The sequence below is a fragment of the Capra hircus genome, chromosome 16 (assembly GCF_001704415.2).
Source record: "Capra hircus breed San Clemente chromosome 16, ASM170441v1, whole genome shotgun sequence".
Lineage (NCBI taxonomy): Eukaryota > Metazoa > Chordata > Mammalia > Artiodactyla > Bovidae > Capra > Capra hircus.
This window is the reverse complement of record NC_030823.1, coordinates 2,328,408-2,399,685: the sequence shown is the minus strand read 5'-3', so window position 1 is coordinate 2,399,685 and position 71,278 is coordinate 2,328,408. Positions and strand designations below refer to the sequence as shown.

Genomic DNA, 71,278 nt, shown 5'->3' with positions numbered 1-71,278 from the left:
AGAGGGACAAAGGGTTGTTTTCATTGGTAAATCTCCCAGGCTCGCCTTAAACCTCTCACAGGGTGCTGGTGAAAGACCGTGCTCTCCTTCGAGATGCAGTGACGTAGCATAATTCAGTGATATGGAGCTGGAGCCGCATAAATGCCTGCACCCTTTCCCCCAGGAAAACCCTCCTGGGAACTATCCTGGGAAATAATCCAAAAAACGAAAACAGGCACAACAACAAAAAAATGTCTGTAACAATGAAAAGCCCCAAACCACCTAAGTCCCCAAGAATAGGGAGTGGATGAACACCAGCGGCATAAAAGATAACGGAATGTCAGGCTGTTATTAAAAGACGTAAATATGGAGAATATCTACACACAAAAACCCTTCTTTAAATAATATAAAGGAAAAGCACTAGAAAGCAAATTGTGTTGAGCTAGAATAAGGGCTCTGGAGTCAAATGAATGTGTTTGAACTTAGACAAATCACTTAACCAGAGTCTCAATTTCCTCACCTATAAAATAGGGTTACAAATATATGACTTTCCAGGGTTGTCATAAGAATTAAAGATAATATCAACTAAATGATAAAATTTGAGTAAAGCCTGTGTAAGGATAGAAGGGGAGTGCTAAGAAATAATCCTAAATTTTATGCCAAGATTTGAGACTATTGAAAATTTATTTGAAATGAATTATTTTTTATATTTTAAAGTTAAAGCTATTTTTCTTTTATTCCTTCTCACCCTTAAAAAATGTCATACTCCCCTATGTAGGAGATGTGTATCCATGTCATCTGGAAACCTGCTTAGGGATCAGTTTAGTTCAATCGCTCAGTCATGTCCGACTCTTTGTGACCCCATGGACCGCAGCACGCCAGGCCTCCCTGTCCATCGCCAACTCCCGGAGTTCACTCAGACTCACGTCCATCGAGTTGGTGATGCCATCCAGCCATCTCATCCTCTGTCATCCCCTTCTCCTCCTGCCCTCAATCTTTCCCAGCATCAAGGTCTTTTCAAATGAGTCAGCTCTTCATTTCAGGTGACTGAAGTATTGGAGTTTCAGCTTCAACATCAATCCTTCCAATGAACACCCAGGACCTATCTCCTTTAGGATTGACTGGTTGGATCTCCTTGCAGTCCAAGGGACTCTCAAGAGTCTTCTCCAACACCACAGTTCAAAAGCATCAATTCTTCGGCGCTCAGCTTTCTTCACAGTCCAACTCTCACATCCATACATGACTACTGGAAAAACCATAGCCTTGACTAGACGGACCTTTGTTGGCAAAGTAATGTCTCTGCTTTTCAATATGCTATCTAGGTTGGTCATAACTTTTCTTCCAAGGAGTAAGCATCTTTTAATTTCATGGCTGCAATCACCATCTGCAGTGATTTGGGAGCCCCAGAAAATAAAGTCTGACACTGTTTCCACTGTTTCTCCATCTATTTCCCATGAAGTGATAGGACCAGATGCCATGATCTTCGTTTTCTGAATGTTGAGCTTTAAGCCAACTTTTTCACTCTCCTCTTTCACTTTCATCAAGAGACTCTTTAGTTCCTCTTCACTTTCTGCCATAAGGGTGGTGTCATCTACATATCTGAGGATATTGATATTTCTCCCAGCAATCTTGATTCCAGCTTGTGCTTCCTCCAGCCTAGCATTTTTCTCATGATGTACTCTGCATATAAGTGAAATAAGCAGGGTGACAATATACAGCCTTGACGGACTCCTTTCCCGATTTGGAACCAGTCTGTTGTTCCATGTCCAGTTCTAACTATTGCTTCCTGACCTGCATACAGATTTCTCAAGAGGCAGGTCAGGTGGCCTGGTATTCCCATCTCTCTCAAAATTTTCCACAGTTTATTGTGATCCACACAGTCAAAGGCTTAGGCATAGTCAATAAAGCAGAAATAGATGTTTTTCTGGAACTCTCTTGCCTTTTCCATGATCCAGCAGATGTTGGCAATTTGCTCTCTGGTTCCTCTGCCTTTTCTAAAACCAGTTGAACATCTGGAAGTTCACAGTTCACATATTGCTGAAGCCTGGCTTGGAGGATTTTGAGCATTACTTTACTAGCGTGTGAGATGAGCGCAATTGTGTGGTAGTTTGAGCATTCTTTGGCATTGCCTTTCTTTGGGATTGGAATGAAAACTGACCTTTTCCAGTCCTGTGGCCACTGCTGAGTTTTCAAATTTGCTGGCGTATGGAGTGCAGCACTTTTACTGAGCCCTGTTTTGAGAAGGGTTCTAGATCAGAGCTTCTGAAATCAGCTCCAGGGAAACGACAGGAGCCCTGAACACTGACACACAGGGAAGTTGCTCAGCCAGGTTCAAGACCTACTTTCCAGGGATCTGTGTGAGGATTGCTGGGTAGTGCTCCCTCTTTCCGCTACAGTTTGAGGATGGGAATGTTCTCATGACCAGAATGACATCCTTTCACCTTTGCTCCAGAATCCTAACCCTCACCTCCATTAAACCACCTCCCTGCAGAGCTTGATTCATGAGAAATGGGGTAGGCAGGAGGATGATATGAAATATTTTCTTTTGGCTAAAATATATAGAGCATGTTTTTTTTTGGGGGGGAAGCATATTCTTTATGTCAGCCATTGTATTTAGTATATATTAATAGATACATACTAAGCCAGTTGGAATATGTTTTGGAACTCAGGTTTCAGAATCTTGCAGAAACCCTCCATGAAGATAACATAGACAAACGAAAGGGTATTATTGATAGGTTTTCATTTCTCCATCTTTCTCCATGCAGATCAGCCCAGAAAGATAAAAATATAACATGTTACAAGGTCTTATGCTGGGCAAGCCAAGAAATTAACCAAAAATGAGCTCCACCAGAATGGCAGGTAACATAGTGAAAAAAGCATCAAAAACATTTAGACATGGAAAAGCATTACCAATCTTCCAGTCTTATTGATGAGAAATAAACTGTAGCAAAACAATGTTCAGGGCTGCTTCTGGAAAGCTTTGAGTCAGTTACTTAAAAAACTTCTGGAAACTTTGCTCTTCTACTTGGCAGTAAAACAGATGACCTCCGTTTGGGGTTATACTACATTTCTTTCAGTTGATTGTTTTTCCTTCCCATGCTCTGCATCCTAACAGCCAGGAATGCCACTGATGAAATATTCAGCATTGGAATGATACTTGATGTATAATTAAATAGAATGCATTTAGCAATTCAGTTTTATAGACCTTTAATCTTCAGGTTAATAAACCTTCATGTAGAGAATCTCTAAGTAAAATCAAAATATTCTTGGAAATAGTCGATTTTCCTTGGAAAAATATATAATCCTGAATGTATTTACTGTAGGTAGGAAAGAAACATTTATTAAACATTCTTAATAAATGTTAAGAATTAAGCAGGTAAAGTACTAACTGCTTTATACATTCTCATTTCTTCTTCCCAATTCTGTGAGATAAGCATTAGCTTCACTATACAGATAAAGTAACTGAGACTCGAAGAAGTTAAGGGATTCCTAATCACAAAGCAGCAGAGTAAATCACAAAGTTAATCATAGCTCAGACCAGAACTCAGGTCAGATTCTGACTCCTGTGATTTTTCCTTAATTTTCACATTTCATTTCCAAAGCATTCTCTCTTCCTGTAAAGAGGGGATGGACTCACTCCATCCTCCCCAAAACAAAGTGATATTAAGCACAAGCACAGCACTCTGCCTTTTACCAGGCACAGATCCAGGATTAGAGCCCAGGCTTGTAGCGGTCATCGTCATCTCCGTTATCTGTTACTGAATACTTTCTATGTGCAAGGCTCTGTACTAAGCATTTTAAATACTTCCCCCCCCCCATTTCAATTCTCATTATAACCTTATAAGGTGGTCATAATTATTACCCCATTTGACGACTGAAAACAAAGATGCAGAGGAGCCAATAACTTGTCCAAGATTACGCAATAGCAAGTCAGGACTAGAATTTAGGTTTGTAAAGATGATCACACAATTGACAAAAAGCAGTTGTCATTTGTGAATGTGTATGTGTTAATACTGCTTTCTTGCCGTTGTTGTTTTGGCTGCACCGGGTCCTCGCTGTGGCGTGGGGCTTTCTCTAGCCGTGGCACATGGCTTCTCTTGCCGGCAGCACAGGCTCTAGTGTGCAGGCTCAGTAGTTGCGGCATGCGGGCTTAGCTGCCCGACCAGGGATTGGACTCATGTCCCCTGCATTGGAAGATGGATTCTTAACCACTGGAGCACAGGGGAAGCCCCCAGAAACTGCTTTTTAAAAAGATGTTTTATTTCTACATACTTTGAGATTTATAATTGCATTGTTCTTTTTAATGCTCACAAGAACCCTATGAAGAAGGTACCATTATTCCCATCTTATGGATGAGGAGCTAAGACTTATAGAAAATAAGTGATGTCTCCAATGGCATACAAATGGGACGGGGTAGAGCTAGGATTTGAATGCAGGTATCTTAGCTGCAGTTCTATTTTCTTAATTCTGAGGCCTTGAAGATTCCTGTTCTGTCCCTGGGCACCTTTTCTACTCAAAGTGTGGTCCACAGGCCAGCAGCGTTGGCATCAATTGGGAGCTTGTCATAAAGGTGGAACCCCAAACCCACCCCAGATGTGCTGAATCAGATATGTTAATCAGATTTTAATAAGATGCCCACATGTGTATTGTGCACATTAAAGTTTGGGAAGACTGCTCTGCAACACACCAGCAACGTACAAGATAAGCAGAGAGCGTAGCAAGATTGTCTAGAATAGGGATTCTCAAACAAGTTCCCTTGGAACTCAGTTTTGAACGAAAAGGAGATATGTTCTACTGCTCAACTTGATGATGGTGATCTTTCCCCTAATTCACAGATAAAATTAAGTTAATGAATTGTATTTTCTCACCTTCCGTAATTCTTCCCCTCTTCTTTGGAGTCAAATATCACTTGCCTTTTAGTAACTTTAGAAGATGACAACAGTTGAACAAGCAGTAAATACCTATGAAAAACTCACAAACATTATTTGTTGTATTTTTTCTTTAATTCGTAGGTGAAAAAAAAACACCTACAAAAACGTTTATTTATTTATTTATGGCTGTGCTGGGTCTTCGTTGCTGTGCGCAGGCTTTCCCTAGTTGCAGAGAAGGGGGCTACTCTCTGTTTTCAATGCACGGGCTTCTCATTGCAGTGGCTTCGCTTGCTGTGGAGCAGAGGCTCTAGGGCATGAGGGCTTGAGTAGTTGTGGCACATGGGCTGAGTTGCTCCACCGCATGTAGGATCTTCCCACGTGGGATCAAACCCACGTGGCCTACATTGGCAGGCGGATTCTCCATCACTGGACTACCAGGGAAGCCCTGTGGGTTTTTTATTTCTTGGACTTGCGATTGTGATTTTATGTTGAATAGTTGAGAATAGTCATATCTTCTCTTACTAAACTTGTTCCAAATTCACATGACAGAATTCAATATTAATGTCTGTTGGTGGAGCACAAAAAGTACTGATTTCCACCTATATGAACATGAGGATCAGGTGGTCTGGGATCTGTCTAGCAATCATCTAACCTAGAGAAACTTGCTATAGGAAAGTTAGAAAAAGTAACATGTGCTGTGCTGTGCTTAGCCAATCAGTCGGGTTTGACTCTTTGTGACCCCATGGACTACAGGCCACCAGGCTTCTTGGTCCATGGGGATTCTCCAGGCAAGAATACTGGAGTGGGTTGCCATGCCCTCCTCCAGGGGATCGTCCCAGTCAGGGGTCAAACCCAGGTCTCCTGCACTGCAGGCAGACTCTTTACCAACTGAGCCACCAGGGAATCCCAATATTTCTTATCTATCCCTCTTCTTCCCAAGAGGATCAATATTAATAGATACAAACATAAGCTACTGGTTTTTTCCGGATAGAAATATGCAAGGTTTTAAAACATGTTCTCTTTTGAGTTTTTCTGGATATTCAAAAATATCTACAGTGAACATCCAGCAAATATCTAATGGACATTTACTAAGTGGCAGGCACTGTTTTAGGTGCTGGGACACAGCAATAAGCAAGCCAGACAAAAATCTCTCTTCTGGATTGGTGGTTGTCAAAAGCTGAGGTGAGGATGAGGATGGCATAAACTTCCAGTTATAAAATAAATAACTCATGGGCATGTAATGTACAGCATGTCAACGAGAGTTAATGATACTGTAACTGCATATTTGAAAGTTGCTAAGAGAGTAAATCTTAAAAGTTCTCATTACAAGAAAAAACCATTATGTATGGTATGGATGTTGACTTATTGTGGTGATCATTTTGAGATATATACACATATCAAATCATTCTGTTGTATACCCGAAACTAATGTAATTGTTGTTCAGTCGCTCAGTTGTGTCCAACTCTTTCAGACCCCATGGACTGCAGCACGTCAGGCTTCCCTATCCTTCACCATCTCCCACAGCTTGCTCAAACTCATGTCCATTGAGTCGGTGATGCCATCCAACCATTTCATCCTCTGTCATCCCCTTCTACTCCTGCCTTCAATCTTTGTCAGCATCAGGGTCTTTTCCAATGAGTCTGTTCTTCCCGTTAGGTGGCTAAAGTATTGGAGCTTCAGCCTCAGCATCAGTCCCTCCAATGAATATTCAGGGTTGATTTCCTTTAGGATTGACTGGTTTGATCTCTTTGATGTCCAAGGGACTCTCAAGAGTCTTCTCCAACACCACAGTTCAAAAAGCATCAATTCTTCAGCACTCAGCCTTCTTTATGGTCCAACTCTCACATCTGTACGTGACTACTGGGAAAACCACAGCTTTGACTACATGCACCTTTGTCAGCAAAGCAATGTCTCTGCATTTTATACGCTGTGTAAGTTTGTCATAGCTTTTCTTCCAAGGAGTAAGCGTCTTTTAATTTCATGGCTGTCGTCACCCTCTGCAGTGATTTTGGAGCCCAAAATATAAAATCTGTCACTATTTCCATTGTTTCCCCGTCTATTTGCCATGAAGTGATGGGACCAGATGCCATGATCTTCGTTTTCTGAATGTTGAGTGTTAAACCAGCTTTTTCACTCTCCTCTTTCACTTTCATCAAGAGGCTGTTTAGTCCCTCTTCGCTTTCTGCCATCAGGGTGGTGTCATCTGCATATCTGAAGTTATTGATATTTCTCCAAGAAATCTTGATTCCAGCTTGTGCTTCACCCAGCCTGGTATTTCTCATGATGTACTCTGCATTGAAGTCAAATAAGCAGGGTGACAATATACAGCCTTGACATACTCCTTTCCCAATTTGGAACCAGTCTGTTGTTCCATGTCCAGTTCTAACTGTTGTTTCTTGACCTGCATACAGTTTTCTCAGGAGGCAGCTAAGGTGGTCTGGTATCCCCATCTCCTTTAGAATTTTCCACAGCTTGTTGTGATCCACACAGTCAAAAGCTTTAGTGTAGTCAATGAAGCAGATGTTTTCCTGGAATTCTCTTGTTTTGTCTATGATCCAGTGGATGTTGGCAATTTGAACTCTGGTTCCTCTGCCTTTTCTAAATCCAGCTTGAACATCTGGAAGTTCTCAATTCATGTACTGTGAAACTAATATAATGTTGTATGTCAATTATACCTTAATAAAAACCAGAATCTTGGTCCTGATATCAGTATTTTGGGGCCTTTCCTCTTGGGCCGCTCAGATTCCTTGAAGAAGACACTGCATGTTTCCTCTCTGAAGAATAAACATATCCAGAGATCCAGGAATTAAACAGAGGAGGAGAGTTGGGAATCTTCACATCCAACATCCATTAGTTCATTTAATCTCCGTTTTTAAACAGAGATCTCTGAATCAGCCCTCTCTGGAGAGTAAGTACTTCAGTCTTCTGAGGAGTGGAGTCAGGGGGACAGTTGAACAAAGGGAAGGTGACTTGGAGATCTGACTGCTCTTAGACAGCTTCCAGACTCCTTTTTAAAATCCCTGCCCAGTGTACAACCTGTACATGGAAGCCCTATTGTCCTATACCCCCACAGCAGCTAGTGGAGGTGGGGAGACCTACTGTTACAGCTCCTGAGACTTGAGGTATTCTGCAGTACAGATCAGGTTGGGTCTCAGCTTTTCCCACTTCGGGTTTCAGATTCAGGTTTTTCCAGGCTAGTAACTTTGTTAACACTTGTCCATTTGCTTTTCAGCTTCTACTTTGTTTTCTGGTCTTGCTACTGGCTCCTCTCATTATTGCAGGCTTATGATTTGAAAAAACTTCATTACTATCATTTTAGTTGTGTTCTAGGAGGGAACAAAAGTAGATCTGTGTATTTATTTTCATTAAGTGTTTAACACTCATAACTTTCAGGAAACACTGTCCTATACTAACATAAATCCTCTCTTGTTATCATTCAACCGTTATTCTCTCCCATTTGTCCTTAGATGTTTGAAAAAGAATTTTTTTTAACTTGTAGATGATTGTAATTTAGAAAGAGTTCACTGTCATTTACATCCTTTAAAGTTTTAAATAGCAGGAAACAGAGCTTCCCTGGTGGCTCAGTGGTAAAGAATCTGCCTGCCAATGCGGGAGACACAGGTTACCTGATTACAGAAGATCCTACACGCCGTGGAACAACTCAGCCAGGGCACCACAAGTGCTGAGCTTGTGCTCTGGAGCCCAGGAGCTGCAACCGCTGAGACCATGTGCTGGAAGTGCTGAAAGCCCGAGCACCCTAGAGCCTGTGCTCTGTGCCAAGAGAAACCACCGCAGTGAGAAGCCCGCATACCACGGCTAGAGAGTAGCCCCTCGCTGCAACGAGAGAAAAGCCTGCGAAGCAAAGAAGACCCAGTGCTGCCGAAAACAGATAAATAAACAGCCGGAAACAACTGCTCATTCTCCCCAGCAGATCAAAATTGGAGATGAGAATATAGATATTAAAAATTAGGCATCTAAAAGATTAGTTACAGCTGCATTGCTCATAATATCAAAAGACTGCACAAAGCCTAGAGGTTCATCGACAGAGGACTTGTTAAATAAAACATCCTAATCCATATCTTTTTTTTTTCAATATTGGCTATATTCTCTGTGCTGTACAAAATATTCCTGTAGCTTATTTTTCTTAAGATTTTCTTGGCTGTGCTAGGTTTTCGCTGCTGCTCACGGGCTTGCTCTGGTCGCGGTGTGCGGACTTGCTGTGACAGCCTCTCTGTTGCACAGCACAGGGTCTAGGGCGTATGGCCTTCCTTACTTGTGCCTGTGGGCTCAGCTACCCCAAGGCACATGAGATCTTCCCAGACCAGGGATCGAACCACTACCTCTTGCACTGCAAGGAGAATTCTTAACCACTAGACCACCAGGGAAGCCCAAGGCAGATCTTTACTTTCTGGTGTGGAAAAGTCTGTAAGGGCAGAATAGAGTAAGTATGTGAAAGTGAAAGTGTTAGCTGCTCAGTCCTGTCTGGCTCTTTGAAACCCCAAGGACTGTAGCCCACCAGGCTCCTCTGTCCATGGAATTATCCAGGCAAGAATACTGAAGTAGGTAGTCATTCCCTTCTCTAGGGGATCTTCCCAACCCAGGGATCAAACCTAGGTCTTCTGCATTGCAGGCAGATTCTTTACCATCTGAACCACCAGGGGAGTCCAGAGAGTAAGTATAGTATGCTATAGTTGGAGTTTTAAAATATATTTATATAGTATTGACATTTGCAACAGTGCTTACCGCTCGGGAAAGGAACTAAGTGACTGGGAGAAAGTCAGTAGAAAGAAGACTTAGATTTCCCTTTCATACCTTTTGCACTATTTGAATTTTGCACCACAGTCTTATACTACTTCCTTTAGAAATAAATAAAGAACTAATGAATAGTTTTTAAAGGGATATATATGCTCTATGACCTGCACCTCCTTGATTACTTCTTTCTAGCCACATTTCACTCTTTCTTCAAGATGTAATTCCCAATTCCCTTTTTGGACAGCTCCAGCTCAGCTACTCTCTCATAGGATCTCCTTTGCTAGAAATTATTGTATGTGGCAAATCACCACACATTGCTTTGTTACAGCACTTCTTCTTTGAAGTAGTATCGGCCATTTTATATTAAACTTTTCATTTTGTATTTTCATTTCTGTTTCACTGAGCCTTTTAGGGGTTGCATGGGGATTTTCAAAGGTAAAGAATGACCAGTGGAGAATACGCGAGCAAGTAAAAGGGCGGGAGAACGTGAGAAGGAATGGGGATAGCCTCCTGAGGGGCAGACTTCACGTGCATCTGCCAAGCAGAGATTCACGTGAAGCAGTGGCCCCTTTTCATACAGTGCTAAGAGCCCCTGTTGGAGTAGCCATCATGGTCAACAAGAGAATCCAAACTGCAGTACTTGGATGCAATCTCAAAAATGACAGAATGATCTCTGTTCATTTCCAAGGCAAACCATTCAGTATCACAGTAATCCAAGACTATGCCCCAACCAGCAACGCTGAAGAAGCTGATGCTGAACAGTACTATGAAGACCTACAAGACCTTTTAGAACTAACACCCAAAAAAGATGTCCTTTTCATTATAGGAGACTGGAATGCAAAAGCAGGAAGTTAAGAAACACCTGGGGTAACAGGCAAATTTGGCCTTGGAATGCGGAATGAAGCAGGGCAAAGGCTAGTAGAGTTTTGCCAAGAGAATGCACTGGTCATAACGAACACCCTCTTCCAACAACACAAGAGAAGACTCTACACATGGACATCATCAGATGGTCAACACCGAAATTGGATTGATTATATTCTTTGCAGCCAAAGATGGAGAAGCTCTATACAGTCAACAAAAACAGGACTGGGAGCTGACTGTGGCTCAGATCATGAACTCCTTATTGCCAAATTCAGACTTAAGTTGAAGAAAGTAGGGAAAACCACTAGAGCATTCAGGTATGACCTAAATCAAATTCCTTATGATTATACAGTGAAAGTGAGAAATAGATTTAAGGGACTAGATCTGATAGATAGAGTGCCTGATGAACTATGGAATGAGGTTCGTGACATTGTACAGGAGACAGGAATCAAGACCATCCCCATGGAAAAGAAATGCAAAAAAGCAAAATGGTTGTCTGGGGAAGCCTTACAAATAGCTGTGAAAAGAAGTGAAAAGCAAAGGAGAAAAGGAAAGATATAAGCATCTGAATGCAGAGTTCCAAAGAATAGCAAAGAGAGATAAGAAAGCCTTCCTCAGCAATCAATGCAAAGAAATAGAGGAAAACAATAGAATGGGAAAGACTAGAGATCTCTTCAAGAAAATTAGAGATACCAAGGGAACATTTCATGCAAATATGGGCTCGATAAAGGACAGAAATGGTCTGGACCTAACAGAAGTAGAAGATATTAAGAAGAGGTGGCAAGAATACACAGAAGAACTGTACAAAAAAAGAACTTCACAACCCAGATAATCACGATGGTGTGATCACACACCTAGAGCCAGACATCCTGGAATGTGAAGTCAAGTGGGCCTTAGAAAGCATCACTACGAACAAAGCTAGGGGAGGTGATGGAATTCCAGTTGAGCTCTTTCAAATCCTGGAAGATGATGCTGTGAAAGTGCTGCACTCAATATGCCAGCAAATTTGGAAAACTCAGCAGTGGCCACAGGACTGGAAAAGGTCAGTTTTCATTCCAATCCCAAAGAAAGGCAATGCCAAAGAATGCTCAAACTACTGCACAATTGCACTCATCTCACATGCTAGTAAAGTAATGCTCAAAATTCTCCAAGCCAGGCTTCAGCAATACGTGAGCCATGAACTTCCAGATGTTCACGCTGGTTTTAGAAAAGGCAGACGAACCAGAGATCAAATTGCCAACATCTGCTGGATCATGGAAAAGGCAAGAGAGTTCCAGAAAAACATCTATTTCTGCTTTATTGACTATGCCAAAGCCTTTGACTGTGTGGATCACAATAAATTGTGGAAAATTCTGAAAGAGATGGGAATCCCAGACCACCTGACCTGCCTCTTGAGAAATCTGTATGCAGGTCAGGAAGCAATAGTTAGAACTGGACATGGAACAACAGACTGGTTCCAAATAGGAAAAGGAGTATGTCAAGGCTGTATATTGTCACTCTGCTTATATAACTTCTATGCAGAGTACACCATGAGAAACGCTGGGCTGGAAGAAACACAAGCTGGAATCAAGATTGCCAGGAGAAATATCAATAACCTCAGATATGCAGATGACACCACCCTTATGGCAGAAATTGAAGAGGAGCTAAAAAGCCTCTTGATGAAAGTGAAAGAGGAGAGTGAAAAAGTTGGCTTAAAGCTCAACATTCAGAAAACAAAGATCATGGCATCTGGTCCTATCACTTCATGGTAAATAGATGGGGAAACAGTGGAAACAGTGGCTGACTCTATTTTGAGGGGCTCCCAAATCACTGCAGATGGTGATTGTAGCCATGAAATTAGATGACGCTTACTCCTTGGAAGAAAAGTTATGACCAACCTAGATAGCATATTGAAAAGTAGAGACATTACTTTGCCAACAAAGGTCCGTCTAGTCAAGGCTATGTTTTTCCAGTGGTCATGTATGGATGTGAGAGTTGGGCTGTGAAGAAAGCTGAGCGCCAAAGAATTGATGCTTTTGAACTGTGGTGCTGGAGAAGACTCTTGAGAGTCCCTTGGACTGCAAGGAGATCCAATCAGTCCATTCTAAAGGAAATCAGTCCTGGGTGTTCATTGGAAGGACTGATGCTAAAGCTGAAACTCCAATACTTTGGCCACCACATGCGAAGAGTTGACTTATTGGAAAAGACTCTGATGCTGGGAGGGATTGGGGGCCGGAGGAGAAGGGGACAACAGAGGATGAGATGGCTGGATGGCATCACCAACTCGATGGACAAGAGTTTGGGTGAACTCCGGGAGTTGATGATGGACAGGGAGGCCTGGCGTGCTGTGATTCATTGGGTTACAAAGAGTCAGAAACGACTGAGTGACTGAACTGAACTGAAGACCCCCTGATTGAAAAGTGAAACTCGCTTAGTTGTGTCAACTCTTTGAGGCCCCATGAACTATACAGTCCATGGAATGGGTAGCCTATCGCTTCTCCGGGGGATCTTCCTGACCCATGAATTGAACCAGGGTCTCCTGCATTGCAGGCAGATTCTCTACTAACTGAGCTATCAGGGAAGCCCCAAAACTCCTGGTTTCGGTAAAGCCTTCCCATTTCACATGGAATTCATCCAATTATCACAACATCACTTAGTTACAAGTGCTAAGAGCACTTATACAAGGAATGAGAGGTTGGGAGACAAAAGCTAACATTTTTGAAGCAAAACTCACGAAATTTTAGAGGGCATAAAGATCGACTAGCCCAGATTCTCACTTCATTGATCTCAAGGTAAGGCATCAGGGAAGTTCAGACTCAGTCTCAAGTCACCTCTTAAATTTAGTTGAGGACCTACACTATCCAGCCTGTCCGAAAAGATAGCTGGCTTGGATAGAATATTGGGGCTTTATACTCGCAAGAAAGATAGGAGGGATCCGTGTCTGGAGAAGAGGAGAAAGAAAGCAAGAAGAGAAAAAGAGGTGGCTGTCAAGTTCTGTGTTCTTCCTAATTGTGTCCTGAGCTCCATGACAGTCTGTGTCATTAGAAGTCTTCCATATTAGCAGCAGGCAAGCTAAGATAATCAGAACTGGGTCCGTATTAGCAGAAGCCAAGTTAAGATAATCAAAACTGGGTTGGAAGGCTACTAACCTCAACTTCCCCTTATCCAGCTCCATCTCTCTCCTTCAAGAGACCAAGTGAACTTCAGCTTATGGCTCTTTAACGACCCATACGCACACACACGACCCACCCACCCACCCCCAGCTTTCTACACCTGGAAAAGGAAAGTCAAAAGGAGAATGCAATGCAAATATAAGAGTTTTCCTATTTCCATGAAATTTTCAGCCGGTTCCCCAGTATCTACTGTACCGGAAAGCGAGAGCCATTTAGGGCACAGTACTAGCCTCAGTATTGTTTCCTTTCTTTCCTTTGCTATTAAAATCTTTCGCTCTGATTTCAGTAAGGCACTCCCCTTGTGCAGGAGTCCGGGTTCTGAAGAAGCTGTCTCACTCTAGAGACACTTTTGTAGGAAGGAGGAACATGTTTTTAAACCAGGGAGAGCGTGAGAACTCTGGGTGAGACTGGGGCAGAGGTATACCGGGTGTGTGCGGGTGTGTGTGTTGGGGGGTGGGTGGGGTGGGGTGGGGGTCGCCTCCACAGTCTCCAGTCTCCTGCCCTGGCGCAAACTACACTTCCCAGAAGCCCTCGCAGTGACCCGGTGCGCCGCCGAACCTTCCCCTCACTCTTCCAGACAGTTGAGATAAAGGTTCCGTTCAGGGCTCGCTGCGGGTTGGTTTGTTTTGAACGGCGGTGACGGAGACTGGGAGCCCGGCCGACTGCAGGCGGGGGCGTCAGGAGGCGGATTCCTGCCGTCTTAAGCACGGGGGCGCGGGAGGAGGGGAGCCGGGCCTGAGGACCGGGGATCGAGCGGCGGAGACAGAACAGGCTGAGGCGATGGAGGGCGACGGGGTGCCGTGGGGCAGCGAGCCGGAGTCGGGTCCCGGCCCGGGAGGCGGCGGAGTGATCCGCGAGCTGTGCCGGGGCTTTGGTCGCTACCGCCGCTACCTGGGGCGGCTGCGGCAGAACCTGCGCGACACGCAGAAGTTCTTCCGCGACCTCAGGGGCTCGCAGCCCCGAGGCTGTCCCTCCTCCCCTGCGGAGGGCGGCGAGGCCGGGCGCGGCCCTGCCGGCGACGTCGCCGCGACCGGGCTGCCGGCGGGTAAGGAGGGCGAGCGGTGACGGAGACGGGGCCGGAGAGGCGAGCCCGGGGGGCGGGCCGCGCCCCTGCCCCAGAGAAGCAGGCCCGGGGCGAGGCGGCAAGTGGGAGGAGGGCGGCGTGGCCAGGCCAGGGCCCTGCCGACCGGCTCTCTGAGGTGCCGTGGGAGGGCGTCTCGGGTGGGGGAGGGGCGCCGGGGACCGGCCGGCGGGGCCGGGGGCGAGGGGCGCCCGAGGCGGGGGCTTCAGGAGCGGGCTCGGAGGGACCGGCGGCGGGGGCGGGAGCCGGGGCCCGCGTTTGGAGGCTGCAGAGGTGGCGCCTAGGAAAGTTACTCTAAGTTCGGAGGTGAGCAGTTGTGCTTAGAGTCCCAGTTCAGGGATGGGGGGGCGGGGTGCAGGATGGGCAGTAGGCGGGGACCCTCAGGAGGCCAGGAGACTCTAGTGGAGGTTGTGTGTGTCCGCTGTGTGTGCGCATGCTTGATTTTGTGTGTGAAATATACATCAATCATGAGGCAACTCTGAAGAAGTAAGGAATATAACTCTAAATGGGGCTGGAATCGCTAAAGGAAAGGCTATCTTATGTCTGCCACGGTATTTCCAGAGATGGCGGCTTGCGCTTATGGTAAAGTTAGACAGAGGAAGGATCTCTCTCTCTCTCTCTTTTTTTTGTCTTGAAACTTGACTTGATTCTCCCTGGCATGTGTTAGAGACCTTAAAGCACTTAAAATCGTGCAGCGTCTTTGATCTTGCCTAATTTCTTGCTTCCTCTTAAACTGCTGTTGGTGGGAACAGGAGGGTTTGTTAACCACTTGGTCTAATTAGGAAATAACAGGTTGGATGGGAGAAAGGACAGGCGTCCCATGTAGTTAGATACCTTGGGATAGCACAGCAAAGAGTCAGGGGACTTTATTCAATGATTCTCCAACGAAAATGTGTCCTAAAACTAAAGTATAAAACATCTATCCCACAGATTGATTGAGTAGGTCTAGTGGATGGGTCCTAAGAATCTAAATGCAAGCCATCCCAAAGGGATTCTGATGCAGGTGGGCCACAAACACTTTCAGAAACACTGACTTAGAGGCTGACAGCAAATTTGAGCATCAGGTGTAGAATGCGTTGAATTCTTAAACTCTTCAGAGTTTCTGTGTCAGGCCCTGTGTTTCCAGATTTGCACGTTTAATGTCCTAAATTTGTCTGAGACTCCAAAAATGGTGATAAAAATAAGATTCTGATTAATGATATTTTACTTAATTGGCCTCAGTTCAGTTCAGTCGCTCAGTCCTGTCAAACTCTTTGCGACCCCATGAATTGCAGCATGCCAGGCCTCCCTGTCCATCACCAACTCCCAGAGTTCACTCAGACTCACGTCCATCGAGTCAGTGATGCCATCCAGCCGTCTCCTCCTCTGTTGGCCCCTTCTCCTCCTGCCCCCAATCCCTCCCAGCATCAGAGTCTTTTCCAATGAGTCGACTCTTCGCATGAGGTGGCCAAAGTACTGGAGTTTCAGCTTTAGCATCGTTCCTTCCAAAGAAATCCCAGGGCTGATATCCTTCAGAATGGACTGGTTGGATCTCCTTGCAGTCCAAGGGACTCTGAAGAGTCTTCTCCAACACCACAGTTCAAAAGCATCAATTCTTCGGCGCCTTCAGCCTTCTTCACAGTCCAGCTCTCACATCCATACATGACCGCTGGAAAAACCATAGCCTTGACTAGATGGACCTTAGTAGGCAAAGTAATGTCTCTGCTTTTGAATATGCTATCTAGGTTGGCCTGGATGTAAATAAAAACTTTTATTTATCTGATAGGATATGTGGGAGGAGAAGGATGACTAGCTTTTCTGAAGTTGTGGTTTTGACATCTGCCCAGAGATTTGCTGTTGTAAAATGGACCCATGGAGGGGCTTGATTTCTGTGAAGCGATTAGAAAACTGGTTTGTGTGAGAAGGGCGGATGTTTTCGGAGATGAGCCCCAGAATGTGTACTTTCACCCTCTTCCTCAGCAGTGCTTTCCAGCAGCTTTCCCTGCTCAGGTTTTCTTTTATCTTAAAAAACCCTATGTTGCTAGCAACTGTTTTTTGTAGAATTACTATTGAAAAAAAAAGAGTAGATTCGCCTGAGAGAGACGGAGGTTTTCGAGGCACATTGGTTGGCTCTTGTTTTTATTCTTTAAAGGCCAACTTAAGAAATGCAAATGCACCTTTGTATTTTGCCTCATTGGCTTTTCTAGTTGACTGCATCAAGAACTCATCTTTGCGCATTTAACTCTTTAGACCCTCTGGAGTCTGTTCATCCAAAGTAAAAAGTAGGGGAGGGTACAGATGACAGGGCTGGGAGCCTTTTGGCTTTGTTCCATAAAGTGCTTCCATTAGCTTAGAGTGGAGAGTTTTATCTTTGGAGGTGAAAAGGAGAAATGAGAGAAGTGGCACCTACTGTGTATATTTTGGGGGATCCGATTTTCCCAGCTGTTTAAATGATTGTGTTAGAAAGTAGAAACGACTCCTTAAAGGACAACTGGTTCTTGTTCTCTCCCTTTACAGACCATCTCTTTACAAGGTCAAGTTCGTTCAAAGATTCTTAACTTTCTTCTGTGGATATTGGTTTCTGATTAATAGGAACTTGAAATGTCAAGGAAAGGAACACTCCTTGCTTAACCTCATATACTTTCTGAAGGTTTTAATCATTGTTTCTGAATGGAAGTGTCTTCTTGGTTGGAATATAGTATGGCATTTGAGCAATTGAAGATCAGAGACTAACTAAATTTTCATTATTTCACTTTTAACCACAAAAGAGATGGGGAAAACCCCCCAAATAATGCTTCCTTCTTAATTTTGACAGTTTTTAATTCACTGGGGCAGTGTAAAGAGCATATAATGTATATGTACTTGATGTTTTAGAAGTTAAAAAGCAGGTGGAATAAAACTCTGAAATCAGAGTTGCTTAGCCTGTACAGGAAAAACTGAATTATAAATTGCTTTGATTCAGTTCCTCCTTAAAAAAAAAAAAAAAAAAAAAAGCTTAATTTTTTATTTATTTTTGACTGCACTGGGTCTTCATTGTGATGCCCGGACTTCTCGTTGTGGCGGTTTCTTGTGTTGTGGCGCACTGGCTCTAGGGCACTCGGACGTCAGTGGTTGCAGCACGTGGGCTCAGTTGTGATGCACGGCCTTAGCTGTCCCATGGAATGTGGAGTCTTTCCAGGCCAGAAATCGAGCCCTAGCATTGGCAGGTGGACCGACAGGTAGTCCCAGCTCTTTTCTTCCCAAATCACTGGCCTTCTTTTCACTTAACTGTGGGGGCTGAGAGCCTGTCTGTTGATTCACCTCTGTCACAGGGGGCTCAGCGGTAGTGAAATAAAGGCTCTGAGCACTTTTGAAGATAGGCAGAGTGGAGTATTACAGAGTCGCAGAGGGAGAAGCATTTTTCTCATTTTCTGGTCCAGTAGAGTTCCAAGCTGTTGCAGTGTGTCATAGACCTCTGGGTTTTGAGAAGTTGCAGTGACTCAAATATATTTAGCTGGAATGCTCTAGGCTGTGCTATATCCTTTTCTCCTGGTTCTGGTCCTTACTGAGTGACATTACTGTGATTTGCCAGTTTCCTCATCTGAACATGGGGATTATAATAATAGTAGTTGCTCTGGGGTTGTTGGGAGTTAATATATGTGCTTAGAACGGTGCCTGGTAAGGTGCTGTGTAAGTGTTAGCTATTAAAGATGAGCATAATAAGGGAGAGAAATGGTATGGACCTAACAGAAGCAGAAGATACTAAGAAGAGGTGGCAAGGATACAGAGAACTATTCAAAAAAGATCTTCATGACCCAGATAACCATGATGGTGTGATCACTCACCTAGAGCCAGACATCCTGGAGTGCAAAGTCAAGTGGGCCTTAGGAAGCATCACTACAAACAAAGCTAGTAGAGGTGATGGAATTCCAGTTGAGCTCTTTCAAATCCTGGAAGGTGATGCTGTGAAAGTGCTGCACTCAATATGCCAGCAAATTTGGAAAACTCAGCAGTGGCCACAGGACTGGAAAAGGTTTTAGCATCGGGCTTTCCAATCCCAAAGAAAGGCAGTGCCAAAGAATGTTCAAACCACCACACAATTGTACTCATCTCACACGCTAGCAAAGTAATGCTTAAAATCCTCCAAGCCAGGCTTCAACAGTACGTAAACTGAACTTCCAGATGTTTAAGCTGGATTTAGAAAAGGCAGAGGAACCAGAGATCAAATTTCCAATATTCTTTGGATCATAGAAAAAGCAAAAGAGTTCCAGAAAAATATCTGCTTTATTGGTTACGCCAAAACCTTCGACTCTGCACTTCACAACAAACTGTGGAAAATTGTTAAAGAGAGGGGGAATACCTGCCTCCTAAGAAATCTATATGCAGGTCAAGAAGCAACAGTTAGAACTGGACATGAAATACCAGACTAGTTCCAAATTGGGAAATAAGTATGTCCAGGCTGTATATTGTTCCCCTGTTTATTTAACTTATATGCAGAGTACATCATGAGAAACACTGGGCTGGAGGAAGCACAAGCTGGAATCAAGATTGCCGGGAGAAATATTAGTAACTTCAGATAGGCAGATGACACCACCCTTACGACAGAAAGTGAAGAGAAACTAAAAAGCCTCTTGATAAAAGTGAAAGAGGAGAGTGAAAAAACTGGCTTAAAACTCAACATTCAGAAAACTAAGATCATGGCATCCGGTCCCATCACTCCATGGAAAATAGATGGGGAAACAGTAGAAACAGTGACAGACTTTATTTTCTTGTGCTCCAGAATCACTGCAGATGGTGACTGCAGCCAGGAAATTAAAAGATACTTGCTCCTTGGAAGAAAAGCAATGACCAACCTAGAGAGCATATTAAAAAGCAGAGACATTACTTTGCCAACAAAGGTCCATCTAGTCAAAGCTATGGTTTTTCCAGTAGTAATGTACAGACGTGAAAGGTGGACCATAAAGGCTTAGCACCGAAGAATTGATGCTTTTGAATTATGGTGCTGGAGAAGACTCTTGAGAGTCCCTTGGACTGCAAGGAGATCCAACCAGTCAGTTCTAAAGGAAATCAGGCCTGACTGTTCATTGAAAGGACTGATGCCGAAGCTGAAACTCTAGTACTTTGGCCACCTGATGCAAAGAACTGACTCACTGGAAAAGACCCTGATGCTGGGAAAGATGGAAGGCAGGAGGAGAAAGGGATGACAGAGGATGAGATGGTTGGATGGCATCAGTGACTCACTGGACATGTGTTTGAGCAAGCTCCAGGAGTTGGTGCTAGACAGGGAAACCTGGCGTGGTGCAGTCCATGGGATCACAGAGTCAGATACGACTGAGCAACTGAAGTGAACTGATAAACATTTGAGTACTAGCATGGGGGATAAAGAGTCAAATAAAAAACATTGGCCTTGGCCTTGGATTAGTGGAGATCAGTCTTCCCATTCTATAGTTTTCTGTTAAGAAAGATAAAAATTATAATTATCAATGCTGTGCACCTGTTTGTTTATGTTGAATGAGGACAAAAAGGACTAAGAAAATCTGAACTTGTCCCTCTAGAAAGGTATAATCTTATCTCAAGCATATACATGTGCGACATATAAAGTAGAAAAATAGCAGAAAGCTGAAGTTAGATTATAAGCCTTTTAAGTGAGTTACAATTCTTAGGCTGTTATAGCTTTTTGCCTTTGGTTCGTGAACAGCTTTGTTTCTCCAGCATCCTTCACCCTCCTTTGGTCACATCTGGTGTAAACTGGCTGCCAGAACTGAAAGAGAAGAAAAGTCTGATGTACCTATTGCTTTAAGAAAATAAGTTGTTTCTAGTAATTTGTATTGATCTATTGGGAAGAGCTGCCTCAGCATTTCAACATAAGCTTAGCAGAGGTGGTGCTGTAAATGTGATTCTTAGTTGTATTACTTTTATTACCTTAAATGAACAAAACCCCATTTCCCCACGTATATCTAAAACTTTCACTTTCTTTGTTTTCTTCTGGCATGGAGGCAATAAATAGTAGTCAAAAGTTTCAACCACTGTTGTTTTTTGGTTTAACAAATGGGGGGGGGAGAGTAGTCAATTGGGACTTCCCCTGGTGGCCCAGTGGTTGGGTTCCCTTTATTTCATTGCAGGGGGTAGGGGTTAGATCCCTGGTTGGGAACTAAGATCCCATATGCCATGTGGCAGCACCAAAAAAAAAAGTAGTCAAAAGCAAGCACAGGCATTTGAATTAGATCTGAGTTCCTCTTCTAGTTCAGCCTTTTATTAACTGTGGGACTTAGGGCAAATTGCTTAACCTATTAACGAGCTTCCCTGGTGTCTCAGACAGTAAAGAATCTGTCTGAAATGTGGAGGACCTGGGTTCCTGGGTCGGGGAGATCCCCTGGAGAAGAAAATGGCAACCCACTCCGGTATCCTTGCCTAGAGAATCCCTATGGACAGAGGAGCCTGGTGGGCTCTACAGTCCATGGGGTCGAAAAGAATGGGACGTGACTGAGTGACTAAGCATAGCACTTAACCTGTTGGATTCTTGGTTTCTTTGTATGTCAAATGGGAGTGATACAGAATGCCACAGCTATTTGAAACATCCAGAACAAGAAAATTTGTTAAGACAGAAAGTAGATTAATGATTTTGCCAGGGGATGAGGAGTAACTGCTAATGGGTATGGGATTACTTCCTAGGGAATAAAAATGTTTTGGAATTAGAGAGTGGTCATGATTGTTCAACTTTGTGAATGTGCTAGAAACCAGCCAATTGTATGGTTTAACAGGGTGAATTTTATGGTATGTAAGTTTTATCTAAATAGAGTGGGAATGATGATGTCTGCCTCACAAAGCTGTGACGTTTAGAGATCATGTAAAGCACACAGCGCAGGCATGTACTTAGTACTAAACACGTGATGTTTGAGTGTGTGTGTGTGTGTGTGTGTGTGTGTGTGTACGTACTTGGTGAACATTAGATTAGGAGGTTGGCACATGGGGATTGAGGAGGAATAAGAGGAACAGAAGGATGGAATGAAGGACAGAACAGTTTTGAGCTGAAGCCGCATTTAGGCCCAGGTCTCTAAGCTCCCGGTTCATTTCTGCACCTCTTCCCTTGTTCTTTCCTGCTCTGCCCATGAGACTGTAAAATGCACCCTTGCATTGGAGAGATTTTGTTACAAGTGAGTCATAACCCAGGCTCTGTAGCTTGCCATGAAACAGTATTTTACTTCAGTGGGAGATTTTATCTGATTGAGTGAGTATAGTGTGACATTACCTACTCAAGCTTCTTATTCCAGTTTCCAGTCCCTTCTTTTCCCCTTCCTAATCTTCCTTTGCTAGGATAATCTGTTTTCCATGGAATGGGGTAGCCCATCACTAAAAAGGCTTGGATAATTCTGCCTACTCTTGAAAGAAAAGACATTATTACCTTTAAGATGGTTATCATTTGCAACATGCTTAGTTTAGTCTTAAAAGTAATTTCTGATTTCAGTGTGGTTAGTTCTTTGGCCTTGTGAGTAGCATTTAAAGAAAGCATGGATTTAAAATGAAAATCAGTTCTGGTTTTTAAATTTTGTTTTGCTCTGTCCACTTTCCAGCATCAGCATTTATTTGTCCATGCCTCTCTGTCTTACTAGGTTAAGGCAACAAAGAATCTTCGTGAAATAAATGCACTTCTCAAAAGCAATCTTTGGAAAATAAAGCCTCAAAAAATATGTATTGAAGTAAATTTCACCTTAAACCTATTGCTCAGTTCCTGTAGGCTGTAGACATATGATCATGCTTGTATTTATTTATTTGTGTAATAACTATGAGTGTATTTGTCTTATCTCACTTGCTAGATCATGAATTCTTAATGGTAAAGATGTGTTTTATTCATCTTTGTATCCCTGCAGTGCCTGCCGTAGTACATAACAGACAAATTAGTATCTGTTAAATCGTTTCCATGTCTGGTAAATGATTGGAATGATGTGTTTTTCCACTTCAGAAGGACGTTTTTCCTCCATGAAAGATATACTATTTTATATATTTGCCCACATTTTCCTGTCTGTGTCCCTAAAAAAGAGCAATAATAAGCATTTGATAGATGACTAGTTAGGCTAGAGCTGCCAGTATCCCAAAGAATGAGTTTCATGTCCCAAATAATTAGTTGCATCCAATATCAGAGCTTCATCATGATATAGGAAATAAATCCTTAATATTCACTCAGCAAATCTTTATTAATGCCTAACTCTGCTGGGTTCAGGACACTCAATGGTGAAGCACTGTCCAATTAATTGATATTTTTATTTTTAAGTTGAAGTTATATTGAAAGAAAGAAGGGTTAGCATTTCATTGTGTACCCTCTGAAGGATTTCTTACACATTGGGGTTTCCCGCTTAACCATTAGTCTTTGAGGGCATAAGGATAACTCATATGAGAAGTTCTAAGATTAAATGGTATTGACAAAAAGAGGAGCTGAGATGCTTCACTAACTTTCTGACAGTACAGGAGAATTAGCCCCAGTGTATCTTTGATGGGATAACTATAATTGTCTTGTTGGCATGGTTCAAAAGAAGAATGCATTCATGAAGGTTGTGGTTAGAGTGTCTTTCATCTTCATCAGAGCTTACTCACAGGGGAGCCAATGTGAAGAGTGTGAGGTGTGTGGGTGGATGTGGTTTTTTCTCTAACAGTTTTAAGATCTGAGGTGAACTTGCTGTTTACTTCTTGTAGGAAGTAAAGGTCACCTCCAGGGATGGTCCAGGGAATTTGAAAGGCGTCATTCATATTAATAACAAGAATGTAGAGTCCTTGTGAAAGATAGCTTTTCTTTCATCACTCTCAGATGTCTGGAGTCTGCTGTAGGATTTTTAGTCTAAGCGTAGGCCACCCCATGCTTGAAAATTGACTGCATTCTTTGCCAAGTGGGGAGTCTGGTAATCTTAGGGATCCTGAAACTTGATACTTTAACAGGACAGATGTAGCGGTGATTGAGATATGTGCTCCCTTGTTTAAATCAGCCTCTCTGAGAAAGTCTCCTCCTAATATTCCTCCAAAAGATTGAAGGCAGGAGGAAAAGGGGACGACAGAGGATGAGATGTTTGGATATCATCACCAACTCGACAGACATGAGTTAGAAAGCTCCAGGAGTTGATGCTGGGCAGGGAAACCTGGTGTGCTGCAGTCCATGGGGTCGCAAAGAGCTGGACACGACTGAGCGACTGGACTGCACTGAATATTCCTCCAAAGGCCACACGAAAACTCTATGAAGGAAAGTTGGTCAAAGCATGGGGACTCCGAATTCCCCGTGGGCCCCTGGTTGAATTGCGCGTGATGTGCGGTACCTTCTTCTGTGGTGTTTAGTAGGCAATGTGAGTGGTTTGGATGTATCCCCAGCCTGGGGGTGCCATGTGGCTGTGGGAACCTTTTGACCACAAGCCTTTGAAGTTGGGTTTTATAATGTATTTCTGTTCCCTGGGGTGGTGTTCTCTGGGCAGGAAGATGGGAAGTAGAACTTGAGGGATTGTTTTGCTTTTCACTTGTTTTATATAAGGCATCAAAACTAGCCCAAAGAATAATGAAGCTTATGTATTCATAAAAGCCTTTGATTGTTAAAAAAAAAAAAACACTTAAAAAAATGCTTTTATTACTTTTATTTTACTCAGATATAAAAAGAGGTCTAATTTTAGCTTCATCAGATTAAAACTTGAGTGTGTTATTTATGCCAGACAGTTTTTACCCTTTCTGGGTCATATAATGGAAGAGAATTACATTTCCCAGGATTGGTTTGGTGAAGCCAAATTTTCCAAACTAGAGAGACTTAAGTAAGACCATATCATAAAAGCAACTAGGTAATGAGACTAATTTGAGTAAAAGCTTTGTGTTTATTCAAGTTAGAGGAAGAGTAACTGAACCAATATTGAGTTTACTTTTTAGGAATTTTCTATATGATATACTCTACCAATAACTTTTAATGGGGGCTTCCCTTGTGGCTCAAAATGGTAGAGAATTTGTCTGCAATGCAAGAGACCCGGGTTTGATCCCTGGGTTGGAGAGATCCTCTGGAGAAGAGAATGACTACCCTCTGCAGTATTCTCGCCTGGAGAATTCCATGAACAGAGGAGCCTGGTGGGCTACAGTCCATGGGGTTGCAGCGTCAGACACGACTGAGTGACTAACACATACGTAACTTTTAGTATTATGGAGATATGTAGGGGCAAGGAAGGAAGGAAGAACATGCAGGGAAACAGCTAGTAGGAGAGAAGTCATTCTTTTGGCATGTAAGCACCCCCCTGGGAAGACCTGTTTCAGTCTCTCCTGATTGAGGAATTGCGCTCCTCTGCTGGCTCTTACTCCATGAAGAGAAGTGGAGAAATTCTGCTACTGCAACTTGGAAACGTGGCTTGTTAGTATAGGATAAAAGTAGTCTGTTGGCCTATGATATGAGCAGGCCTGGGCTGCAGTGGAGGTGTGTTCCCTACTGCTGAGTAATCAGAAGGCCACTGCAGGCAGTGCAAGCTCGAGCTGCTTCTGGAGGCTTCTTGTTCAATGAACTGGGTGGTTATAGGTTACTTTCATCAAAGTGGGCTTCCCTGGTTCAGACGGTAGAGTATCTGCCTGCAGAGCGGGAGACCTGGCCTCGATCCCCAGGTCAGGAAGATCCCCTGGAGAAGGAAATGGCAACCCACTCCAGTATTCTTGCCTGGAAAATTACATGGATAGAGGAGCCTGGTAGGCTACAGTCCATGGAGTTGCAAAGAGCTAGACACGACTGAGCAACTTCAGTAGTTCATCAAAGTATCCTGTCCTAGAGTGGGTAGTTTGTCTACCCCTGACTTGGGTTCTAAATCTGATCCTGAACTTAGATACTTACTTAGATGAGTGCCTTGGACTTCCCAGGCTCAGAACTGGCATCAGTAAACCATCCCTGGGAGATTGAGGAGGCAGGAAGTAATGTACAAGGCAGAAGTCGGGACAGCAAAGACACTTCTTGTTTAAAGTCTACTGTTTTTGTATATAATAGACTTTCTCCCTGCTGGGTTTTTTTTTTTTTTTTTTTTTTTGATGAGCAGAATTCTGTCTCTTAATCTCTTTTCTCTGAGATCCAGACCTGGATATATTTTGCTGGTTATCCTTTTGGCTTATTTAAAAAATTATTTTGGAATAATTTCAAGTTTATGTAAATGTCACCAGAACTACTACAAAGAGCTCGCATACCCATGCCATGCAGGCTCCCCAGTTGTTAAGATTTTACTGCATTTGCCCTCTCACCCAGTCTCTCTCTGTTTCTATTATGTGTATATATTTTTGTGAACCTTGTGAAAATGAGCTCTCGATAGGTAGATAGCTCTTATCTCCTCTGAACACTTCCAGTGTACATCTCTCCCAAACAAGGACATGCTTTTACATATTAGCATTTGCTGTTGTTCAGCTGCTTGGTTGTGTCCCACTCTTTGCGACCCCATGGACTGAAGCACTCCAAGCTTCCCTGTCCTTCAGTATTTCCCAGAGTTTGCTCAGACTCAAGTCCATTGAGTCGATGAAGCTATCCAACCGTCTCATCTTCTCTCACCCTCTTCTCCTGCCCTCAATCTTTCCCAGCATCGGTCTTTTCCAGTGAGTGGGCTTTTCGCATCAGGTGGCCAAAGTATTGGAGCTTCAGCTTCAGCATCAGTCCTTCCAATGAATATTCAGGATTGATTTCCTTTAGGATTGACTGGGTTTGATCTCCTTGCTGTCCAAGGGACTCTCAAGAGTCTTCTCCAGCGCAGTTCAAAAGCATCAGTTCTTCAACACTCAGCCTTCTTTATGGTCCAGCTCTCACATCTGTACATGACTACTGGAAAAACCATAGCTTTGACTCTATGGACCTTTGTCAGCAAAGTGATATCTCTGCTCTTTAATACTCTCTCTAGGTTTGTCATGGCTTTCCTTCCAAGAAGCAAGTGTCCTTTATTTCATGGCTGCAGTCACCATCTGCAGTGATTTTGGAGCCCGTGAAAAAATCTGTCACTGCTTGCATTTTTTCCCCATCTATTTGCTATGAAGTGATGGAACCAGATGCCATGATTTTTGCTTTTTGAATGTTGAGTTTTAAGCCAGCTTTTTCACTGTCCTCTTTCACCTCATCAAGAGGTCTTTAGTTCCTCTTCACTTTCTGCCATCAGAGTGGTATCATCTGCATATTAGAGGTTGTTGATATTTCTCCCAGCTTATCTTGATTCCAGTTTGTGATTCATCGAACCTGGCGTTTTGCATGACGTACTCTGCATATAGGTTAAATAAGCAGGGTGACAGCACACAGCCTTGTCATACTCCTTCCCTTTGAACAAGTCCTTCCTTCCATGTCCTATTCTAACTGTTGGTTCCTCACCTGCATACCGGTTTCTCAGGAAACAAATAAGGTGGTCTGGTATTCCCATCTCTTCAAGAATTTTCCACAGTTTGTTGTGATCCACATAGTCAGAGGCTTTCACTGTGATCAATGAGTGTTGGCAATTTGATCTCTGGTTCCTCTGCCTTTTCTAAATCCAGCTTATATGCCTGGAAGTTTTTGGTTCATGTGCTGCTGAAGCCTGACTTGAAGGATTTTGAGCATAACCTTACATTTCAGCGTGTACCTCCCTAAATCAGGAAATCAACAATGAGTCAGTACTACCAGTCAGTGTACAGACCTCATTTAAGTTTTGCCAGCTTTTCCGATAATCTCTTTTTCTTTTTTATCCAGGATCCTGTCGAGGAGCACATTGCATTTAGTTGTTAATGTCTCTTCAGACTCACTTACTGTGGACAGTCTTTCGGCCTTTCCCTGGCATTTATATCTTTGACAGGTTTAAAGAGCAGGCTTTACATTCTATGGGATGACCCTTAGCCTGGATTGAGCTGTTTCCTCATGGGTAAACTCAGGTCATGAGCTCTCGGCAGGATCAGGCACAGAAATGATGTGATGTACAGTCATGACCAGGGGTACATGATGCCTATCATCCACCGTTTTTAGATGTTAAACTTGATATCTGGTCATGTCAGTGCCCTTTACATTTCTTTACCTTCAAGTCACTGTTCTTCCTTTTCCAGTTGCTTAGTCTTTTGTGGGAAGGTGTTCTAAGATTTCCGTGATCATCTTGCTCCTGAAGATGCCTCCTCCCACTGGATCTAGTGTCCATTGGCAACACTCACCTGCCTCAGTTGAAGGAAATGGCAGTGCACGCCAGTACTCTTGCCTGGAAAGTTCCATGGACAGAGGAGCCTGTTGGCCTCCAGTCTGTGGGGTTGCAAAGAGTCGGACACGACTGAGCCCAGGCCCTGCACCTGCCTCAGCGGTGGTTTTTCAGGCTTGTGTTTCGTCTATGTGTCTTAGTGTTTGGGATGGAAGAGCTCTCCTTTGCCACTGTTTTTTATTGTTTATACCAGTGTGGACTTCTGAAGTTTTTCAATGGACTTTAATTTCTTATTATTATTTAACAGATTTTTTTATGCTTAAATTGTCCCCAGTCTGGTCAGTAAGCCCTGTGTGTGTCTCTGTAACACATTCCCACCATTGGATCATTCTTAATGGTTCGTAGCTGAAAGATGCTGCCTTCCCTCAGTGAAGCATGGGGTTGGCTCCCTGAGGAGCTGCTTCTGCCTTTGCATCCCATGAATCCCAGCTGCAGCTGCCTTTCTGCTCCCTCTGCAGCGTGGCCAGCCTCAGGAGCAGTTTCCCCTGAGGAGCTTGTCAGCAAGCTGCTGAGTGTGCTCTGTGGGCTCCGCGTAGCTCCCAGGAGATCCCCGTCTTCGGCCAGGCAGTGGGGGGTGTTACGCCCCTCTTCAGGTGCGGTCGGGTCTGCTTCTCCAACACTGTTCAGGATCTCCACATGGCCACCAGGTAGGATGACTTGACGGCACTTCTGCTTGCTTGACTCTCAGCTGCCAAGAGCTTCGGCTGCTTGAGCACGTTTCTGTCGCCCATGCGCGGAAACCATCCCTTTCAAGCAAAATGCCATGTATTACTTGATTCTGACAATTCTGAAACCCAGACTACCTAAGCATATGTTTTCCTTAAATGGGAATACCTCCTCTATAATTCAGAATCCTTTAAATTTAGCTGAAGGTCAGAGAGCTTGTTTGGAAATGATAAATGTTTCTTGGCAGAATTATTTCTGTCTCAACTCCTGGGGTCGTACTTTGAAGCTTGTAGTAGAATTGACTGCAGTAGGAGGACCAATTGATTTCTCAACTTAGGATTTGTCCTTTACTCTTCGCGCATGTAGTTAATAAGAAATAAAACTTACTACTTACTTGTGGAAATGCAAATTTGTGTCACTGATTACTTCAGTGACTTATAAAATCTTTTGTATTTCAGTCACTTACAGAGAGGACTTCAAGTTCAGTATTAAAGGTGATGTAAAAAAATTTTACCAAAGGAGGGCAGTCCTTGGATATCAGGAACGGGTATTGCAGTAGTGACTCTGCTGAGGCCTGAACTGACGCTGAAACCCTGGCAGCTTTAGGAGTTGCAAGCATAGGAAGCAAGGATCGAGTTCCCCTTCATTCGCTCCATACGGCGCCTCCCCGCTTTGGCCGTGGACTGTGCCTCACTCTGGCCTTCACTCATATCATTGATTGGGGTAGAAAACAGGCACGAAGAGTGTGCTGCTCTAAACCCACCACATAAGTCCCCCCCCAGATGCTGCTCCGAGAGTGCGTTCCTAAGTCCAGCAAAGGTAGCCTAGGTACCCAACTAACCCAGTTGGCTATATAGTACTTTAATACATCTGTATAATACTTTTCACACAATACAGAAAAAACAAACACAAAAAATAAGTCGTTTTTGACCATTAAAAGCCATTCAGTTTTATTAATATATATTCATTTCACATATAGTCGAAATAAAATCTTCTACAGTTCATTGTGTTGATTAAAATGCAGATTACAGGCTCTCAGAAGCATGTGACTTAATGACGGTTATGATTTCTGTGATTTACAAAACGGAGGCTAATCATTTAGTAAGCATGGATATACATTAATTACAAGTAGAAAAGTCATTTTTAATGTTATAGTACAGTATATTGAAAAGTATGGTACAACAGCTGGCGTACAGGGGCTGGCATCGAGTGAAGAGGCGAAGAGTTGCTGACAGGAGGAGGGAGAGGAGGGGGAGAGGGTAGAGCTGAAGGGTCGTCAGCGACAGGAGACAGAGCAGACTGCAGTTTCACTCATGCCTGACGATTGTGGCACAGGTCCGGGTTTCTGGCTGGATTCTATTCTATGTACCCTCTTGAAAAAACGACCCAGTGACGTCTGGATAGTAGCTCTCCTCGCGTTCTCATCACAGTTGACACAGTAGCGGTGGTTTGCATTCTGAAGGGCGGCTGCAGTCTTCTGTACCAGTGTGTTTGGTTCCCATGCCTCAAACCTGACAGTGCTCGTCCTCAGGTAGAACTGGACCTGCGAATACATGTTATCTTTGACAGTTTGCAACTTGAAGATTTGTATGTAGGGGATTTGCTGTACTCCAAAAACAGTTTAAACAAAGTATCTCCACTAATGGATCACTAGATACATCAGCCCTCTCTACCTTAACTTCAACCCAAAGCGTAATACAGACTAACTGATGAGAGGAATCATGAAAGTTTCTCTGAAAAGTACTTACTTTTTTTTTTTTTTTTTTTTTTTTAAGAAAAGGGACTCTAAGAGCTCTTAGGTAGAATAACAACATTTTAAAAAAGCGTTCACCATGAGTGGTAGTACTGTCTTTTTCCTCCAGGCTTTATTCTTCATGGTCTTGGGCAGTTTTCATAAGGAATTTCTCAATCAGTTTTCAGTTGGGGTCCTGCGACTACTAAGTTGTGTTTGGCCCCACATGGGGAGAAAGTGTGGTGTAGGGGAGGAAGAATTTCTCCTCTACCCTCTTATCTCCACCTGGCCCTAAGAATTAAACTGACATTAAAGAGATAAGCAGGAGAAGAGCAGAAGTACACTGTTAAATTTTATCTGTACGTGGGAGTCCCCAGAAAAGAATGAAGACCCAAAGAAACAGAGTTGTGCTTTTATACACTGAACTGGACAAAGAGAGGTGACCAGAGAGGGGCTGGCAGGGCGGTTAATGGTGGGAAAGCGACTAGGAAGATACTGGTTAGTTTAACAAGGCTTATTTGTGCAGATTTTTCTTGACCTCGCCTCCGGTAATAAGAATGTTGCTTTCCTCTGTTATAGGGAGGACATCTTCCCAGTGAGGGTTTTATTTTTTGCTTTCAGGAAGATAAAAGGGAGATCAGAGCGCCCTTCTCATACTTGCTGTTTGTTCAGTGCCTTTAGCGCAATATCATCCTTATGCCAAAGAGGCCTTTTGGGGGATGGCATATTCTGCCACCCTTCGCAGACATTGTTTACCATGAGGTATTCACCTGGCCCCCTGAGACCTGAAAACAGCTCCTGCTCCACCCTAAAAAAATAGAGAAACATGGCTTCTTTTTTGTTCTGTTTTGCCTTTTAAGTTACTGCTTCCTCTTCTGTAAATGAGGATAGTAATAATTTGTGTCTGGTAGGATTGTGAGTATTAAATGAGCTGAGGCAAATAAAATGATGTACTTACAAAGGGCTCAGTAAATATTATTGTGGGGGAGGAAAAATAATTTTCCCTCTACCCTTCTAGCTTTTTGTCTTTTATAAAAAGACAGACTAATGAGGGAAAAACGACAGATGTGTACACATGGGAGCTACCCAGGAAAAATGGAGTAACTCTGAAATGGCTCAAGCTGATACCTTAAATACTGTCTCTAGCTAAAGATGGAACACACTGCAGTGGGGTGAGGTGGGGGGAGTCAGTTATGGGTGGTTATCAGGAAAAGCACACTAAACAAGGGTGAGGTTTTTAGGCAGTTTAAAGCGGTTGCCTTCTGCATTGATAAGAGTTTCTAGACATTTCGAGTCTTCCTCCTATTCCTGAAACTGGAGGAATATACCCCTATAAATGGGAGATTTCCCTTTTAAGTATAAATGTCTCTTAGGAAAAGTAACTTCTCACTTTTCGGAGCTTCACCTGTGTCTGCTGGTTCTTAAAAATAACCTCAAAATAGTATGTCAGAGAGGCATATTTTGGGGTGATATATTTTGTTCCCCTTCATTATCTGAAACAGATAAACAAAATGCATTGCTGCTTAGCTGCTCCTTCTTGTATTTGAAACATTTGTTTAGAAGCAACCCAAACCAAGATAGTCTGTATTTAAGAATCATAAAGGGAAAAAAAAAATGTTTTGGCTTTTAAGACAGTTTGCTTTGAATTTTCCTGCAGTCAGAGCTGGCAGGGTTAATGTGTTCCAGCTGAGAGGCCGTGCTGCTACCTTCTGGCAGTCCCATGTGCAGATGCCGTTATATTAATTACAGTAGAAACCCTGATTAACTCGAAAGTCCGTAACTGTCAGTGAAGCAGCTGCTTTAGCTCTGAAGCGGGTTTTCTTCCTCCTTCCTCCCGTCATTCTCCCGTTTTTCATCTCTCCTTTAGAGAGCTGCTGAGACTGCCCAGGAGGCCCTCGGAGCCCCCGGCTTGCTCCGTCGCCTTTTGATTTGCAGCTGTAGCAGTCCAGGGGAGCACCCCTAATTAATTTCACGTCTAGTTGAAAACAACCAGACAACTGCCTAGCCCCCTCATTTTTCTTTCAACAGTTAAAACCTGATGGAATCCTGGAATTTTAGAACTGGAAAGGATGTTAAAGATGATCTAATCCAGCTCCCTAGTTCACAGATGAGAAATCTGAGGCTGAGAGAAACAAGTGGGTTGCCAGAGTCACAGGGCCAGTCAGCGGGGAGGCCCCGGGTCAGAGCGCCGCCCTGGCCGGTGCCCTGCCCACCCCCTGCTGTGCTCCACCCTCACCACACCATTTGCCAAGGGGAGCGAGGAGTGGAACCCTCTAGTTTCAGCTTCATTTTTCTCCATGCTCTCGTTCAAATCTTGTAGACACATTGAAGAGCAATGGAAAAAACTGAAGATTAGTGGGAGAAGCAAAGAGCTTGGACAATGACATATTGAAAACCAGATGGAGACATCCATATTGAAGACCTTTTCTCTGTCTAGTAAGTTGCACACACAACCCTAGCCAAGCGCCTGGAAACGAAAATTCGAACTGGACTCACTGTCAGCCCCCTCTCCCATTGCACTGGCCTGTGGCTGTTTGACTCCAGCGAGTTTATTTATAGTGACTGTTTCTGTCACTGCAGAGATGGGGGTGTGATACTTCGGGTCAGATGAATAATGGGTGTGTCTGCTGTGGTTTTGGCCAGTGCCACATGGTTAACTGGTTTTCCTGTAGTCTCAGAGGTGTTGAGATTGCTCCTTTTGGTCCTGAAAAATGGCTGGTTAGTTTTCGTTCTCTGTTACCCACTCTCCTGGCAGCAGCAGTAGTCACAACTCATTTAGACTCAACTGTTGCTAATACGGACCGGCTTTTGTTATGGGCCCTATGAAGGGTGTTGGTATGAGCTTACTTAGACAGCCGCCGAGCTCTGAGGACTGGGAAGGAGAGAAAGATGGGAAGTGCAGGTGAGAGCGGATCCAGCAGGAGCCCTCCTGCTCAGGCGGAGTCTGGTGGGTAAATCCTGCAGCTGAATGGGGAAGTCCCGTTCTGCCGTCCACCTCTGTTCTCCATGTTGGGATGAAGGGCATTTTTAGGAATGACGGTTGCTCCTAAACTATTCATGGTACTGGACTGTTCATCATATTACTGGATTTTTCTGAGTACTTAGTAGAGCCACTTACGGCTTTCTTTAGACAGTTCTCAGTGAGCAAGCAAACAAATAACGCTCACTATTTTTTATTCATTGTGTTGGGTGTTGAGGATACAGAGAGAAATGTGATGGTTCTTCCTGCCTTTGGTAATTATAAACATACGACTAGAATAGTCTGAAGAGGTGAGCAAGATTTGCCATCCCAAAATGTGTCTCTTTGGTATGAGAATTAGTTTAGGCTTGGTTGTTTTAAAGAAACAAAAAGCTCAGCAAGAGTTTTTATCTTCCTCACCTTAACTGCCTAAATGAATTTATATAGAGGGCCTGTCACCAGAGCTAGCTACGGTGTAGTATGAACTCGGTGTAATAGTTGAGGGTCAAAATCTTCTCTATGTCCAGTTGTTTCTGGATGGCCCAGCAAACATTTGTTTACCAAACATTTACTCTTCTGTGAATTGCCTTGTTTCCCTTTGAAGACCCAGCCCCCTGCCTCCTCTTTTTGTTCCAGGATAACATATGTGTCTCATTTAACCTGTCTTTCAAATCTCTCATGTTCAGATTCCTCATGTGTATGTAATTAAGTTTCATTTTCTACTGTTAATCCTTCTCATGTCAATTTAATTCTTAGCCCCAGCCAGAGGAAACTAAAAGGGTAGAGGAAAATTGTTTTTCCTCCCTGACAACTGTAGTAAATGCTGCTTAGTTGTCAGTGACGTATGGAGGGACTCAGGACTCCCTACTTGCTGAGGGATCACACACGCAAGGGGCTGTGTCCCCTTGCTTTTAGTTTGTAAGTCAGAAATTAGACCAGTTGTCTGGTGTTTTTCCCTCGTGCTTAATAAATGCCTTGCATAGAGTTGGGCCCTCAGTTAACGTTTTGCTTTCTCATCTCTTTCCCAGGAGAATAGATTTCCGTGTTTCACTGTCTGGTATTGCTGGTGTGCTTCTGCTGACCAGGTGATGTACTTAACAGGCAGACATGAAAGGAAGAGCTTAATGAAACGCATAAAGGGGTCTGAGTGAAAGCCAGCTTGTTTAAACCTTGTGCTGCCATTTGTTGGAGGGAAGATTTTAAATAGTGAGTTTGCAGCAGGATGGGTAGAGCTGAGGGCTTCCCTGGTGGCTCAGTCGATAGAGAGACCACTTGCAGTGCGGGAAACCTGGGTTTGATCCCAGGGTCGGGAAGATCCCCTGGAGAAGGAGTAGGCCACCCACTCCAGTATTCTGGGGCTTCCCTGGTGACTCAGATGGTAAAGAATCTTCCTGCAATGTGGGAGACCTGGGTTCGATGCCTGGGTTAGGAAGATCCCCTGGATGAGGGCATGGCAGCCCCCTCCAGTGTTCTTGCCTGGAGAATCCCGTGGACAGAGGAGCCTGGTGGGCTGCAGTCCACAGGGTTGTACAGAGTTGGACACGACTGAAGGGACGCATGCAGGTAGAGGCAGGCAGAAGCAGGACAGCCTTTTAAATGAGTCTGGCCTCTCTCGCTTCAATTGCATAAACAGAATAAATAGCTTATGAACGGTTTAATGCAGCTCATGGTTAAATGACTAAAGCAAATACTGTTTCAGTTGGTGCCGCCCTAAATTTTAATGAAGATGTATGTATTTGGCTTCAAATACAGATCGGCTTTTTAACAGCCTAAGGACTGTGTGTCTGTGCCTTTCTGAGCAAACACGAGGTTGCCTGAATCTTAGACTTGGGCAGGCACTGTCACTGACCAGGTTGGGGAGTGATTGAGTTCGGAATCGGAGAGTTCCAGTCAACAAATTTCTGGTTCCTTTTCCCAAATAGAAGTTCTCATACTTTAGGAAGCCTTTTGTTTTCTCTTGAGTATTATTTGATCTGTTTTGTGGAAGCTTGCAGTATACATGAGTGTATCCTGAAAGGATATTTCTGAGATAGATCAAATCTTCCTGATTTGCTTGGATTTATCCTAACAGCTAGTCTTTTCCCCTTTGTCTTACTCGGGGTCTTGTCTTCCATAAACTGAAAGAATATGATTTGTTTAGAGATATTGATCTTAATTAAGCATTCAGTGTTTTAAGAAAACAAATGACTTGGCAGCTGGGATGCTGTTACCAGCTATCATAGAGATGAACCAGAAAAGATTCTATGCTTATGCACACTCGAATAACATTTTATTTCAGTGTATGTGTGTTAAAAGACTGCACACATTTAGTATATAGGTAAGGAAAATAAACTAAAACTGCACGTGGTAGTCATTTTAAAGAACCTTTCTGTGTTCAAGTATTAGGTTTTGTGCCACAAGGAAGGTTTTTATTTTGATTTGTGTTCAGTCCTTGCAGGCTTCCGAGATAGCGCGGTGGTGAAGAATCACCCTCTCAATGCAAGAGACACAGGAGATGAGGGTTCTATCCCTGGGTTGGAAAGATCTCCTGGAGTAGGAAATGGCGACCCACTCTGGTATTCTTGCCTGGAAAATTCCATGGATGAGGAGCCTGACAAGCTGCAGTCCATGATGTCACAAAGAGTCGTACGCGTCAGAGCATTAATGCACGTATTCAGTCCTTGGACTCATGTCCCAGCAGCATAGTCTTCTCTGGTTTTGTCAAGCTAATGTCTTTTGATTGAGTCTTTGTAAACTCCTTAGGCTGTCCCTCCACTGATTGAAACTGGGTCAGGAAGGGGAGATTAGGCCACTGCCACCTTTCTAGAAAGAAAGAACTGCTCTGGGGGCGAGCTAGAGAGGGGACTCCTGTGTGATATTTGAGAAACTTTTCCTGACTGGGATGTTTTTCTGGTGTCTCCTTCCACCAAGAGCTCCCTAGAAGTTTCTTTTCTAGGAGGCTGACATCTAATGGGATCTCTGTGTTAGTCTCTGTCTGCCCCTCCTCACTCTTCTCTCTACTCCTTCTACCCCCATCCCCGCCCAGGCCCGCTGAGCTGCATTTCCTTCCCACCCAAGGAAGAGAAGCGCCTCCAGCAGATGGTGGACTGCCTGCCCTGCGTCTTGATCCTCGGCCAGGACTGTAATGTCAAGTGCCAGCTGTTGAACCTGCTCTTGGGGGTGCAGGTGCTTCCCACCAACAAGCTGGGCGGTGAGAACTGTAAGCTTCGGCGCCTCCGCTTCACCTATGGGACTCAGACTCGGGTCAGCCTGGCGCTCCCTGACCAGTATGAACTAGTGCACACGCTGGCTGCTCACCAGGGCGACTGGGAGACCGTCCCTGAGGAGGACCTGGAGGCCCGGGAGGACAGTGAGGACGCTGCCCGCGTTCTAGCCGAACTGGAGGTGACGATGCGCCATGCTCTCTTACAGGTACCGGTCTCGTCCTTACACGGGTGCACTCGTAGGCACCAGCTTTCATTGTACCTGAGCTTTCTCAGAAAGTAGTTTGGCAGTGTGTACTGTGGGCTCGGAGCATCAGCAGATAGAGTCAAAGGAACGTGATCTAGGAAGCTGAAAACCAGACAAGGCTGTAGCAGTGTCCATCCCTGCCTCTACTGTGCTGCAAAGCCCTGGGCAGCTTGTCTAATCCCTTCCTAAAACTGAAGAATGTGATACTTATATCTCAGCCTGCCTTTACAGAAAGAGGGTCAGGGTTAGCAATCCTTTTTCATTTCTTACAGGAAGGCATGGCTAGAATTATCTCTAGCCATCCCTTTCTAAAAGGAACAATCGTATGATTGATGTTCTTACAGAGCTGAGAACAAGTGAACAACTTCTGAGTTTTTCCTTAGATCTGCCATCATTTGCTAAGTGAGACAGGTCATGTCTCCTACTTTCTAAGGGTCTTCAGAACACGAGGACAGATCTGGCTCAAATAAAGAGGTATGGAGATCCTATCACCTGAAGAATATGTCTGTTTCTCTCTTGAAGTAAACTCCCGAAGAGGACCCAGGTCTTGTGGCATTTCCTAAAAGATAATTTTATCTGCCTGGTGTTATATCTCTACCTAGGAAGGACCTGTCTCTTGTGCAGGGCTTCCTTTGCTACTGTATAGCCAGGACTAGACTATCTTACTAGACCAAAAGGTGACAGGCACAGCATGTGAACGTGTCAGGAGAATGGGGCTGGGCAGAGAAGGCGCCTGTGTCAGGGATCAGGAGCTGGCAGGAGTAGAAGAAGCAGACACGCTCAGAGCAGAGAGGTCGTCACCTTGATCAGCTGTGCCAGGAGGGAGGGGCTTGTCTGGCAGGACTTGGAGAGCAGTCTCCTCTTCGCTCCACCTGCTCCTGCTCTGGAAGGCTGGGTCTCTCAGTCAGTGAGTGAGGCCTCTGTGGCTTTGGCTTATGACTCTCTGGAAGTAGAAACTGTCATCTCGTTTCTTTCCAGAGTCCAGTTATCTTTTATCTCAATAAATGCTTGAGAGATTTAGTATACAAGCCGGCATTTTCTCTCAGCTCAGTTTCACTGGTGGCTTTCCTCTGTGTTTAGACTGAGAGCGTGCACTTCTTAGCTCCAGGACAATGCGAGAGTTCTCGGATGACTCTGACTGATCCTTGTTGATTGACTGAGCCTGCTCAGTTGACTCATAAGCTTTATAGGTGTATGATCCAAGCACATTCTCTCTATAGTATTCTGTTCTGGTCTAGTTACTTCAGTTTCCAAGAGCTCAGTGGTTTTCCAACTTTTTTAGATTTTAATTCATGCTCAGAAATAGCAATTTATTATTAGGACCCATAACATATATACGTGTGTGCATTTGGAATAAAGTTTCATGAAACAGTACTTTTACTTCTTGCAAAACAACTGATATTTTCTTCTCTATTCTATTTGACTTCATTTTTTTGAAAAATGATAGCAACCCACTAAATTGATGATCTGACAATGTATTCTGACCTACAGCTTAAAAAACACTGTTAAATAGCTGAAATGACTGCTCTTGGTTGGGTAGTGATTTTTCCTGTTCTTGCATTTTAAAAACAGTCTTAGAATGTGAACAAAGCCATCTGTAGGACAGTTGCATTATTTGATTGATTTCTCTGTGTCCCTTCATTTTGTTGGTTTTGATTTTTAATGCTCATTTACTTTTGTCCCATGAGCTGAGCTGATAAAGTCACGGAAAAGAAAGTGAGAGCTATTTCCCAAGTAGTGTGTGTGTGCGCACGCATGTGTTCGTTGCTCAGTCATGTCTGACTCTGCGACCCCATAGATTGTAGCCTGCAAGGCTCCTCTGCCCATGAGGTTCTCAAGGCAAGAATACTGGAGTGGGCTGCCATTTCCTTCTCCAGGGGATCTTCCCAACCCAGGGATCGAACCCTGGTCTCCTGCACTGCAGGCAGATCTTTTACCATCTGAGCCACCAGGGAAGCCATGAGCACGTCTTACTAGTGAGAGTTCCCAGCGACGCTCAAGGAATACATTGTTGTTAAGTCGTTCAGTTGTGTCCGACTCTGGGACCCCGTGGACTATAGTCCGCGAGGCTCCTTTGTCCGTGGAATCTCCCAGGCAGGAATACTGGAGTGAGCTCCCATTTCCTTCTCCAGGGGATCTTCCCGACCCAGAGACTGCAGCCCCATCTCCTGCATTGGCTGGCAGATTCTTTACCACTGAGCCACCAGGGAAACCCCCGTGTATATATAGTAAGCACTCAAGCTGAGTTAACAATTAAGAAGGCTGCTTGGCTGGGAGGGAAGTTAAGATACCTAATCAGTTTTCTCTCTGCACGGTTGAAATATGTATTGATTCTCTTTCATGAGAAATATCCTTCTCTTTTCTTGAAGAATTTTCTAGCCTCCCATGTTCTGTTTCATGTGGTTTGTGAGGCTTCTATAGTAATGTTTCTTTGGATCTGCTTTATACAGCAGATTTTGATGTGGAAACAGCCACGGACCCCCACATTTCTAACTTTAGACTCCCTTGATGGTGAGCCTCAGAGGGGCCTCAGCCTCTGTGGCGCTCAGGCTCTGCCCTGCCTCTGTCGTCAGACTCCTGTCTCCATTGGCTTACTGCTGGGAACATTTCCTAAGCTACCTTGAAGATTTTTCTTGACAGTGAGAAATATCTTTTTTTTTTAGCTCCAGTTATATTTAGAACCAGAGAATTAGCTCTAAACAGCCCTTCAATTTGGTTCCTAAAAGGGGTCGTAAAGAAAGGAAACATTTAGCTAAAGGAAACCAAGATTGAATTAGGGGAAATCTGATGTTCATTTTTAACTGTCAAATTACTAAAGCAGAATTTCCCTCACCCTCTTACACAATGGTCATTCTTCTAATATGTTACTTGAAAGTCCTCATAAATTAGCCATTTTCAGTTTGTTCCAGAGTAAGGCAACTCACATGGACCCCATACCACGTGGTACCCACATGGAATACTGCAGTATTCCCAGTTTTTTAGCTCTGGGTCCCCTGAGATTCTCAGTTCATAATTCAACAATAGAGAAATACTGTCAAGCCATTAGTTCCTGAAACCTCATTTAGTGTTAAAACATGGTCATTTTCCAGCTGGCCGTACATTTCACCATTCCGCATGTTCACTAGTTTTGCCTTTGTGTACATGCTTCCCCACCCTAACCTTCACCCCCTTTCTGGTGTATACCTCACCTGCTTTTCTTTTTTGTTCCATTCACAAGTCCAGTGGCACACGGTCGTCTGCCTTAGGATCGCCTCAGTCTGATGCATGTGAGTCTAGATGTGTTTTCCCCTGTGAACACCTATAAGAAAAGGAATAAAAAGAATTGGAGGTGGTTAACCTTCCTCAGCCTGAGATGGGATTCCTGCAGCCTGACGGTGGATTTCATCTCCGATGGCTGTTTCGCAGCCGTCAGCGCTCTGCTCTTAGCCTGTTTACCCTCCCAGGTGTTTTCTGGCCCTGCGGACAAACCCGCGTGTCCCATGGCCGCGGGGCTGTCACACCGTCGTGGTGACCGGCTCCTGGCGATGTCTGGGAAGGGCTGTTTCCGGGGGCTTAAGTACACTGATGTTTCCAAGAAAGGCCTAATGACTTGCAGTAAGCTTATTTTTTTCTTTGCTGCTTTGAACTCTAATGAGTTGAAATAGTTAAACTTTCTCTTTATAACCCTCAGTAGCCATCAGTGGAAGTAATCTATTTGTCATTTCATGGTGACATTGATATTTTTACTTTTTAATCTTTCAAAATTAAAAGTTGTTTTATTTGGTATATAATTTTTTAGTTGATTTACAGTGTTGTACAGCAAAGTGATTCAGTCTTATATATGTGTATGTATGTGTGTGTGTGTACGTCTGTATATATGTTCTTTTTCAAACTCTTTTCCATTATGGTTTTCTGCAGGATGTGGAGTGTAGTTCTCGGTGCTATACAGTAGAAGCCTCTTGTTTCTCTGTTTTATATATAGTAGTTTGCATCTGCTAATCCCAGGCTCTTACTTAGTTTATTCCTCCTCACCCACTTTCCTCTTTGGTGACCAGAAGTTTGTTTCCTTTGTCTGTGAGTCTGCTTATGTTTCATAAACAAGTTTATCTGTATCATGTCTTAGATTCTGCATACGAGTGACACCATAGGGCGTCTCTCTTTCTCGTTCATTTCCCTTGGTGCGATGCTCTCTGGCTCCGTCCAGGCTGCTGCAGAGGGCACTGCCCCGTGCTCTTCCAGGCTGAGGAGCAGTGCGCACTGTGGATGTGCGCCCCGCCTTCCTCACCCATTCCTCTGTGGCTGGGCGCTTGGGCGCCTCCCATGTCCTGGCTGTTGTAAATAGTGCTGCTGAAACGTTAGGGTGCCTGCGTGCCTGTGTCTTCTCAAATCATAGTTTTCTCTGGACATATGCCCAGCAGTGGGACTGCTGAATCATAGGGCAACTCTATTTTTGGTTTTTTAAGGAACTTCCATACTGTTCTCCATAGTGGCTATATTAATTTACATTCTTACCAACAGTGTGGGAGGCTTCTCCACACCCTGTTCACCATTTGTTAATTTGTAGAGTTTTTAATGATGGCCCTTCTGACTGATGTGTGATGGTACCTCTCTGTAGTTTTATTCTGCTGTTGTGATCTATTTTTTTAAAAAAATTTATTGGCATATAGGTGATGTATCAGGTGTGAGTTTCGGAGTACAGCAGAGTGAATCAGTCAGACGTATAGCCATCCTTTGTCGGATTCTTTCCCCATATAGGGCCTTGCAGAGTGTCGGGTTGAGCTCCTGCGCTGCAGTAGCAGGTCCTCATTAGCTGTCGCTCTCACGTGTAGCAGTGTGTGTGTGTGTCGGTCACAGTCTCTCAGTTTATCCCTCCCCCTCTTCTCCTCTCTGACAATCCTAAATTTGGTTTCTACATCTGTGGCTCCATTTCTGTTCTGTGAATAAGTTTATTTGTACCATTTTTGTTTAGATCCACGCATAAGCAGTATATATGGGGTCCGTCCCTCCCCGCCTGCCTGACCTCACTCAGTGCGACAGTCTCTGGGTCCGCCCGTGTTGCTGCAGATGGCATCCTGTCGCTCTTGCTTATGGCGAGTGATGGTCCGTTGTGTGTGTGGACCACATCTTCTTTATCCGTTCCTCTGTCACCTCCTTCTAGTTGTGATTTGCGCTTCTCTAATAATTAGTGACGTTGAGCATCTTTTCATGTGTCTGTTGGCCATCTGTATGTCTTCTTTGGAGAAACCTGTATTTAGGTCCTCTCATTTTTTGATTGGGTCATTTGTTTTTTGGTTATTGAGTTATGTGAGCTGTATGTGTATTCTGGAAATTAAACCCTTGTCAGTCACATCATTTGCAAATATTTTCTCTCAGTCTGTATATTGTCTTTTCATTTTGATTATTGATTATTCATATTGATGATGATTTTCATTTTGCTGTGGAAAAGCTTATAGGTTTGATTAGGTCCCATTTGTTTATTTTTGCTTTTATTTCTATTGCCTTGGGATACTGACTCATGAGCTTTCCGGACACTACTTTGCTGAAGAGACAGTCTTTCTCCATTGTATATCTTGCTTCCTTTGTTGGAGATTAATTGACCATAGGTGTGTGGGTCTGTTTCTAAGCTCTCTGTTCTGTCCCATTGATCCATACAGACACTGTTTTTTGTTTTTTTGTTTTTTTTTTAATTTCTCAGCAGTTAATACTTTCACAACCCCAAATCAAAGTAAAAACAACAAGTTTATGCAAAATGTAAACCCTCAAATTTATTAAACATTGTTGCTAGAAAACTGTCTTCTTTCAATTTTTGTTTAATTTTTGGCATTTGTTTTGGTGCCTCATGAAACTAAATTTGTTAAGTGTTACTTACTTTTAAGCTAGATACCATGTCTTCTCTGGAACGTATCTCGATTGAAAGGTAAACATATGAAAGAAGTTTGGGTGATAGTCTTTTATCTGATGGTAAGCAGATAGTTTTGGAAAAGAGAGTATATGAATTAGGTCAAAGATGGCCATTTCCAAGGGAAAAAGAACAAAGTTGGAGTAATATGTGTAAGAGAAATAAAGAATACTATTCTAAAAATATACATTAAAATAAAGAAACCATTATTTTATGGGGCAAAAAGAAAGGGGAACTAAAAGTAACGTGTTAAAAAAGGATATGGGAAGTTCAGGCAAATGCTGAATATAAGTTCCCTCTGGCAGTAATTCTGTGTTCTTTGAATTCAACATCTCTCTGCCTTTCCTCTCACACACTCTAACATACATACTGAAATACAACCAATACATTGCTCTTTGCTAACAAACCTGGTAATACTTACTGTAGGTTAATTTTCCTATTAAGGATATGTATGCTTTAGAGGCACGATTCCTTTTAAAATCCCTATGCTTGCTCTAGTAGCCTTGATCCCTCTTAAAAAGACTAGCTTAAAGGGCCATTTTTCAATTCACCACCACTTGTTCGCTTTTGGCCTTCCAAGTTTAACTCTTTGGGAGAAAATCTGGCAGAGATTATGGTCTTAATCTTCCTTTTTTGAGCAGAGCAGGGGTTTTTACTTGCAGCCAAGATATACTTTTAACACAGAAAGCTAGGACTGTTAGAGTCCCTGAAATCGTCTTGTCCATCCTTCATTCTTCTCTCAGAACTTCCCTAACACCAAGCCAGACAATTCCTGGCACAGTGGGCCTCAGTCGCTGTTCATACACAGCAACTGAGGCTTTGTAGTCAGAGGAGCCTGAATTTACAGCCCGGCTTGGCTCCTTAACTGTGTGACTGCGGTGCTAACCCCCCATTTGTAAAACAGAAGTAGTAATCCGTGTGTTTTAGGGCTGGTGTGAGGCTTCCATGAGAGGCTAGGTGTAAAGCAGCTAGCACAGTGTCTGGCCCTTACCGAGCCTCCCTTTGAATGGACTGAGAGGAGGGTTTCCTCCTCTCTCAGACACCCATCTGTTCCCTGACAGCCATCCATACCGGAATCCTTCCACTGGGAAACTTCAGCCCTTCTGGTTCCTGCTTAGTTGGACTTGTTATTGTGCTCCATTTAGGAGCAAAGTTCTTCATAATTATTACGAAGTGCTGTTGTCATAAAATTAAAGAAGAGAGAGGTGTTATAAAATACAGAAGTTAAAGTTATAAAGTTAAAAGGTAACTTTTACCTTTGTTCAGACGCTTCTTTCTCTCTTCTCCATTCTTCTGTTGGCTTTCTGGATGAGTCTAGTGAATGGTGAGAGCCTAATAAATGGTCAGAGAATTCACACTCCCAATTCTGTATCTGTGGGTCCCTGGATGTTTGAATATCCGCACAGTAGAATGCATGGAGGCTGTCCAGTACCTCCCTGTCAGCTTGTGTGGTGTCTGGTTCATCACAATGTGAAATCAGATGGTTTTGATCCTTAAGGCTCCGTGCTTGTGAGCTGAGATGCAGACCTAACGCCTCTGCTTTGATGTGTGTGGGGTTGTACCACACTTCCGCTTTTAGCACGGTGGCCTCATGTTCCTGTGGCTAGTTGAGGGCTTTGGTTGGGATTATGGGTTTCCTCAAGTCTTGTTCTGGTCTGTGAGTTACCACTCCCTACTTTTACTGGCTAAGGATATGAGCTAGTATCCATTTTATGCTGACTGCTGGGGTGAAGCCCTGGGTTGGCACAGCTGCTTGTGGCCTGTTATATTCTAGAAAGCAGCTCAGCCACAGCTCCCCACTGGAGAGTGTTCAAGAGTCAGGGTGTTTTCTACAGTGTAACAGGAAGAGGGGGCATGCATGGACTGTGTGTGCTCAGTGGTGTCTGACTCTTTGCAACACCGCGGAGGGATGTATTTGCCTTGAATACATGTATACAATTTACATGCTTATACAATGCTATATAATTGGCATTTAAGAGTGATAGTGATTTCAAAGAACTGTACACAAATGAGGAAGAATCAGCCCCGTGTAAAATGGGGAAAACTTCCTATTGTTCTGTGAGAGTGGACATGGGAGGAGAGTTGATGGTGATGGTCGATGGAACGTGGAGAAAGGGCCTGGAGTCCGGGATGTGTCAGTTGTTAAGCGAGGGGTAGGACCATATAGTTACGTGCTGCTTTTCTGTGTGATGGAATGAGGTTGCAGAACTGTAGACAAAACAAAGACATTCATGACCGATCTGAGTGTGTGATTGTCTTCTGCTTGAACTGTTGGTTAAGATGACGGTCCGTAGCTCTCGCTGAGGGTGTAGTGTGCTGTGAGCCATTGGGAAAGAGTCCTCACCAGTCAGAGCCAGTATTCTTAGGAAGTGGTCAGGCTTCAGTGACTGAACCATTTCTTCTTGGCACTTACGATAGTGTCATTTTGTATTAAAAAAAAACAACCAAAGAGGAAAATCCTGGTGTTTGCAGAGTAGCAGTTTGCTTTTTTATTACATTCTCTTAATCTTGCCAAGAGAATTGATGGTAATATATCAGCTTCTGTAGATTCCACAGATTTGTGCAGCTATATTATAAAAGAGATATCTCGTTAGGAATTTTCTGTGACTTAAGATGGCAATTATGGCATACTCTTCTGATTCCCTGGATTCTTCTTCCTTGACTGATTTCAGAGCTTCCTCACTGCTTCATTCTTGGAGTAGACGCAAACAGCAGTTCCAGATAAATGTGTGAGATATGGATTAAAAAATAGACAGTTTTACATATGATGATTGAAAATGGTTTTGAGCAAATAGTAAAGGCATCATTCATTCATCCAGTTATTGCACATTTATTTATTGAACGTTCAGTAAGTGCAAACACTGTTCTAAGTGCCAGGAAGGAGTACAGCCTTCCATGAAATAGTCTGAGGTCAGTCTTCCCTCTCAGGTGGCCGTAATATGTGGGCCAAGAACAGGGCTCATCCTCTCTGTGAATTTTTTTTCACTCCCTGTCTCCAGGAGACAGTGCGGCTTCCCTTTTTGTTTATAACCGTCAGGCATGAGTCATCCCTCTGCCGTGAGTGTTGCAGAATCACGTATCACATTCCAGTCTAGTTTGTACTGCTGCCAGGGTCTCAGCCAGCAGCTCTTTTTGCCTGTCTTTCAACAGTCAAGATAGTCAGAACAATGAGACTGACTAAACAAATTAATTAACTGGGGAATGGAGGAGAGAGAGCACGGTACTTGTTTTCTAGCCGTTTTTGTTTATACAAGATACATTTAGGAGTAGATACCTTCTTTCTAGGTGCCAATGCACCAGGCAGTGTCTACCATCAGAGTTCATTTTAGGGGAATTTTTAAAGCTTGATGTATAGCTGACGTATAGTATTATATAAGTTACAGGTAGAAAACGTAGTGGTTCACAATTTTTAAAGGTTGTATTTCATTTATAGTTATTATAAAATATGGCCTATATTCCCTGAAGCTTATTTATTTTATACACAGAAGTTTGTACCTCATAATCCCTGACCCCAATCTTTCCCATCTCTCCTTCCTTGTCCACACTGGTAACCACTAGTTTTTTGTCTGTGCCTTTGTGTCTGTTTCCTTTTTGTTATAATCACCAGCTTGTTTTATTTCTTGGATGCCACTTGTGCGTGAGATCATGCAGTGTGTGTCTTTCTGTGTCCGTTTCCCTTGGCACAGTGCCCTCCAGGTCCATCCGTGTGCAAATGGGCACATTACATTATTTTTATGGCTGAGTAGTATTCCATTGTGTGTGTGTGTGTGTGTGTGTGTGTGTATGTATGTGTATTTTATAGTGAAAGTATTAGTTGCTCAGTCATCCAACTCTGTAACCCCATAAGCTGTAGCCCACCAGATTCCTCTGTCCATGTAATTATCCAGGCAAGAATACTGGCGTGGGTAGCCATTCCCTTCTCCAGGGGATCTGCTGGTCCCATGGATTGAACCCGGGTCCTCCTACACTGCAGACAGATTTTTTTACCATCTGAACCACCATGGAGGTGTAGGGTGTGTGTGTGTGTGTGTGTGTGTGTGTGTGTGTGTGTGTATATACATATATACACCACATCTTCTCTATCCACTGAATCCACTGAATTCTTTTTTTTTTTTTTTTTTCAAAAATGGATTTGCATTTGTGAGCAAATAAAGTCAGCTCTCCTTTACAAAGGATATTGGTTCTACAGGTGAACTTGGCAGCTTTGGCTGCCAAGTTCTGTTGCACACATAACATGGTCCTTTGAGAAAAACCTGGAAATTTACTTTAAAATTTTAAGAAAATCCATCAAATAAACAAGCAGCAAAATTCTTCCTGAAAACTTTCTAAACAATACTTACTTTGGTTTGAATATTTCGACTTTTTTCTCTTAATAGTTCTCTAATAAGTTTGATTGATTTATATCTTTAAAAAGATATATTTAAGACAGAAGCCATTTAACAAAATTTTTAAAAGCCACTGTCACCTATAATTATCTTGTTATAACTTCATTTCTTGAAATTCTCTTCTAGTCTGTAATTACTAAATGTAATTAGAATGTTGGCATTTAAGTGATTGCATGCTATACTTTGGACCTTAAATGTCCTTACGTACCCTCTTTTTTGAGCGTGCCTCGTGAAGCGATTCATACTCCAGCACTGTGACTCAGGGCAGTGAAAGGGGGCTTGTTCCGAATAGCAGAGTGAGTGTCAGATTAGTCTTCCAATCAGAAAACATTCCATGCAGTTTGAGGCACAGGTGAATAGCAGATTTCTTCTTGACCTAGGCTTGGCTAGAAAGCAAGTAGATTTATACAGTGTTTGCTCAAATTACAAATGATGAGATGCTAAATGCACTTTTAGGGAGTTCAAAGTGGCCAGCCAAATGAAAGTTCTGTGGCCTACCTGAGAATAAAATTTATGAATTCTTTGTTGAGGAAAAAGGTGAGGCCTTTGTACTTTAGTGGAAATAAGAGCTTGCTGTCTCTCACTCTCTGTCCTTTAGTACAGGCACACACACACACACACACACACACACACACACACACTTACACACAGTACAAGAAACAATAAGCTGGCATTTCCCAGCCCTTCTCCATTGTCTAGAGAAGGAGCTCAAAAAGGAAAACTCTTTAAAACATTTTAGAATTCTGCAAAGGATTGATTTTGAGTCTGCAACTTCAGAGTTGGTGTGCCCGCAGGGGTAATGTAGGCATGAGTCTCCAGATCAATGCTTAGGTCTGGAGTGCCAGGCAAAGTAGGCAATTTCAGAGGTTTAGAGGAGCAAAATTTATTTCCCTCCATATTCCCATATGGATGGAAATGTATGCTCTTACGTGAGTCGAGATCCTTAGTGAAGAAGTAGAATGATAAGCAAAAACCACTAGCTAGGGAAATGACCTGTTTAGGAGTTGGGGGTATCAGAGATGATTGGGTTCAAATATAGGTAACAATCAGAAAAATAGGGGTTTGCTTAAGCAAGACAGAGGTTAATATATTTTTCCCTTACATAAGTCCAAAGCTAGGCAGTTTGAAAGCTGGTGTGGCAGCTCTGTAGTCATCAGAGATCCAAGCTCCCAGTCTCTTTTTGCTTCCTCGTCCTCAGGGCTGGCTTCCCCTCTCAGGATTGCCCAGGGCTGTAGGAGGGCCACTGCTGCTCTGTCCTCAGACCTGCGCTCCAGGCAGGAAGGGCAGGGCCAGAGCGTGCACTCACTTGCAGAGTGTCTTTTGTCCTACCTACTATTGGCTGCCCCTCATAAAAGACATTGCCTTCCCGATGATGCAGAAGTTAGATATTGAGTAGGCAGACCGTAGTCTCTGCCAGACCAAGTGATCATGAGCATAAAGGTGTTCCTGAGACCTAGATGGCTGAGACCTTGGGATGTTTGCCAACTCTTAAGGTAGGGTGGTAATGTTTGACAGATCTAACCTTTAGTTTGCTGCTTGATTGATTGATTCAGCAGTATTAAGGACTTACTCTATACCAGGCACTGAAATTACAGGAGTCAAAAAGATAGACATGTTCCCTCTCTTGGAAGAGTTTATAGGCTAATTGGGAAAAAAAAAAAAAAAAAAAAAAAAAACTTGTTTTTAAATAAATGAATTATAAGTATATAAGTGTATTGACTATTAAGAGAAGGAGAAGTAGCGAGTACTCCCCTAATACGGATTTCTTATTAGGAAAGACTCCAGAAGGGTATGACACTGTATACACTGAGATTTAAAGGATGCATGGGAGTTAGAAAGTTGAGGATGAGTCAGTTTAGAAAGAGGGGGAGGAATGTTCCAGGCAGATCCACTCCCAGTCTAAGAGTTCTTTCTTCATCAGAGGGAATCAGCGGGAGTTTCCAAAGCAACAAAAGGGACTCCAGGTTCTTTTTTAATCTAAAATGGCTGAAAGGACTGCCATCCTTTCTACTTACTTGTTTTTTCACTGTCTCTTGATGAGTGCCTGCCTGCTTAGGTGGCACCAGGGAATGTTGGTAACCGAGGAAGGAGGGGGACAAGTGATTGGGGCATATACTGAAGCCCAGTTGCCCCATCATAGATCTGCATTTTGGTCTGTGTGGGACTCTGGGGAGGCAAGGACTGGTTCTGAGCCTGAAGTGCTGATATGACCCCGTTCCCCTTCCAGGAAGTGGACATTGTGGTAGCACCGTGCCAAGGCCTCCGGCCCACAGTGGATGTTCTGGGTGACTTGGTGAATGATTTCTTGCCTGTGATAACCTATGCACTCCACAAAGATGAACTCTCTGAGAGGGATGAGCAAGAGCTTCAGGAAATCCGAAAGTATTTCTCCTTTCCCATATTCTTTTTCAAAGTGCCGAAGCTGGGCTCAGAGATAATCGACTCCTCCACTGAAAAAATGGAGAGTGAAAGGTCGCCACTTCATCGCCAGCTGACTGACCTGGGCTATCTGAGCAGCGGCCACTGTAACTGTGGGGCCCCCGGCCAGGACGCCAGAGCTCAGAGCATGTTGGTGGAGCACAGCGAGAAGCTGAGACTCTTGAACGCGTTTTCTCACCAGGTGCTGCAGACTCGCCTGGTGGACGCAGCCAAGGCCCTGAACCTGGTGCACTGCCGCTGCCTCGACATCTTCATTAACCAGGCTTTTGACATGCAGCGGGACCTGCAGATCACGCCCAAACGTCTGGAGTACACTCGGAGAAAGGAGAATGAGCTGTACGAATCACTGATGAATATTGCCAACCGGAAGCAAGAGGAGATGAAGGACATGATCGTTGAGACTCTTAACACCATGAAGGAGGAACTTCTGGATGATGCCGCCAACATGGAGTTCAAAGGTGGGTCCTAGAGAGAGCTTGGTAGGATGCAGGAACTGGGGCATCCTCGAGCCCTTTCCAGCTGGCGTAGAGTACGTCAATTCTGAAGCCCAAAGGAACCTACCCTGATGGGGCCCATTAGCAGCAGCCTACCTGAAATCATTGAGTGAGGTTGGCCTCTCGTTCTGAGAGGCCTTCTTGGAAAAATCTGCCGTCATTCCTTCCTATTTGATAAACTCATCCCAATACTGCTCTTTGGTCTCCAGTTCTCATTTGTATCCCCTTGCCTTCTTAAGACTGGAGGAGAGCTGCTTGAAGGATGTCGCTGAGTCACGCTCTCACCCTGACTCCTTTGTCACGGCCCTTGCTGCTTTGCTGGGTCTCTTTTGTGTGTCATGGTCTCGTTTTCTTTTCAGGGTGCTCCTGAGACCTAACTCAGAAGGATTTCCCAAAGGAGCAGTTTCCACTTTTCCAGCATTCCTATCCTTCATGAATAACTGTTAACAAAACTGGGCCAATTGCTTAGTCATGTCTTTTGGTATCTGAGGTCTGGGTGCTACTGACTTTGTGTAGTGACTCCTGCGTGAACATTAGCTCTCAGTTCAGTTCAGTTGCTCAGTCATGTCCAATTCTTTTTGACCCCATGGACTACAGCACACCAGGCCTCCCTGTCCAGCACCAGCTCCTGGAGTTTTCTCAAACTCATGTGCATTGAGTCAGTGATGCCATCCAACCATCTCATCCTCTGTCATCCCCTTCTCCTCCTGCCTTCAGTCTTTCCCAGCATCAGGGTCATTTCCAGTGAGTCAGCTCTTCACATCAAGTGGTCAAAGTATTGGAGTTTCAGCTTCAGCATCAGTCCTCCAGTGAATATTCAGGACTGATTTCCTTTAGGATTGACTGGTTGGATCTCCTTGCAGTCCAAGGGACTCTCAAGAATATTCTCTTGTACCACAGTTCAAAAGCATCAATTCTTTGATGCTAAGCTTTCTTTATAGTCCAGCTCTCACATCCATACATGACTACTGAAAAAAAAACATAGCTTTGACTAGATAGGCCTTGCCGACAAAGTAATGTCTCTGCTTTTGAATATACTATCTAGGTTGGTCATAACTTTTTTCCAAGGAGTAAGCGTCTTTTAATTTCATGGCTGCAGTCACCATCTGCAGTGATTTTGGAGTCTAAAAAATAAAGTCTGTCACTGTTGCCATTGTTTCCCCATCTATTTGCCATGAAGTGATGGGACTGGATGTCATCATCTTAGTTTTTTGAATGTTGAGCTTTAAGCCAACTTTTTCACTCTCCTCTTTCACTTTCATCAAGAGGCTCTTTAGTTCCTCTTTACTTTCTGTCATAAGGGTGATGTCATGTGCATATCTGAGGTTATTGATATTTTTCCTGGCAGTCTTGATTCTAGCTTGTGCTTCATCCAGCCTGGTATTTCTCATTATGTACCCTGCATATAAGTTAAATAAATAGGGTAACAATATACAGCGTTGATGTACTCCTTCCCCAATTTGAAACCAGTCCATTGTTTCATGTCCAATTCTAACTGTTGCTTCTTGACCTGTATACAGATTTCTCAGGAGCTGGTAAGGTGGTCTGGTATTCCCATCTCTTGAAGAATTTTCCACAGTTTGTTGTGATCCACACAGTCAAAGGCTTTGGCGTAATCAATAAAGCAGAAGTAGCTGTTTTTCTGGAATTGTCTTGCCTTCTCTATGATCCAAAGGATGTTGGCAATTAGATCTCTGGTTCCTCTGCCTTTTTAAATCCAGCTTGAACATCTGGAAGTTCTCAGTTCATGTACTGTTGAAGCCTGGCTTACAGAGTTTTGAGCGTTGCTTTGCTAGGTGTGAGATGAGTGCAGTTGTGCGATAGTTTGAGCATTCTTTGGCATTGCCTTTCTTTGGGATTGGAATGAAAACAGACCTTTTCCAGTCCTGTGGCCACTGCTGAGTTTTCCAAATTTGCTGGCATATTGAGTGCAGCACTTTCACAGCATCATCTTTAAAGATTTGAAAGAGCTCAATTGGAATTCCATCAGCTCCTCTAGCTTTGTTCGTAGCGATGCTTCCTAAGGCCCACTTGACTTCGCACTCCAGGATGTCTGGCTCTAGGTGAGTGATCACACCATTATGGTTATCTGGGTCATGAAGATCTTTTTTGAATAGTTCTTCTGTGTATTCTTGCCACGTCTTCTTAATATCTTCTGCTTCTGTTAGGTCCATACCATTTCTGTCCTTTATTGTGCCCATCTTTGTATGAAAGGTTCCCTTGGTAGCTCTGATTTTCTTGAAGAAATCTCTAGTCTTTCCCATTCTGTTGTTTTCCTCATTTCTTTTCATTGATCACTGAGGAAGGCTTTCTTATCTCTCCTGCTGTTTTTGGAACTCTGCATTCAGATGGGTATATCTTTCCATTTCTCCTTTGCCTTTTGCTTCTCTTCTCTTCTCAGCTGTTTGTAAGGCCTCCTCAGACAACCATTTTGCCTTTTTGCATTTCTTTTTCTTGGGGATGGGCTTGATCACTGCCTTCTGTACAATGTCACAAACTTCCATCCATAGTTCTTAACATAGTAGAACAGCCTCCATAGGTGGGTTCCGCTTATTGCCATTTTCTAAACAAGGGAATTAAGACTCAGATAGCTTCAGGAATTTGCTCAAGGTCACACAGATACTAAGTAGCGGAGGCAGAACTTGAGTCTAGATGGTCTGATTCCTGAGCTCACACTCATAATTTCCACACTTACTGCTGCTTTACCTATTCCCTGTTACTGAGGTTACCATCTTCCTGGGAACCAGCTCCAGAACCTCAGCATGAGGACCTCCCTGGCGGCCCAGACGTTCAGACTCTGCACTTCCAATGCAAGGATACACACTGTGTATCCTTGAGGCAATAACAGCGTTCCAGTTTTACTTTTTATTTCTCTAGTAATTGATTAGAATTGAATTCTTGACACTCGTATTTTTCTCATTAATATGCTAGGAAGTGTGAAATATTACAAAGATTAGAGGCTTTGGAATTCATCAGCTTTGTGTTCAAACGCTAGGTATATTATTCCCTAACTCTACCATCCCCTCCCAGTGCCCAGTTTATTCTCTTTTTGAGGCTTTTTCCTGACTTATCAAATGTAACCAGTGATACCCTTCTGACGTTGTTGTTAGGGTTAAATTAGATCAGATACGTAAAACACTTCCTCCCCTTCTGTAAATGTGATGCAAGAGCTGGCAGATCAGCAGGTTCGTTCTGTGCACAGGTGCTCCTTCAGGACTCGTAGACACCTCAGAGGGCTGAGGATTGCGTGGCCCCTCATGCTGAGAGTCAGAGGTAGTCAGCCATGTGTGTTTTGTAGCCGTCAGCATGCTAGCTCCTTGGGTCCAACTTTATTCAGTGTACCTGCCCATTCCCCTCACAACCAACTAGCTTTTTGCTGTGCCTCCATAGATGTCATTGTCCCTGAGAATGGAGAACCAGTGGGCACCAGAGAGATCAAATGCTGCATCCGACAGATCCAGGAGCTCATCATTTCCCGGCTTAATCAAGCAGTGGCTAACAAGCTGATCAGCTCCGTGGATTACCTACGTGAGAGCTTCGTTGGAACCCTGGAACGGTGTCTGCAGAGCCTGGAGAAGTCTCAGGATGTCTCAGTTCACATCACCAGTAATTATCTCAAACAGGTACTCAGAGGGTAGTTAAGAGCTGGCCACAGATAACACATGAAACAGAATCCACCCACGAGCCCAGCGTCAAGTTAGCCAAGAATTTCCCTTTCAATCTTTTTGCCAGTCCAGTTTGAATTTTGTTTTCCTGTCTCATGACCACTGTCTGTGGGAGGTGCTTGTGAACTGTCAGGTTGCAGTTCAGCCAATGAGCAAGATGATGAAGATGAAGTAGAGGGGTCCCATTGGCCACAAAACAGATGACCACCCTGTCTTGATTGCACATACACTGAGGGGTAGATTTGGGAACCTTGAAACTGGACCATGTTCTTGAAATAAATATCATTTGTTGCATTTTTAATTAGCCACTTTATTCAGGGCATATATATATTGACTTTCTTATTGTGTCTTCTTTTTCAGGTCTTAAATGCTGCCTATCATGTTGAAGTCACATTTCACTCAGGGTCCTCAGTTACAAGGATGCTATGGGAGCAAATCAAACAGGTAGAGGTATTTTAGGGAAAGAGTTTCGTCGCTCCAGCAGGAACTAGTGTCTAGGATATCTGTCCTAGACAAACTGATATCTGCCAGTATAGGTGGCCGTTTGTCCTGATTTTCCTGCCTGGGGAAGTTCTGATTTATGCCTGTTCTGAAATAATTACTAACAGTGTCCCCTTTAGCTCTTAAAAGTGATGTATCTAAATTATATTTTATGGAGCCATAAAACTCTACTTCTCTAGCTTTTTGATGTTTCTTTTTCCCAGCCTAAGTGTTTTCTCAGAACCAGGCTTCGTTACCAAAGACCTTGAGTATGATGTATTTTCTGGTATTCAGTCTGGTTCTTATTTTGAATTATTTGGTGACTTTAGAAAGGGATTTATCAGGCACCCCCAGTACATTGTGAATGTATTGAGGATTCATGAACATGCATTCCAAGCCTAATGTTCTTTGATGCTTTCCATTGGACTGAGCCCCAATTTTGTGGTAGGTGAAATTGGAGAGGGGTGTTGAACCTCATACAGCCCTTGTCTTAAGATCCCGGTCTGCTGAATGGGTAATCCAGCGAGGAAGGGGTTCTAGTGGTCCCTGTCTCCACCCCTCGGTGTTCTCACTACCCCGTCCTGACAGATCATCCAGCGCATCACTTGGGTGAGCCCGCCTGCCATCACACTGGAGTGGAAGAGGAAGGTGGCCCAGGAAGCCATCGAGAGCCTCAGTGCCTCCAAGCTGGCCAAAAGCATTTGCAGCCAGTTCAGGACTCGGCTCAACAGTTCTCACGAGGCCTTTGCAGCTTCCTTGCGGCAGGTGAGTCTTAGGAAGGGCGATGCAGCCGGATCAAGCAGAGAGGCGCCTCATCCGCTGTGGAGTGCTTTATCTACTGCCCTCTATGTAATTGTTTAAAAATCGTCAGTGTATTTTCTTTCTGTTGTGTTAGAGGATAATACTCAGTTACAGGGTGTTTCATCGATAAACGTTTCGTGTGGATGTTCTTCTAACTCTAGAGAGAACGGAGAAATGCAGTTAATTTCTCCTCACTTCACTGAGTGAGGAATGAAAATCAAGGGGTAGGAATTTTATACGAGTTTATATAGTATTTTAGGAATGAGGGACAAAAAGGGATGGCATTCCAGCTTCCATGTGTGTGCTTAGTCACTCAGTCACATCCGACTCTTTGCAGCCCCGTGGACTGCAGCTTGCCAGGCTCCGTGGGGATTCTCCAGGCAAGAACACTGGAGTGGGTTGCCATGCCCTCCTTCAGAGGATCTTCCCAACCCGGGGATCAAACCCAGGTCTCCTGCACCACAGGCAGATTCTTTACTGTCTGAACCACCCGGGAAGCCCCCAGCTTTCATAGTAGTTTGCAATTATGCGGCATTTGCTTGCACCTTTAGGGTGTGTGTGGGTGTGTGCAGGTGCATATGTATACATGTTTGTGGAGGGGAGGGTGGGTAGATGTGATTATACATCCAGGAGGAAAATATTATTACTTAATGAGTGCTCACTACCTGCCAACCCCTGAGTTGCGTTACATGCATCTTACTTAATTCTCACAGTTACCCTCATGAGGTAGATATTGTTATCTCTATAATAGGCAAGGAAGCCAAGGCTGGGGGCCTGATAAGCCATATTTCTTTCTTCTTTTTCTGTCCCAGCTGGAAGCTGGCCACTCAGGCCGGTTGGAGAAAACTGAAGATCTATGGCTGAAGGTTCGGAAAGATCATGCTCCCCGCCTGGCACGCCTTTCGCTGGAAAGCCGTTCTTTACAGGATGTCTTACTGCATCGTGAGTCCTTACTTTTTCCCTAGGAAATGGGAGGAGGCTTCTGAATACCTAACATCCTCAGGCCCAACCTCGAAGAATCCCACTGTCTAAAGCTTGCAAAGCTGTCTAAACATCTACTATTTTTGAGTTTCTGATGAAGTCTGCTTGGTCCTGCTGTTTATATAGTTCAGATAACACAACCGCAGTTTATTTAAATTAAAGCAGTTAGGTTACTACTGGTTTACAAAACATCCCCATTTCTCCCCCGACATAGTTATGACTTCCTGCTTCTAAGCAGGTCCGTGTCTGAGAATCTTAAGAGTCAGTTGCCCAGCAAGTTCACATCCTTCCTGCCTTATCTCTGTCCCTTACAGGTAAACCTAAACTGGGGCAGGAGCTGGGCCGGGGCCAGTATGGCGTGGTGTACCTGTGTGACAACTGGGGGGGGCACTTCCCTTGTGCCCTCAAGTCGGTTGTCCCTCCAGATGAGAAGCACTGGAATGACCTAGCTTTGGAGTTCCACTACATGAGGTAAGTTCTGGTCTCAGTCAGCTTTGTGGGGAACAGTTCTTCTAGAGAAGAACCTAGAAACCTTGTATAAATGTTGTACCAAGAGATACAGTGTGCCCTCTCTCTCCATTCCATGTCTCACAGTGTTGTAGGCCAGTATTTCGGTGTCAGGTCCAGAAACGTGCTCTCTTCAAGGCCTCTACTCCTTTCCCTGCCCTTTGCCCCGATCCTAATTCTTAGATACATCCTTATATTTGCCTTTCTTCCTTAGTCCTCAAGGCCTGTCCCATTTCAGATTCTATAATTCTCTGTCCTTGTTAGAGAGGCCATTCTCTTTGCCCTGTCTGTCCTGAGGGCCATTACTCTGGGCCTGGACTAAGCATGGTCCCCCGTGGTGACGTGCTACTCGAGGGTATTACCTAAGTGCTCTAGCCCAGGCCTCTCTGCTCCTCACCAGGTCTCTGCCAAAGCACGAGCGCTTGGTGGATCTGCATGGCTCCGTCATTGACTACAGCTACGGCGGTGGCTCCAGCATCGCCGTGCTGCTCATCATGGAGCGGCTGCACCGGGACCTCTACACGGGACTGAAGGTGAGGGCCAACAGGGGTGGCCAGCTGGCAGCCAGGTTCACGGGCTCCTTTCTGGCCTTTCATCCCTTCTTCCTGATTCAGAGCCTCTAGCTCTCATAAGACATTTTTAGAGTAATCAAACTTTATTACCTTCAGTTCCAAAACCCTAAAAAATGTCTCAGAAGTTGATTTTTGGCCCCATTTTATATCTAGAATATTGCAATACACTGTTTTTACCTATTGTGGTAATAGTAAAAATCTAGACTACACAGAGAAGCAGAAAAGCTTCCTATAACTCTACTATTCTTTCTTTTTTTTGTTCTCTGTGAATTAAACCAGTTTTTTTGTCAACAAATATTTATTAGTGGTTATTTTGTACAAGGCCTTGTATTAAGCAACATAAGAGGATATCAAAAAACATATAATTTGAAAAAAAAAATATATATATATATTTTGGCCAGGACTTTAAAAAAAATTGTAGTCAGTGATCATTTCATGAACAGGTGGCGTTTGGGTTTGATAATACCCTGGTGGATAAAATTTGGGCAGATGCTGCTGGAAAGAAGAAGTTATACCAGGGGAAGAAATAGGCTGGTGCCCAGGATATGTGAAGGACACTATGACTGTGTTGGAGCAGGTGGTTCATTTGGGGAATAGAGGGGAAACGATATGCAAAGAAGTGCTGGGAACAAATTATAGAAGACCAAAACTGTTAAGAATTCCATAAAATTCAAATTCCCTTGTAGACAGTGAGAAGCAAAAGATTTCGAACGAAGGTAAAAATGTTCTCAGTTGAGTGCTGAGTTCCCCTCATCTAAAACAGCCCCCAGCAGGGAAATAGGGCGGTTTCTTTTGTTTGTCCTCTACACTGGAGCTAGAAAAGCTAACCCCAGAGTGTCTGGTAGGTTTCTTCTGATAGGTGCCTCTTTTCCCAGTTTATATGGAAGCTTTCAGAAGTAAGACAGAAGAATCTTCAGAAATGCTTGCAGGAGCCATGAGAAACCAACCAAATGAAGAAAAGGACTCTCCAAATGGCTTCCCTTCTTCATTTCAGGGGAGTTAGGCTCAGCACCTTGAGGTGCTTTTCCATAAGTGGGTTAGAGAACCATGTATGGGCTTCTGGATAAGTGATATAACACTCTCCAGAATTCAGAAGACCCTAACTTGGAACCTTGCTGGACGTAACATGAATGACTCTGGCATTTGAATCCATAAAACCAAACCTGGACTAACCAGGCCTACAAAGCAACAGAAGGAAACCTGCCTGAGAGTCCTGGACATGCTCCCTCTGCGTCTCTGGCAGTTGTAGAGTTTATTCAGGTTAGAGATGAGCCCATGCCTTCAGGTGTCTGGTCGTGGCTCTCCTGGGCACCTGTGGGGCTCATCCAGCTGCCTCAGTGCTGCCTCCAGGAGACTTGCTCTGGCCCTTGCAGCTTGCCTTTCCTTGCTTTCCCTTTGTTTTCCTCTCCTGGCTGTCTTCCTCTTCCCTTGTTTTTATCCACTTCTCTGCTCGTGTGCCCTAGTGTGCACAGCCTTCTCAGTACCTCACAGAGGAACTCCTGGTTGGTATAAGCGAGTTGGGTTGAGGAGTCGTCCTCTTGGTGACATGTAAACCCTTTTGTCTCCCCAAGGCTGGGCTGGCCCTGGAGACCCGTTTGCAGATAGCCCTAGATGTTGTGGAGGGAATCCGCTTCCTGCACAGCCAGGGGCTTGTCCACCGTGATGTCAAACTGAAAAATGTGCTGGTAAGTAAGAGCTGTTTCCCCAGGGTAACTCCCTGTCTCTGCGTGTAAGTGACCTTTGGAAGGAGGTACACATACATCAGGGCTTCCCTAGCGGCTCAGATAATAAAGAATCTGCCTGCAGCGGAGGAGACTCATGTCTAGGAGACGAGTCCTAGGTTGGGAAGACCCCCTAGAGGAGGGAACGGTTATTCACTCCAGTATTCTTGCCTGGAGAATTCCACGGACAGAGGAGCCTGGCTAGCTACTCTGCATAGGGTCTCAAAGAGTCGGACACGACTGAGTGACTAATACTTTCACACATAAATATTAATTTGTTCACAGGAAAAGACTGGGGTGAGAGTGGAACAATTCACAGCTGAATGGATGGATGGTATCTTGGACTTGCAGCTTAGGGAAGAATTGCGGCATAGGTCTAGCTTATATTGCTTAAGGTTTTTTCTCCTAACCCTGGTGAGAAAATTTAAACTTACAGAGAAGCTAAAAAAGTGGTATGATGAAGGCCCACATGCTGCTCATTCAGATTCATAGTCTCTCTCCTATTGTGGCGTCTTTGTCTCTGTCTCTCTCTTCACCTGCATATGCACACACATTTTTTACTAAACTATATGAGAGTAAGTTGCAGATAAAGGTCTTCTTCTGGGGAATTCCCTGGTGACCCATGGCTAAGACTCTGTGCTACCAATGCAGGAGGCCGAGGTTCAATCCCTGGTCGGGGAACTGGATTCACATAATTGCAACTGAGAGTTCTCATGTTGCAACTAAAGACCCTGCATGCCACAACAAAGATTGAAGCTCCCAAGTGCTGCAGCCAAGGCTGGGAGCAGCTAAACTGATTTAAAATAAACTTTGCTCCCAAATACTTCAGCTTGTATCTCTTAAGGAAAAGACATTCTTCCACATAATTAAAACGCCATTATCGGGGCTTCCTTGATGGCTCAGTGGTAAAGAATCCACCTGCCAGTGCAGGAGACACAGGAGGGGTGGATTTGGCCCCTGGGTCGGGAAGATCCCCTGGAGGAGGAAATGGCAACCCACTCCAGTATTCTTGCCTGGGAAATTCCATGGACAGAGGAGCCTGGCAGGCTTCAGTCCATGGGGTCATAAAGAGTCGGACAGGACTGATAGTCAGAGGACATCATGAGAAATGCTGGGCTGGAAGAAGCACAAGCTGGAATCAAGACTGCCGGGAGAAATATCAATAACCTCAGATACGCAGATGACACCACCCTTACGGCAGAAAGTGAAGAAGAACTATAGAGCCTCTTGATGAAAGTGAAGGAGGAGAGTGAAAAAGCTGGCTTAAAGCTCAACATTCAGAATTGTGTTCGCAGCCACCGCCGCGCCGCCGTTGCTCTCCAGTGCCAGCGCCGCCTCTAGCTCGCCGAGCTCCAGCCCAAGGAGAAAGGGGGTAAGTAAGGAGGTCTCTATACCATGGCTCATACAAAGCAGACTGCCTGCAAATCGACTGGTGGTAAAGCACCAAGGAAGCAACTCGCTACAAAAGCCTCTCTCAAGAGTGCGGCCTCTACTGGAGGCGTGAAGAAACCTCATCGTTACAGGCCTGGTACCGTGGCACTCCGTGAACTTAGACATTATCAGAAGTCCACTGAACTTCTGATTCGCAAACTTCCCTTCCAGCGTCTGGTGCGGGAAATTGCTCAGGACTTCAAAACAGATCTGTGCTTCCAGAGTGCAGCTGTTGGTGCTTTGTAGGAGGCAAGTGAGGCCTATCTGGTTGGCCTTTTTGAAGACACCAACCTGTGTGCTGTCCATGGCAAACGTGTAACAATTATGCCAAAAAACATCCAGCTAGCAAGCTGCATACGTGGAGAACGTGCTTAAGAATCCACTATGATGGGAAACATTTCATTCTTAAAAAAAGAATTCTCTTCTTCCTGTTATTGGTAGCTCTGAATGTTAGATATTTTTTTCCCATGGGGTCAAAAGGTACCTAAGTATATGATTGCAAGTGGAAAATAGGGGACAGAAACCAGGTATTGGCAGTTTTTCCATTTTCATTTGTGTGAATTTTTAATATAAATGCAAGGACATAAAGCATTAATGAAAGTAAAAATGTTTCAGTGAACAAGTTTCAGCAGTTCAACTTTATAACAATTATAAATCTGTTAAATTTTTCTGGACAATGCCAGCATTTGGATTTTTTTAAAACAAGTAAATTTCTTATTGACTACAACTAAATGGTGTTTGGAGCATTTTTATCATGCAGTAGATTCCATCCATTCACTATACTTTTCTAACTGAGTTGTCCTACATGCAAGCACATGTTTTTAATGTTGTCTGTCTTCTGTGCTGTTCCTGTAAGTTTGCTATTAAAATACATTAAACTATAAAAAAAGAAATCAACATTCAGAATACGAAGATCATGGCATCTGGTCCCATCACTTCATGGCAAATATATGGGGAAACGTGGAAACAGTGTCAGACTTTATTTTTTGGGGCTCCAGAATCACTGCAGATGGTGAATGCAGCATGAAATTAAAAGACGCTTACTCCTTGGAAGAAAACTTACGACCAACCTAGATAGCATATTGAAAAGCAGAGACCTTACTTTGCCAACAAAGGTCCGTCTAGTCAAGGCTATGGTTTTTCCTGTGGTCATGTATGGATGTGAGAGTTGGACTGTGAAGAACGCTGAGCGCCGAAGAATTGATGCTTTTGAACTGTGGTGTTGGAGAGGACTCTTAAGAGTTCCTTGGACTGCAAGGAGATCCAACCAGTCCATTCTGAAGGAGATCAGCCCTGGGTGTTTTTTGGAAGGAATGATGCTGAAGCTGAAACTCCAGTCCTTTGGCCACCTCATGCGAAGAGTTGACTCATTGGAAAAGACATGCTGGGAGGGATTGGGGGCCGGAGGAGAAGGGGACGACAGAGGATGAGATGGCTGGATGGCATCACCGACTCAATGGACATGAGTCTGAGTGAACTCCGGGAGTTGGTGATGGACAGGGAGGCCTGGTGTGCTACGATTCATGGGGTCGCAAAGAGTCGGACACGACTGAGCAACTGAACTGAGCACAGTACAGTTATGGTTACATAAAGATTTATAACATTGTGTTAGTTTCTGGTATTAAAATGATTTCATTCTGCGTATCTGTATTCTTTTATCATATTCTTACCAATTTTATGCCTTTACAAGATACTGAATATAGTTCCCTGTGCTATAAACATCGTTGATTATCTGTTTTATATGTATAGTTTGTATGTGCTAATCCCAAACTCCTAATTTATCACTCTGCCTCCCCGTTCCCCTTTGGTAGCCACAAGTTTGCTTTCCAAGTCTGTGAATCTGCTTCTGTTTTGTAAGTGAGTTCATCTGTGTCGTGTGTTAGATTCCACACAGCAGTGGCATCATATGCTTGTCTTTCTCTGTCTGGCCGACTTCTCTCCTTTTGGTAATCTCTAGGTCCATCCATGGCACTGCGAATGGCATCATTCCATTCTCTTTTATGGCTGAGTTATATTCCATTATATATACATACAGTTGCTTCTTTATTCCTCTGAGACATAGATTTCCTTAGGAAAGGAAACTTGAGGGTGTCAAAGAAGCGCTCAGCTGACCAAAGGACCTCAACCTTCTTACATACCAACTTTCTGCCCTGGGTCTGGAGGTCAGAGGAGAATAATCAGGAACTGAAACACTCCCCATGTCCTTCCCTTATTCATTCTTCCAAGATTTGCTAAGCTCCTAATGCGTGCCAGGCACTATGCTATATGCTGGGGACACAAAGATGAAAAAGACAGTCCTTGCGCCAGGTTGCTTATGGTCTAGGGAGAAGAAGGAATGGGAGTGGATCTGGAGGCGGGGAGGCTGGAGGCAGAGCTGAGGAAGCGCTGCTCTGAGGTAGATGCCTACTTTTGAGCTTGGGTATGCAGCTGAGCACTGTGTGCAGGACCCAGGCATAGGGTGACTGTCATTCTGCTTTGTCGGCAGTTGGACAAGCAGAACCGTGCCAAGATCACGGACTTAGGATTCTGCAAGCCAGAGGCCATGATGTCGGGCAGCATTGTGGGGACGCCAATCCATATGGCCCCTGAGCTTTTCACAGGTAAGCCGGAGGGCGGGGAGTGGGTTTGGGTAGAACTCTGTATTTTAACCAAGTGCTACCCTTCGGACTAGGTGATACCCACAAGTACTACTGGCAGTTCTGGTACAGGCAGGGGAGAAACCAGAAGAGGAGAAACCCAAGACAAGTAGGGAGAAAAGGGAAGAGGTAAAGGAGCAAGAAAGACAGTTATAAATGGGAATCCCCAGCTATCTTCTGGCTGTCTCTCTAGGCTGTTAGTGCCATAATTGCCATAGTCAGTCAATTATTTAATCAAAAGTATTGATAAAGTCAGAAATAGAAAAATATCGTATATTAACATATATTACAGAATCTGGAAAAATGATAGTGATGAACCTATTTGAAGGGCAGGAATAGAGGTGCAGGTGAAGGGCATGGACTTGTGGACACAGCAGGGGAAGGAGAGGGTGGGATGAATTAAGAGTCTCACTGACATACGTACACCACCACGTGTGAAATAGGTGGCCAGTAGGAAGCTGCTCGGGCTTCCCGGTGGCTCAGTGAGGAATCCGCCTCCCAGTGCAGAAGAGTCGAGTTTGCGCCCTGGTCAGGGAGATGCCCTGGAGAAGGAAATGGCAACCCACTCCAGTATTCTGGCCTGGAGAATCACATGGAGCCTGACGTGTTACAGTCCATGGGGTCGCAAAGAGTCGGCCAAGGCTGAGCGACAGCATTAGGATCATGAGTTAGTTGGACACACTAACTACAGTGTACTAACTGTAGTTTTATACACATCGAAAAGAAGTGGACAGTCATCATTTTTCTTTCCCTGACTTTAAAAAAATTGCTCTTCCCACTTCTATTATTTGATCTTGGCTACTTCATATTTAAACTCCTTTGATCGTTTCTACTGCAGTTCATCCTACTGTTGTAAAAGTAATCTTTCTAAAGTATTTTCTTCATGTTACCTCCTGCTCTAAAGCATAAATGACCCCTTCTCCCCACCGAATCCAGACTATCTGATTTTAAATATCTTTATGTTCTGGTTCCAACCTATTTACCCACCTGTATTTTCCAATTTTATTTCCCTAATATGACCTTTCAGGATTAATCTTTTTGACAGTCCCATTAAAATTAAAGGCCTGTTTTCCTTCTTCTTTGTCAAGTTCCAGTCTTGGTTCTCTTAATCTTTGACCCTCCCAGTGCCATAATTGTTCATAGTATAAAATGGGCATTATAAACGTGTCCTTTCTAACAGGGTTGTGGTAAGAGATAATGGATAGCAAAGGCTTTTGAAAAAAGTGTGAAAAGGCCTCCACTGATGCAGGTGAGTGTGATGCTGTTGACTCCCTCCCTGCTCACTACTTGTCACCCTTTCTTGCTGCAGGGAAGTATGATAATTCCGTGGATGTCTACGCTTTTGGCATTCTCTTCTGGTATATCTGCTCAGGCTCTGTCAAGCTCCCTGAGGCATTTGAGAGGTGTGCCAGCAAAGACCATCTCTGGAACAATGTGCGGAGAGGTGAGAGCCACGAGCCCTGCTTCACCGACTCCCCTGGCGGGAGCACGCTAAAAGCCCCCGCTCCCGCAGCACCTCCTGTCCCCTGCTCTGGCCACTCCACAGCGTGACCTCATACATGTTTAAATCATCGTGGAATCCAGAAAAGACATTTGAGTCCAACCTTTCCTTCCAGGCAGCATGGTTCTGAATTCTCAGAAAGCCTTTTTTTATTTAACATGTCTAATTCTTCAACTTCCTATGCAGGTATATTCCAGTTTCTCATCACTGTTACTATTAAGTTCTAACCTAGGTAACTGCAGCTGAAGCCAAAGCTTATTGTATCGCTTAACATCCTGAGCCCCAACTGGGTAATTGATCAGAGCCGATCATCCCTCTTCGTTGTGTCGGTCCCTTCTCGCTGCCTCTGGTCTTATTTCGATGCTCCGTTCTCTAGGGGCCCGTCCAGAACGCCTTCCTGTGTTTGATGAGGAGTGCTGGCAGCTGATGGAAGCCTGTTGGGATGGTGACCCTTCTCAGAGACCTCTCTTGGGCATTGTCCAGCCTATGCTCCAGGGCATCATGGACCGGCTATGCAAGTCACATTCTGAGAGGCCAAACAGAGGACTCGATGATTCTACTTGACAGCAGAGACCTTTCTCTTTCACTCTTTTTTTTCCTTCCCCTCACCTTTTGGCTATGGGAAGAATTTGACATTTATTCATTACAGAGAGCTCCCAAGGGGACTGATGCTTACTGGGAAACTTGAGACACTCCCAGGCAGAGATGACTCCCAGATAGTGAAGAGTTGGCATATCCAGCAGTCCCCTGTACCCAAGCTATTTCTTTAGCCAAAAAAAAAATCAGCATAAGTCTCTTCTGAATGAAATTTCAAGAAAAGTCATCCACAGTTCCCTTTTCCAGACTGTCTTTTAGCTCCAGCTGTAATCAGGACTCTGTGCTTCCATTGTGGAGCCCACATTCCCAACATTCTTTGAAGCCTTAGTAGTTCATACTCCTATTTACACATGGGAGGTTAGGTTTTTCTCTACCCAGAGCCACTTTTCAGTTTATCCCCTGTGGCCTAGTTTGCTCTCAGACATTAGTTTGCTAGCAGATGCCCCATATCTTTTGCCTGAGTAGGGAGAAGCAAGGGAGGGGCTAATGCTTAGTAAGGAGATGGGTGGTTACAGTTCATTTTTTAAAAAGTATTCCAAGAAAAGGTGCAAAATATTCCTGAAAGTCTCCATGCTAGCCATAGTCCAGGTGTAGATATTTGGAAGTGTTATTTAAACACTCAGCAGGCTGAGTACAGGAATACATATGTATAACGTGTTTATACTTTGCTTTTGTTTAATAACAATGTCCACTAATTTTGGGTTCTTTATTCCTTGGCACCATTATTTAAGTGATGGAATGCCATGAAATGTACTGTATTGTATATTACTTGGGAAGACACTAGATATTCAAAGAAGTCTGGCAGTACTTGGGCTGTAGAGGGCTCCACAAGACCAAAGTCTTAAAGATTTTACCTCCTAGCTTTGGTTGTCTGTGTTCCCACGTGATGAGGTGAGATTGTGGCTGGGGTAGGAGGAAGGGTGGAGAGAAGAATTATCCTTACTATGTTCCCTCCTTCTTGGCACCTGAATTAGGGAAATTCACCTCAGCCTGAAACTGACCACCTGGCCACTTTTAATGCGCTTGAAGTCTGGTCCCTTCTTTTGCTTCAGAACTGGCTGAGGAACCTTCCTGCCGAGCAGTCAGGAGACACAGCGGGGCCTGGGGCTCCAGAGTAGCTGCTGTGGCCGAGGGAGCTGGCAGCCAGGTTGGTCTGGGCAGACTGAGGGATGCACGTTGGGGTGGATTTCCCTAGACATGCCCTAGTTCCCTGGATCCTCTGCAGAGCAGGGCTCATTGAGCAAAAGCCTTTCCCTTCTCTGGAAAGGAGGGCTATGCTGGTTCTTCCCAGACCAAAGAAGTCATTTGTGACTCCCATCAGTTTTAAAGGGACAGAACCTAGGCAGCAGCTTCTCCCAATTTTTAACACTAAAAAGAGTGAAAGGGAAGGCTATATTACTGCCACAGATAGAAACGTGGACTGTACAACTCTCAGCTCCTACCTGTCAGCTCTCCATTGCATTTTTTTTTTGCATTTTTGCTTGAGCTGCCAAAGAGGCATCGAGAAAGTTTTTCCCTGATTGGAGAAGTGGTTTGGGGTAGCAGGGCTGCAAAGTGATAACTGCACTGAACGACACTTTATTTTTTGGCTTATTATTTAGCACTGAGAAGCCAAGGGGGTTGGTGATTGTAATAGCACTTTGGGGAATAGACTCCCCCTGGCCTTGCTTTGGAGAGAAGGCATGCGTGGTATTCCATCTGACTAGTCAGGAAGTTCATACTGCATCAGAGTGGGATAAATGGCCCTCCAAGAGTCCATTGCCAAGAGAGTAGTTGCTTTCTTTGAGTTTTCAAAGCTTGATTTTTGGATTTGCTGGATCAAATAACCCACTTTTTCTTTAAAAGAAAAAAAGAGGGTTTATCCTTCTAAATATGAGGGTGGGGTGGGTTAGGGCTAGTGGGTGCTTAAGTGGGTTAGGTGGGAGTAACCTTGAGAAACTTGTATGGCAAACTCCCTTGGGGATTTTAAATAGCACTACTGTTCTTAAAACGGTTTTATTTTTAACTTTATCTGCTTTGTTAACATCCAGTCCAACTGAGCTGATGGAAAACAGACTATGTGTGAACCCCTGACATTGGAAACCGGTCTGGATAGCTTGTTGTCTTTTGTCTTTATGTAATGTTTTTGTGTGTTTGTTTTAAAGGACTAATGTTTATTATTACAGTGTTAAATAAAAGTGTAATATACTAAATATGTAGAATAAAAGTGCAATAACAAGAGAAAATTAGTCAGGCACAAACTCCAGTTCTTACACTCTCTCCCCTCTTGTGCTCCCAGTCTCTATCCATGATATTGTTACAGCAGGACAGTGTTAATTGTGTATATTTTCAAGCCATGCAACTATGGGTTACGTCTTCACTTAGTGTAATTCTGAATGGCTGGACTTGGTTTTATAGAGTGTGCTTCTGGGATGCACACACACCAGATGTGCTGTATAATAAAGATCACATTAACATTTTAGGTTTACATCTATTTGGCTTTTGTTTTCCCTTCCCTCGCTATGTCTACCGGATGCTCCCTATTCCATTCCATTTCCACTGGGCTCCTAGAGGTCTTTCAGTTTGCCTTAAAGATTGACCGAACGTGTTACTCTTCCCCATGGTTCACTCCCAGTCCCTGGGCACTTGACATGACCAGAGGGCGGGGCCCAGGAAGGGGAGGTAGGACAGCAGAGGAGAAGGGGGAAAAGTGCAGTGATAGCAATTTATTTTCCAGAGCCTCTCCTGGGTTCACACCCTTTGCACCAGCCTCTCTCCAGCAGGAACTTGCAACATTCTAAATTTGTGCACAAGCCTGGCTACTCTTCATTACACTCTGAGACATTTGGTGCATGGAATACAAATATGGGCCTCTCTGCATTTGGAATATTTGAACTTCTTTTTAGGCTCAAGCTGCTCTTCAGATTTGCTTCCTTGGCAGTGCCCAATGGACACCGTCATAGGCCTCTACCAGCAAGCAGCAATATCTGTAACCACCAGGGGCTGTCAGCATGGAGCATGCCTTCTCCCAGGGGCAGGTGTGTGTTGTGCTTTGTTTTGGATTACATTAGACTCCATAGCTGCTTCACTTTTTGCTGTAACTGCTTGTGATTTGTTGTTGTTCAGTCACTAAGGGATGTCCAACTCTTTGCAACCCCGAGAACTGCAGCACACCAGTCTCCTCTGTCCTCACGTCTCCTGGGGTTTGCTCAAATTCATGTCCCTTGAGTTGGTGATGCTAACTGTCTCACCCTCTGCTGCCCCCTTTTCCTTTTCCTTCAATCTTTCCCAGCATCAGGTTCTTTTCCAGTGAGTTGGCTTTTCGCATCACGTGGCCAAAGTATTGCAGCTTCAGCTTCAGCATCACTCCTTCCGATAAATATTCAGGGTTGATTTCCTTTAGGATTGACTGGTTTGTTCTCCTTGCTGTCCATGGGACTCTGAAGAGTCTTCTCCAGCATCACAATTCAAAAACATCAGTTCTTCGGCACTCAGCCTTCTTTAGATCCAACTCTTATATTCATACATGACTACTGGAAAAACCATAGCTTTGACTCTACAGACCTTTATTGGCAAGGTGATGTCTCTGCTTTTTAATACACTGCCTAGGTTTGTCACAGCTTTACTTCCCAGGAGCAAGCGTTTTAATTTCATGGCTGCAGTCACCATCTGCAGTGATTTTGGAGCCCAAGAAAATAAAGTCTGTCACTGTTTCCATTGTTTCCCCATCTATTTGCCATGAAGTGATGGGACCAGATGTCATGATCTTAGTTTTTTGAATGTTGAGTTTTAAACCAGCTTTTTTACTCCCCTCTTTGACCCTTATCAGGAGGCTCTTTAGTTCTTCACTTTCTGCCATTAGAGTGTTATCATCTGCATATCTGAGGTTGTTGTTATTTCTCCCAGCAGTCTTGATTCTAACTTGTGATTTATCCAGCCTGGCATTTTGAATGATGTACTCCACATATAAGTTAAATAAGCAGGGTCACAATAATACAGCCTTGTCATACTCCTTTCCCAGTTTTTAATTAGTCAGTTGCACCATGTCTGGTTCTAACTGTTGCTTCTTGACCTGCATACAGATTTCTCAGGAGATGGTAGGGTGGTCTGGTATTCCCATCTCTCTAAATATTCCACAGTTTGTTGTGATCCACACAGTCAAAGGCTTTAGCATAGTCAGGGATGCTGAAGCAGATGTTTTTCGGGAATTCCCTTCTTTTTCCATGATCCAGCAAATGTTGGCAATTTGATCTCTGGTTCTTCTATCTCTTCGAAACCCAGCTTGTACATCTGGAATTTCTTGATTTACGTACTGCTGAAGCCTAGCTTGAAGGATTTTGAGCATAACTTTACTAGCATGTGAAATGAACACAATTGTACAATTGAACATTCTTTGGCATTGCTCTTCTTTGGGATTGGAATGAAAACTGACCTTTTCCAATCCTGTGGCCACTGCTGAGTTTTCCAAATTGTTGACAATTGCGTGTAACACTTTAACAGCATTGTCTTTGAGGATTTTAAATAGCTCACCTGGCATTCTGACACCTTCACTAGCTTTGTAGTGATGCTTCCTAAGGCCCACTTGACCTCATGTTCCAGGACACCCAACTCTAGGTGAATGACCTAGACCTTTTTTGTACAGTTCTGTGTATTCTTGCCACCTTTTCTTAATCTCTTCTGCTTCTATTAGGTCCTTACTGTTTCTTTCCTTTATCATGCTCATCCTTGCATGAAATGTTCCCTTAATTTCTCCCAGTTTGCTTGGAGAGATCTCTAGTCTTTCCCATTCCATTGTTTTCCTCTGTTTCTTTGCATTGCTTATTTAGGAAAACCTTCTTATCTCTCCTTGCTCTTCTCTGGAGCTCTGCATTCAGTAGGGTATATCTTTCCCTTTCTCCGACAACCGCTTTGCCTTTTTGCATTTCTTTTTCTAGGGGATGGTTCTGGACCATAACATTGCCTCCTGTACAATGTTATGAACCTCTGTCCATAGTTCTTCAGGCACTCTGTCTACCAGATCTAATCCCTTGAATCTATTCATCATCTCCACTGTATAATCAGAAGGAATTTGATTTAGGTCATACGTCAATGGCCTAATGGTTTTCCTTACTTTCTTCAATTTAAGCTTGAATTTTTCAATAAGGAGCTCACGATCTGAGCCACAGTCAGCTCCAGGTCTTGTTTTTGCTGATTTATAGAGTTTCTCCATCTTCAGCTGCCAAAAACATAATCAACGTGATTTCAAATTGACCATCTGGTGATGTCCATGTGTAAAGTCATCTCTTAAGTTGTTGGAAAAGGGCATTTGCTATGACCAGCATGTTTTCTTAACAAAACTCTGTTAGCCTTTGCTCTGCTGCATTTTTCTGTACTCCAGCATCAAACTTGCCTGTTATTCTGGGTATCTCTTGACTTGCTACTTTTGCATTCCAATCCCATATAATGAAAAGGACATCTTCTTTTTGGTGTTCTACAAGTTCATGTAGGTCTTCATAGAACTGGTCAGCTTCAGCTCTTCTGGCGTGACTGGTTGGGGCATAGACTTGGATTACTGTGGTGTTGAATGGTTCGCCTTAGAAATGAGATCATCCTGTTATTTTTGAAGGTGCACCCAAGCATTGTATTTTGCACTCTTGTTAACTGTGAAGGCTGCTTCGTTTCTTCTGAGGGGTTCTTGCCCACAGTAGTAGATACGATGGTCGTCTGAATTAAGTCTGACCATCCTGTCCGTTTTAGTTCCCTGATTCCTAAGATGTCAGTGTTCAATCTTGCCTTCTCCTGTTTAACCACATCCAGTTCATGGACCCAAAGGTACAGGTTCCTATGCAATATTGTTCTTGACAGCATCCGATTTTCCTTTCGCTGCCAGACACACCCCCAGCTGCGTGTTGTTTCTGCTTTGCCCAAACGCGCCATTCTTTCTGGAGCTACTAGTGTTTGCCCTCTGCGCTTCCCGAGTAGGGGCTTCCCCGGTGGCTCAGTTGGTAAAGAATCTGCGATAATGCAGGAGACTGGGCTTGATCCCTGGGTCAAGAAGAGCCTCTGGAGAAGGAAACGGCAACCCACTCCAGTATCCTTGCCTAGGAAATCCATGGACAGCAGAGCCTAGCTGACTACAGTCCACGGGATCCCAAGAGTTGGACATGACTTAGCAACTAAACCACCAGCACCTACTTCGCCAGTTACATACTGGACACATTCCAACCGATGCGGGGGTGGGGGAAGCTCATCTAGTGTCCTGTCTTTTTGTCTCTCTATGGGGTTCTCGTGGCAAGAATACTGGAGTGGGTTGCCATTTCCTTCTCCAGTGGATCACATTTTGTCAGAACTCTTCACTATGACCCATCCATGTGGGGTAGCCTTGCATAGCATGAATTATGTAAGCCTCTTTGCCATGACAAGGCTGGGACCCATGAAGGGGTGTGTAAGTGTAAGTATTTATTTCGTCACTATTTGCAATACTAAAAAGTTGGAGGCAATGTTAATGTATGACAAGAGGGGATGATTAAATTCTGGTTCTTACACCATGGATTGCTATGCAGCCACTAAAAGGAATGGTGTAAATTTCTCTGTACTGA

At 43.9% G+C, this 71,278-nt stretch overlaps 1 protein-coding gene across 4 annotated transcripts; it reads left to right on the top strand.

Annotated features, from left to right (window-relative positions):
* Window positions 14,221-67,188, top strand: DSTYK (dual serine/threonine and tyrosine protein kinase). 4 transcript variants are annotated; one of them, XM_018060044.1, is made up of 14 exons: window positions 14,565-14,660; window positions 34,212-34,268; window positions 35,612-36,594; window positions 49,124-49,793; window positions 53,220-53,452; window positions 53,855-53,938; window positions 54,563-54,739; window positions 55,588-55,717; window positions 56,071-56,227; window positions 56,664-56,796; window positions 58,407-58,520; window positions 62,473-62,587; window positions 63,933-64,067; window positions 64,501-67,188. In XM_018060044.1, the coding sequence occupies exons 3-14, from the start codon at window positions 36,262-36,264 to the stop codon at window positions 64,686-64,688; spliced, it is 2,469 nt and encodes an 822-aa protein (XP_017915533.1). In that variant the 5' UTR covers window positions 14,565-14,660; window positions 34,212-34,268; window positions 35,612-36,261; the 3' UTR covers window positions 64,689-67,188. The 4 variants fall into 4 exon arrangements, with proteins under 4 accessions (XP_017915534.1, XP_017915531.1, XP_017915532.1 ...); XM_018060045.1 differs by lacking the exon at window positions 34,212-34,268 and having other exon boundaries at window positions 14,221-14,660; window positions 36,209-36,594; window positions 49,517-49,793; XM_018060042.1 differs by lacking the exon at window positions 34,212-34,268 and having other exon boundaries at window positions 14,221-14,660; window positions 36,209-36,594.

Coding starts and splice junctions, on each gene's coding strand:
- DSTYK (XM_018060042.1), top strand. CDS start 14,396: ATGGAGGGCGACGGGGTGCCGTGGGGCAGCGAGCCGGAGTCGGGTCCC. Junction 36,595..49,123: donor TGCGCCATGCTCTCTTACAG/GTACCGGTCTCG, acceptor TTCCCCTTCCAG/GAAGTGGACATTGTGGTAGC. Junction 53,453..53,854: donor CCAGTAATTATCTCAAACAG/GTACTCAGAGGG, acceptor CTTCTTTTTCAG/GTCTTAAATGCTGCCTATCA.